We start from the raw sequence: 72,089 nt of genomic DNA on the forward strand, positions 1-72,089 counted from the left end.
ATCCCTAGTTCCAATTAATAAACCAATATGATAATTTATATCAGGCCAACTATACCCCCTAAATTGTAAACTAATCAAATTGTAGCAGATTGAGGAAAATATCACAGATCGGCCATAAACCGGCCATCACTGGACAATAAAAATTAGTTTATTCCCAAAAAATGTATACTTTTTTTTCGGGTGTTACTTGTTCCACTTCTGCGACACAAGCTTAGAAAATGTGAGACAAAATGTTGCAGTCTAAGGGTGGTGGCAGACGTGGCTACTTGGGGAGATTAGTTGCCCAGCGACAAATCGCCTCTCCTCCTTGAGGCGACATGTCACTTTAGCGACTAATCTTCCTGGGTAGCCATGTCTGCCACCACCCTAAATGGAACAGTTATCCCTCAAGTTAGTAAATCTGTTATGTTTAGTTCCACTTTACAGAGAGGATTGGGCTTCCCCAACTGTTGGAATTATTATAGGGCAGCTCAATAAGCACAGCTTGACTGCCGCAGCACCGGGAAAGAAACCAGTGGGCCCTATGCCCTAATTACAGTAGCAGCGTGCATTGACTTTTTTCTCTCGTTCACTCTGGGCTTTTCTTCTCTTGCAGCTTTTTTTTTTAAAGTAGCTGCTGAAAGGTACCTGCTGTACTGGACTCCCCCGTACGATCCACTCGCAGTTGTGCCCCCCCCACTGGAATGACAGGTGATCGCAGCAGCATTGGTGGTTCAGTGGGTGCCTTTAAACTCTTTGCTCGTTGATCTCTTACTTTTCCTGGCTCAGGCTTGCGCTGCGTGACGTCTGTCTCTGGTATCTTGTGAGAGAGATAAACACACGCAAGCAGGCACCATCCGTACAACAAACCTGAGTCCAGAGAAGGAAAGCAATAAAGGAATAAATAAATTAAGGCTGTCCACCCACTGAACCAATAAGCAGAGAAAAATTTTTCAATGTCCAGTCTGTTGCTGGGGTGGGGAAAAGCAGAGAAAAAATGAGTGATGAGTGAATCTGACACGTTTCATTTCACCAAAAATGTTGGTACCCCGGAGGTGCGGGCCCTTGAAATCAGGTTTCCTGGTGGGCCCCACACACCCAGTCCGATACTGCCCAACTCCCTCTCTTAATATTAATCACTATTGGTGGACTTGGAAAGTTCACCGTATGCAGCTTCTTCTTATTCATGATGATACATATTTTTTAACTTTGTATAAATAAAAATATTTTTTTAACTTATCCTCTGGTCCTGTGGATCCATTTGAGGTACTGCAAAATCAACTGCAAAGGTAGAAAAAAGTACGTTCACCCCAGAAAACCATATATGTTCGGAAAGAACACATTCCCGCCAATCCAAATTGGGTATGCATGACTTTCTATTCCAAAGCACCAAGCTGCAAACCTTTCCTAAATTTGGTGACATTTCCAAAAATCACTTCAAAATTTCCACCCTGCAGCATCGTATTTCCCGCAAATATAAAAGCTTAGGGTCCTCTGAACAGTTTGATTCCCAGTATATATAGGTGTACCTAAGCACTTGGCATATAGGGGCCCAAAATGAAGACCCCCCATATGGTCTGTCATTTCAGGTACTGCAAAATCAACACATTTACATAGTTTGGGGGGGGGGAAAGGAAGAAAAAAGTACATTCACCCCAGAAAACAATATATTTTCGGAAAATACACATTCCCACAAATCCGAATTGGGTATGCATATCTTTATACTCCAAAGAACCAAGCCGCAAACCTTTCCTAAATTTGACGATAAAAGCAACGGTTTTTACATTTCTAAAAATCGCCTAAAAATATTGCGAATATAATCTCACCCAATTTCTTACATAAAATTGGAAAACACACTAAATATTGAACAGTTTGATGCCCGATGCATAGATATACCAAGTCAGCTGGCATGTGTGGATCCCAAATAAAAATAGTGCATATGAATTTTCTCTGCTGTCGATTCACCTTCTCTGAACAAAGCTCCCTAATTTGTATTATGTGCCACAAGACCCTCTAAAATAAAAAAGACCCCCCAAAACCACATATTTTTGGAAAATACACATTCTGACGAATCACAAATGGGTAATAAGGTCTTTCTACCAGAACCGGGCCAACCCAGCCAGGCGCCCTAGGCAACCTGGCTGGGCACGGCGCCGGCTGAGTGCGTGCTCGAGCACGCATGTGCCAAAGTGCGCTCGAGTGCGCATGCGCCAAAGTACGCTCGAACATGCATGCGCCAAAGCGCGCTAGAGCGCACATGCCAGTCGGGGAGAGACGGGACCGGACAATGGGGTAGGCGTCAGAGCAGGTACGTGCCTGGTGCCCCCCCAGCTTTGCGCCCTAGGCAGGTGCCTACTCTGCCTACCCCTAGTTCCGGCCCTGCTTTCTACTCCAATCTACCATACTGTAAAGCTACGCTAAAGGAAGCGGTTTTTATGACATTTCTGGAAATCACCTAAAAATATGGCAAATTGGCCACATTTATCTCACCTAATTTCTTACATACAATTTTAAAACACAATAAATATTGATGCCAAGGGTCTACTGAACAGTTTGATCCCCAATATGCATATATATATAAAAGGCAGCTGGCATGTGCGGACCCTAAATACAAATAGTGCATATGAGTTTTCTTCGCTGCTGATTCGCCTTCTGTGAACACAGACCCTTGACTTCATATTATGTGCCTCAAGACCCTCCTAACAGCAAAGACCCCCCCAAAATCATATATTTTTGGAAAGTACACATTCTGAAGAATCCAAAAAAGATAAAGACTTCTTTCTACACCAAACTACCAAACTGAAAAGCTTTTTTAAACCTAGAGGTGTTTACAAACATTTCTGAAAATCGCCTAAAAATGTTGGTTTGACGCATTTATCTCACACAATGTTTTACGTACAAAGAATAATCACCCTAAATATGGATGTCAGAGGCCCAGAGAATAGTTTGATGCCTGATATGCATTGATATACCAAAGTATGTGGTATGTATGGACCCCAAATGAAAAACGTGCATATGAATTTTCACGCTAGCCAACTCAGCTGCTGAAAAGAGAGCAACAACTATGTGCCGTAAGACCCCCAAACTGTAAAAATACCCCAGAAAACCATATAAAAGAAAAAATACCAATCTTTACTAAAATGTGTGTGTAAGTGTATAAATGTACCGTAAGTGTGTGTAAGTGCATATAAGTGTGTAAAAAATGTGCAATTACCGTTTCTTGGAGCAGGAGGATCGGGGGAGGATCACTGGAGGAGTCCTGGAGAACCATCAAGCAGAGTTATTGCGCAGCAGGAAGTGAGTGGGCGGTTGTGCCTCGTGGAGGAGGTAAGGGAAGTAGCAGCAGAGCCATGCACGGCACATCTGCTACTTTAAAGTCGATTGTCTGCGATCCAGCTTGACAGCCCCCCAGCCTCGTTGCCCAGGGGCCTATTATTCCTCCTGACTCTCTGTGGAGGCGGCAAAAGCTGCCAATGCAGAGAGAAGGGCTCAGCTGCAGCAGAATGTACGGTGTACATTCTTGGCAGCCTGAGCCCTGAACCGCCAGCACGTAAGGTGTACGTGCTTGGCGGTTAAAGGGTTAAGGTATGAAGATCCAAATTTTGGAAATATCCATTATCTAAAAAACCCCAGGTCCTGAACATTTTGGATAACTGGTCCCATACCTGTACACAGACTTGTACATATGTATAATGTGTTCTTTTGTGTACTACTGTTTTTATTGATTTTTGTTTTTATAAAATAAGTCTTTTTTTTTTTTTTTTTTTAAATGCTTTTCATTCCACAGGGCTCCACAACCTCGAAGAATATAGAATGTGGAATCTCCAGTCCAGAGGAGAAGCATCCGCCAGCGGATTTCTGGAAAAGCGCGACTGAAGCCACCCAACTAGATATATTTATGTAAAGCTGTGCCCCAAACTGCCAGTGGCAACCTGGTCAGATGCAAAAGCATTAAAGTGGACCCGTCACCCAGACACAAAAATCTGTATAATAAAAGTCCTTTTCAAATTACACATGAAATCCAATTTCTATTTTTTATTAAAGCATTCATAGCTGTTGTAAACTCATTTAAAAATCTCAGCTGTCAATCAAATATTGTCTGCCCCGCCTCTATGCCTAGGCATAGAGGCGGGGCAGACAATTGCTTTCACTTTCCATTCAGCACTTCCTACATGTCACTGCTCTCCCCACGTTCCCCCAGTTCTCTTAACCATTTAATTGTGTAACCAGGGCATGGGGATGGACATCAGGTCCCCATTCTGGTGCACAAACAAGATTCTGAGAAGATACAAGGCTTGTCTTAATAACAGTGTCCACAAAATGGCTGCTGCCTGTTTGCTATAATTATGAATTCCCAGACTGAAGGAAACAAGATTCAAATAATTTATAAAGTGTAATTAAAGTTCATTTTGCTTGACTAATGTGATAAAATAGGATTTCGAATAATTTTTTTGGGTGACGGGTCCACTTTAAGTGTGTGTATACATTTGTGTGTGTGCTGTGGTGCTTCTGTACCTTTAGCAGCCATATAATCATCTTGCCTTTCCTTTGATTTGAAACATTAGCTAATTTTGGAACAGAAAGACTCAGACCATAGGCCACCAGCTGGCTCTTTCTTATTGTAATGATCTTGTTAAATCTTTGACACACTAAAAGCCATAAATCTGCAGAGAGCTGCAAATCATCCCCAGAGCAGGGAGGAGACCGCAAGTGAGCTGCAGCATTTGCCCAGGGTCAGATCATCTTAACAAACCAAGATTTATACATAGCTCATTAGCTTGCCCATCTCAGCTGACAGATTATGCAAGGTGCAAGTCATTTAAATTGCTTACAGTAAAATTTTTAACCCTCATCATAGGCTCAATCCTCCTATTCTTGCTTCCATCATATAGACCAAATTATCGTTTTTTTTGTCTTGTCCACAACCAAACTTTGTATTTGTAAATGAAATTGCTACTGAAAGCAGTCTGCATTTTGCTATTCTTTCCACTGCTGGTTCTGACTACAAATAAGGTTGCAATAGTCTTCTGTCTTCTCAAAGACCACTTCCCAGTATTCCTAGCATGTACTGTAGCAATATAATTTACTGTTTTCACTGTAAAATCGGGTTTGTTATTCTAAACTTGTGCATAAAATTGTATTTTTCTAAATTGTAATATAATTCATATTTTTTCATTATCTTCACAGAGCCACCTTTAAAGAATTATAATCACTGGGGGGATGGGAGTACCAAACCATTAAGCAACTCCCAGGGGCAGATTTACTAAGGTTCGAGTGAATTTTCGAAGTACAAAAAGTTTGAAGTAATTTTTTGGATGCTTCGACCATCGAATAGGATACTACGACTTCGAATTTACTTTCGACGTCGATTCGAAGTAAAATTCCTTAGAATAGTCGACCATTCGATAATCAAAGTACTGTCTCTTTAAAAAAATTTTGACTTCATACCAAATTAAACCTGCCGAATTGCTATGTTAGCCTATGGGGACCTTCTACAAACTTTTTCTAAGTCTTTACACATAGAATAAAAATCCTTCGATCGTACGCTAAAATCGTTTGATTCGAACAATTTAATCGTTCGATCAGACGTTTTTTATTGGATCGTAGGATTGCCAAATTCGGTGAAAAAACTTCGAATTCGAAGTTTTTCAATTCGATGGTCAAATTTTGAAGTTTTTTTGTACTTCGCAATTCGACCCTTGATAAATCTGCCCCCCAGTGTTTATAATGGGTCCAGTGTTCTTGTTAGTTAAAAACTGCACTGGTCTGTGATACTACTGCAGGAGCACTACGCCACCTTCTTCCTCCTAGATCCCCTCTAAGACCTGGGTATGGATGCGACTAAGAAAAGCAGATTTCTATTTAAAAAGCCAGCTTTTCACTCCTGTGCATGCGGACCTGGCCCAGGGCCACAGTGAAGATCCGAGATCCCACAACCCCCTGCTAAGTGATTATATCACTCCTTCTTTAAATGTGTGTAGCATATTATTCCTCTGTTTCGAATGATGAACATACCAATATAATTTGAGATAATCAATAATATATTGATATAACATTTTATATTGTTTTACCTTAACCCCGGGCAGAGCAGAGCTTGCTATGTTAGTACAGGTATGAAATCAGTTATCCGGAAACCTGTTATCCAGAAAGCTCTGAATTATGGAAAGGCCATCTCCCATAGACTCCATTATAATCAAATAAATAAAATCTTTAAAAAATGTTCGTCTGTAGTAATAAAAGAGTCTCTTGTACGTTATCTCAACTAAGATATAATTATTCCTTATTGGAAGTAAAACAAGTGTATTGTTTTTTTTTTAATGTGTAAATGATTTTCTAGGTATGAAGATCCAAATTACCCGGAAAACCCCAGGTCCCGAGCATTCTGGATATCAGGTCCCATACCTGTACGTAAGCCATGTAAATATATATATATGTTCATGTATATACAGAGGTTATAGCAATACACACAGTTGTTTGTTTTTTTTTATTGACAAAGATAATTAAAACATTTTAATATGAATAGTTCAGCAGTGATATGTACAGAATAAGCATAAAAACAAGTAACAATATATTCTGTGTTGCTCAGTTGGCCGTGCTGTTCTTACCAGGCCAGTTGGATGTGAAACGGTACCTCTTAGAATAGATATTGTGCAAACTATTGTTTTTCCCTTCATCTATCCTGTTTGAAACTCGGGCCACTGATGTCATTATAATGTACCTGTGACTGAAACAGGCATGTTTGTTTACAACTGTTGAAGTAGCACTATGCATTTCTAAACTGTTAATTCCAAGATTATGAGAATAAAAGGACTATTGAATGCTTTGGTCAGGAATACCAGAGAGTCTTTGCTACATTATGGCCAGCACCAGGCCAGACCCAGAACAATGTTTCTAAAATTAAGTAGTCAAAAGTTTTAAGGTGTATTTTTAAATATGTAACGTTTTACCCCTGCATTTGCATCTTGCGCAGTATCTACCTTTTTATGCCATTAAAAAACTGAGATGGGCAAAACAATTGATCTTGACTTTCTTCCATACCATCATGGCTGTATTTTACCTTTCAAGCACTTGCTGGGGGAAAATAGCCAAGATAATTAAAAATGGGGAAGATGTTTAAGAATGAGTTTCTTGGAGAGGTGGTATTGTACAGTATGTTTATGGAGCAATATTGCTGCTTACACTACTAATGTTCCGCTAGTAGCAGTTACAGGTAGTTTGTGGAATTCCTCTCAACTCTAGCCCCTACTTGGCATTCTCTTCTATAGGAAGCTTTAGTAATGTCTGTACCAGAACACTATCCTCACTTTCTATAATTGTACAGCATAGGTCACAGGTCTCCTGGCACAAAGCTTGCCTTGATAGTTTTCCAAAAAATTATGTTTGCCTGTGTATTCAAAGAGTATAATGAAACATGATTTGAATGTATATAGTGTAAGTTTATTTTTAAAAATGTAACATAATAAATTATTTGGAATTATTCCTTAGGGTGACAGGTCCCCTTTAAAACCCCTGTACAGAAAGCAATTACAAAAAAGGCATTATTTGCTGAATTATGTGAAAAACTAAAATATACCAACATATTTTACAGTGATTGGGACAACTAGTGGTGTGTTCTTAATGGTAAGCCTTTACCCGGCCCCTCCCATTTACTGGCTCATACTAGTTTAGAAAGTCATTGCATTCTGTGTGAGTAGGAAAGATCATCTAGTTGTGCCAGTTTGCAGCCTTTTCCTTCTGTCATCCTCAAGCTGCTTTATGGCCTGGCAACAATTCTAAAAAATAACAGTTAGGAAAGCATACATTCAACTCAACTATTTCTACCAATGAGTAGCGACGGAGGAGGGAAAAGAAGAAATCATAAGCTTTAATACCTTACCGGTGCAGAATTTTTCATTTTATACCCATCATAAACATACATAAAACTGTAGTTTCCCTTTAATTTTGTTACACACTTGATATCACCTTTTATTATCACTTGGCAATTTTTTGTGTAGGAGAAATTTCCGCTGTATCACAGTGGATCTTGGTGACCTGTTTTGGGCTTCTGAGCCATAACTTTAGAATTGCATCTTAAATGGCACCTGTTGGCCGAAAATTAGCCCCAGCCAAAGGTCTGGGCTAATAAAGCAAGCACTCTGTTTGGGGGTAACTGTAGTTTTTTTTTCTAAAAAAAAGAAATAATGAGCACGTTGCAGCATGTGTGCCCCAACATGGCACTTGAACTGGGAGCTCCCTCTCAGGGGGAATTTTTGTAATACAAAAAAATAAATAAAAAGTTAACCGGAGGTATAGGGATATAATATTTTCGGCCAATAGGTGCCCTTTAAGTACTTTAACAGGTGCCATGCAGTAGATCATCTTATGTTAAATCTGTTTTTGTTAAAGGGAGATATTCCTGATTGATAGGTGGGGTTCTGCATTATCTGGATTCAATGAAACTGTTCTGCCATTTCTTACAGTGGAGGAAGCTGCAGTATAAGAACCATGTGCTAGTTTGCTGATATTAAATGAAACATAAAATGCATAATGGTACATATGTTGAGCTCTTCTTCTTGAGGGCTAAAGAAGCAGGTGTTTCTATTATCTCTTCTCTGTGTGCAAGTCTAATAATGACCATGCTAACTGTTGCAGTTCTCTCATTCACCCATAAGATAATTTGCCTGTGTTTAAAAGAAACAGTAACACCAATAAATAAAAGTGTCTTAAACGAATGAAATTATAATATACGGTTGTGCTGCACTGGTAAAACTGGTGTCTTTGCTTCATAAACTATTATAAACAACTATAGTTTTTATAAGCAAGCTGTTGTATAGCCAGCGCCGATTCTAATGAAGACGCCGCCTGAGGCGGCTCCTTAAATGCCGCCCCTCCCCTCGCAGAAACACTAGTGCGGAGAGCGCAACTGGGCTCTCTCGCACTAGTAAAGCCGAATTTCCGGTTTCAAAACCGGAAATTCGGCTCTTTAAAGTGACAGGAGCGGCTTTTTGCCGCCCCTGGAAACTTATCTGGCGCTGCCGCCTGAGGCGAGCGCCTCAGCTCGCCTCATTGGCGGAGCGCACCTGTGTATAGCCATTTTCAAAGCTGAAAAGGAGAAAAGGCACAGGATACACATCAGATAACATAGGTTCTGTAGCATGGGATTCTACAACTTGTGTTATCTACTATATATCCTGTGCTTGAATGGCTGCCCCCATGGCTACACAGCAATTTTTTTTTATATAAACTATAGTTGTGTTTCTGATGCAAATACACTAGTTTTACCAGTACAGCTCAACAGTATATTATATGGTCATTCCTTTAAAAAAAAAAAAAAAAAATCAACACTACCGTGTGCAACAAATCTTACTGTGTGTCTGTAGTCTTAGCACTCATCATAGACTGTACGTGGTGAAATTCTAGTTGGCATTTCATTTGTATTCTATAGATAACTATAATATAAACTGCCTCATTTGAGTGCTGCTTTCTACCTGGCTATAAATGTTATTTTAAAATGAAGAAACGGACCGAGTTTATTGGCAGACTATACCAGCAGCACAGGCCTATAGGCATAGTTTCTCTCATTCATTCTGATGTGCTGAGAAGCAGTTAAGAGTAATGCATTCCTATTGAAGCATCCAAGTTAGTACTTGTAGAATGAGATAAAAACATATACAATTTACCATTGTATGCAGCCGACAGTGTCCAAATACAGCATTAAATAATTTAACTCATTACAAATATAGCACTTCAATGGCCTAGAGGTACTACTGGTTTGTTCTATATTTATACTTATTCCAAAAATGTGTATAGGGAAAAAAAAAACTTTATCAAAACCTGATTATATCCTGAAAATTGCATTCTTGTCCTTATACTACTTATTAGAGTACACAATAAACAGGACCAGCCTTTTACCACAATATACAAAGCCTTCAATGTGTAGTAACCAAAACATTAAAGATTGCCAGATGGGACATTCCATGGCCTTTAACTGCTGGGTAAATATAAAAGATGCTCACTTCTCCATTATATCGTGATCTCAAAGTCCTTTGTTGTTGTTGTTCCTTTGTGCAGAAGAATAAATCCAGATTGGGTATTTTCTGCATAATCAAAATTGGTCACCCTCCGAAGCAATAGCAACAAAAATAATATGATTAATGTCGGACCAGATCCACACAAAAAGCTATTTAAAAACAAAATGCCTTGGAAAGGAAAATTCCAAATGCAGCAAAACACACGTTCAAATCCTTAAGTATAACACTGGGGGGTTAAGTGTTTGTAGGCTAGATGCTGAATGGCAGAGCTGAGCTATATGTGCTTTGGTGTCAGTTTTAAGGAATGGATGTTTGAAGAAACGCCAGTTTCAGAAGCCTCTGTGCCATGTAACCAAGGCAAAAAATGCTCAAGTTCCTATTACAGTATCTGCTGTCTGAATGTTCAACGGCATTTCAGTATTGGCAGTAGGGTTGCCACCTTTTTTTGGAAAAAAAATACCGGCCTTCCTATATATTTATCTTTTTTCCCTATCAATAACATTGGGATCAACCATAATTTTTACCGGCCAGGTGGCAACCATAATTGGCAGTGATCTTCTTATTAATACAGTTGATGGAAAATGAAAAGGCCAGTACTTAACCATGAAGGCATTGGCTCATTTGTTCAACCGTCTATAATGTTTCTCCAGAAACCAGAGCCGAATATCCCCAAGTCTCTGTAAGCCACAAGGGAAGAGCTGTTCTGAGGATGGACTGGTTATATACTTTGGCAATATTTTGAGTTCATATCCTCTTGTTCTGTCCTTCTACCTTTGCAGTGCAGATGTTAAGAGAGGAGTGGCGGGGAAAAACTCCTTCCTTGCATCACAGCATTTCATATGACAAAAGAAGATTTGTGTCTGAAATCGCCCTGGATGAGAAGCAAGTGGTTAGAAGTTATGAAATCAACACCAGACTTAAATATTTAAATTAATCAAAGGGTAACTGTGGTGAAAAACTTATCAATGGCTCTTGCTATTAAAGTATGGGTCAGTTGGACCGAGTATACATTTACTTGTGGTTGCAGTAAGTTTGACATGCATTCATCCATTTATAAAGCAAGTGAGCAGATTTATCGATATTGGGCATTGTTTGTGCTTTTTACGCATCTCTATTACTATAAAGCTACATATTGTTTCAGTACCTTGTTATTACAGATATGGGATCAGTTATCCAGAAACCCCGGCAACAAATCTCCCCTTCTGTGGGGCGACTAATCTCCCGGAACTGCCTTCCCTTCGGGTTCAAAGAAAAATCGCCAGCGGGATGGCACTCTTGGCGCTTTGCTTCAGGCAACATTATAAAACGAAGTGCTGTGAGTGCCAACCCGCTGGCGATTTTTTATTCTAGCTGGCGGGAAGGTAGTTTGGGGAGATTAGTCGCCCCAAAGAAAAGGAGATTTGTCACCGGGGCGACTAATCTCCCTGAATCTGACCATGTGCCCTTACCCTAAAGCAGGTTTATGCACAAAATGTCAATGCGCTATCAAATATATTTAAGGGTCATTGCTTCTTTGAATGCATCCCTGCATAAACTGTAATTAAATCCTTTTGTTAAAGGTGAGCACAACTTTGGGAATCACTGACCTAGAAGATAAGAGAAGACAACCAGTGGCTCATGAGCAACACATTGCTCCCCCAACCCCTTGGCTGTTGCTCCCAGTGGCCTCAAAGCAGGTGCTTATTTTTCAATTCCTGATTTGGTGCATAAAAACCAGTTGTACTTCCAAACAGAGCCTCATGTAAGCTGCCAGTCCACATAGGGGCTACCAAATGGCCAATCACGGCCCTATTTGTAGCGCTTGTGTTGCTCCCCAACTAGGTTTATATTCGAATGTGGCTCACGGGTAAAAAAAGTTGGGGATCCCTGCTCTAGGTGATACTGTGCACAAATGCTTTTGCCAACAGTAACTAATCAGGCCTTTGATTTACTTTGCAACTTGTATCAACTATTTTAAATGAATAACTAATTGGTTGCTATTCAGAAGTAACATTCATAAATCAGCCCCCTTGCCATGATTGTATGATCACCCAATGTTTGTGAAGAAACTGGAAAAACTTAACCCATGCAAAGTTGGAAGTCCATGGGCTTCTCCTAAAATTTAAGCCTCACAAAAGTACGGGAGACTGTAAATGATAAGCATCTCTAGAAAATGTCTTTAGACAATACTGGTACTATAGAACAAATATAATAAAATAAAAAAAACCCCACCTCATCATTTGTCCTCATGTAATTGACACCTTCTGGTTTTGCTGGGTTTTTGTAGCTAAGGAAATGAGCAGATGTAAGAATAAATCAATTCTACTGAGCAATATAACCATACCAAGAATCCCATATATGCTGCAGACTTAGACCCTCACTCACCTCTGCCCACTGGATGTGCTGCTGCTTGTACAGTAACCTTTACGGTATGCGCAACATATACCTCCTGTTATCAGTGCCAGTACAAGAAGTACAACAAGAATACCTCCTATGATGCCTCCAATATTCAAGTCATCTATGACAAAGATAAATGTAAAATAATGATCTAATACCGTAAATACAGTGAACCACGCAACAAACAACCCCTGACAAACAAAGCCAGAAACTTAGCAAAGCACACATACACTTCATTGTCCAAGTAAACAGTTACAGTATGTACATATGTAAAGCTACTGTAACTGGTTAATTAAATCAGACACTGGATAACTTACAGACTTCCAGCTCTTGCTCCTCACATTTGGCCGACCCAGCATCGTTACTTGCAATGCAGTAATAACGTCCCATGTCACCTTTGTTCACTGCAGTAAATGTCTAATAAAAACCATAATTATATTAGGTTTTTCCAGATTACACTGCACACATAATATTTAGCAGACAATATAAAAACAGATACAACAATTACAATCTGTACTAGTAACTTACCAGAATACCTGTTTTAGGATCAAGTGTAAAGGATGAGTTCTGAAACTTTAAACTGGATTTTGAGTCATCAGGTAGAGCTTCACTGTTGCGGTACCAGCGATACAGGGACCTTGGGTAGCCCTCATTCTCTTGGCAGTGAAGGACTGTAGATTTGCCCACTGGGACTGCTTTTGGAACCCTACATTGTGGACTCATTGGTTTCACTGAAAGGTAAAAGAGCACCTTGTTAATAAATATTAAACATTGTAGCATCATCTGCAGTAAACAAAGAAACTATGCAAGGCTGAAAAGAATGGAGCAGGGGGTAACATATATATTCGTATGAAAAAGTTTGGGAACCCCTCTTAATTTTTTGAAGTTTTGTTTATCATTGGCTGAGCTTCCTTTTAATATGTAATGCCTTATGGAAACAGTAGTATTTCAGCAGTGACAAAGTTTATTGGATTAACAGTAAATATGCATCATAACAAAATTAGACAGGTGAATAAATTTGGGCACCTCAACAGAGATATTACATCAATACTTAGTTGAGCCTCCTTTTGCAAATGTAACAGACTCTAGCCGTCTCCTATAGCCTTTGATTAGTGTGTGGATTCTGGATGGTGGTATTTTTGACCATTCGTCAATACAAAATCTCTGCAGTTCAGTTAAATTTGATGGCTGCTGAGCATGGACTGCCTGCTTCAAATCATCCCATAGATTTTCAATGATATTTAAAGGGATACTGTCATGGTGAAAAATTTTTTTTTCAAAATGAATCAGTTAATAGTGCTGCTCCAGCAGAATTCTGCACTGAAATCCATTTCTCAAAAGAGCAAACAGATTTTTTTATATTCAATTTTGAAATCTGACATGGGGCTAGACATATTGTCAATTTCCCAGCTGCCCCAAGTCATGTGACTTGTGCTCTGATAAACTTCAATCACTGTTTACTGCTGTACTGCAAGTTGGAGTGATAGCACCCCCTTCCTCCCCCCCCAGCAGCCAAACAAAAGAACAATGGGAAGGTAACCAGATAGCAGCCCCCTAACACAAGATAACAGCTGCCTGGTAGATCTAAGAACAACACTCAATAGTAACAACCCATGTCCCACTGAGACACATTCAGTTACATTGAGAAGGAAAAACAGCAGCCTGCCAGAAAGCATTTCTCTCCTAAAGTGAAGGCACAAGTCACATGACCAGGGGCAGCTGGGATATTGACAAAATGTCTAGCCCCATGTCAGATTTCAAAATTGAATATAAAAAAATCTGTTTGCTCTTTTGAGAAATGGATTTCAGTGCAGAATTCTGCTGGAGCAGCACTATTAACTGATTCATTTTGAAATCATTTTTTTTCCCATGACAGTATCCCTTTAAGTCGGGACTGTGATGGCCATTCCATAATATAGCACTTCTCCCTCTGCATAAATGCCTTTGTAGATTTTGAAGTGTGTTTAGGGTCATTGTCATGCTTGAACATTATGCTGAAGAATTTGTTGGTATTGGGTTGAATTCATCCAACCCTTTGACTTTAATAAGGGCCCATTCCCTGAACTAGCCACACAGTCCCACATCATGAGGGAACCTCCACCAGATTTGACTGTAGGTAGCAAGTGTTTTTCTTGGAATGCTGTGTTCTTCCTCCATGCAAACTCAATTTTTGTCTCATCAGTCCAAAGCAATTTGTTCCAAAATGACTGTGGCTTGTCTAAATGAGCTTTTGCATACAACAAGCGACTGTTTGTGAAGTGAGTGCAGAAGGGGCTTCTTTCTCATCACCCTGCTGTACAGATGTTCTTTGTGCAAATTGCACTGAATTCTAGAACGATGTACAGATCCACCATCTGCAGCAAGATGTTCTTGCAGGTCTTTGGAGGTGATCTTTGGGTTGTCTGTAACCATTCTCACAATCCTCCGCATATGCCGCTCCTATTTTTTCTTGGCCTGCCAGACCTGGGTTTTACAGCAACTGTGCCTGTGGCCTTCCATTTCCTGATTACATTCCTTACAGTTGAAACAGACAGTTTGAACCTCTGAGATAGCTGTAGCCTTCCCCTAAACCATGATACTGTTTAGAGCAGAGTCAAACAGAAGCACAACTTGCAATTGGCCACCTTTAAAACCTTTTCTCCTGTTTGGACAAACCTGCCTATGAAGTTCAAGGCTTAACTTGCTATACTAACCTTTCGCCAGTAATCAGTATTGAGCAGTTACATGCATTCAAATTAGCAAAATTACAAGGGTACCCAATTTTTTGCACAGCCAGTTTTTCACATTTGATTTAATTCCATACAACTCAATACTGCTTCACTAAAAAAAAATTGTTGAGAAAACACCCCAGCACTTAGATGTTCCTGGGAAATGAAAACATACCACTTATCTTTTTTGTTGAAAGTGGGGTAAATTATTATGCAGGCTGAGAGGGGTTCCCAAACGTTTTCATATGACTTTAATTACAAGTATATTGTGCTATTTCTAATGTGTTCAGTAAAGGAGTAATTTACATACTTTGCACAAGGTGAGATACACCATCAATGACATGTGCAACTTCTATTCAGTGTAAGTTGTGCATATACTTCGCAGTACAAACAAAATAACTGATTTTTGGCACAAAGTGAGCTCTAAAACATCTTCTAGGCAAAAGGAGCCCTCTGCCAAAAGCTGTATCAGACCTAATCATCAATCAAAATCTGACTCCCAACTCCTGCATGAAGAGGGAGAGAAGAGGGACAGATGCTGAGGGGGGGGGGGAAGTGTACAGTAACTTAATTATTTTAGAAACAGGTTAGAAGTTTTTATTAATTATATTTAGAAAATCATGATGAAGCTTATATTAAGTTTTCATTTTCACAATCGTTCCCCTTTAAAGGAGAACTAAAGCCTAATTAAAGAAGTAGGCTATAGTAAAGATCTCTCTCTCTAAAGATGCCCCAGTAGCTCCCCATCTTCTTTTCTGCTGATTCGCTGCACATGCTTTGTACTGCTGTCACTTACTGAGTTTAGGGACCCACAAACAATATACAGTATACACAGAATATAAATGTCACATTATAAAGCTAATAAGTAATTAGTACAGATGATTACTACACGGCAGCACAGAAACCAGTGAAACTATCAGAATTTAATAATCAGCCCTGTAGAATCATCTTATATTATAGGCCAACTTAAATTTCTGATTGATAATTTGCGATGACCCCTAAGATTAGATTATCAACAGCTGCTCAGAGTCCACTGAACATGTGAGTGTCACAGACACTTTCCAAGATGGTGACCCCCTGTGAAGAAGCCCTAGATCTGAAGCCCTGGATCATTGCTGCTATAAGTGCAGTATTTAAAATATGGCATTTTTAGCCATATTCAATTTTAGGGGTTATTTCCCCGTTAAAGAAGAACATAAAGTTAATGCTGTATCCATATCTAGAATTTCAAAAATGAAAAGGGATATTTCCCTTGTACAAGGTATTCTACAAAAGAGTTACAGCTACAGAACTCAGTGAGTCATGTCATGATGCTCTTCACCTTGTACAGTCAAGGAGATATAAATCTCTGATATCTTTTTGTCATCCTCAAGAGCAGCCACTTCACATCGGTACTTCCCGTTATCTGTTCGGCTGGTATTTTGAATAAAGAGAGAGCTTTTTGACTGTATGCGAGCTCGGCCTTCTAGTTCACCTGTAACAGGAAAAGGAACAAAATAAATAATGTTGATAATTAAAGAAACAGTAAATTTACGTGCTCCAGCATCTAGAAACTATTTATATGTATTATAACCAAGAAAGGCACTGCATACTTATTAAATATTTTTAAAGACCAAACCTAAACTTTAAAGCACAATATAAACCTGTAGTAAGTGAAAGACTGATAAGTAGGGCTTGCAAAGGATATGCCTGCTGTTTTATATTTAAAATGTGATATAGGATAGATGGGACAGGGCCCTTTGTCAGAAAAACAACCCTATGAGTGCAGTCTTCTCTCTATAATTATAGATATAGATATATATATATATATCTATATCAAGATTTGTAAAGACGCTGCTACTAGCATTCACTTTAAATATATATATATATTGTGGTAGAGTGACTAGGAAAAGGTGGAAAAAGGTCACTCTAGCCTTTAATTTCTCCCCAGGTACTGAGATAGGCTCCAGGAAGGGAATTATTAAAGAGAGAACCAGAGCTCTGTTTAAAGACTTTAGTAGCCAGGGACTCCATTCCATACAGCCAGTCCAGAGATTGGAGTTTACCTTCCACAGGAAAGCTGTCCTGTGGAAAGGCTATTTAAAGTTAATTGGAATGGGAGAGTGTGTCTCTCAACAGGGCACAGCAGGTAGGAGACCTGGCTGTGTGAGGAACTCCCAGAGGAGCTGGGGGTGCTGCCTGTTACTGCAAGAAGCAGGGGGAGCCTGTGACTCTCACAGAGATTATTGTGAAGAGAGTGAGGAAGCCAGGAGGCTGAATATTACCTGGGAGAAAGTCCTGTGAGTACAGGGGTGAGCCAAACTATTTGTTGTGCTGGTTGTCCACAAGGGGCCCAGTCTAGTCAGGGACTGCTTCAAAGTGTGAAGGTAGTGCCCAGTGGGCTAGGTTTTATTTTATGTTTTATTTGTATGATTCAATGGTCACCCCTGTGTCTGTGCATTATTAACAGTGTTTGTTGGAAAGTGGGAAAATAAACCTGTGTTTTCCTTGAGGAAGGTTCTAGTATAGAACCGAAACGTTGGACAAAATAAACCTGATCTAATCAGCACTATTGCTCCTTTTATTTATTTTTTCTGCGAGTGCCGACACCAGCACATTTGTACAATTATTTTCTATGTTGCTCTGGACCCAACTTCGATAGCCTTATGGTTGTGCGTTCCATACATTGTGTATTTATATATATATATATATATATATATATATATATATATATATATATATATATATATATATATATATATATATATATATATATATATATATATAAGAAATATAATTAACTCAGATGAAAGAGAGATTTCTGCAATGGGGCTATAAAAGCAGGGCCCTAGATCAAGCATTGGTTAAGGCTATAAGCCGAGTTTCAATACAACAAACAGAGAGAAGTAACAAGAGTCCTTTGATCTTATCAACAGTGTATAACAATGTCTCATCCTCCATCAACAATGCCCTTAGAGCCAATTAGAAAATTATACAAGCGGATGAAGTATTGGGTCAAGTGTGCCCAGATCCACCTATGGTGGGCTATAGGAGGGGTCAGAACCTTCGTGATCTATTGGTGTTGGGAGACCCTATACACTGTTATAAAGAACAAAGTTTGATCACTTCATGGTTACCCACAAATAAACTTGGATGCTATAAGTGTCCAACATGTTTGTCCTGTAGATATAGGACACCAGGCAATAGCTTTGTACATCCCCACTCAGGCCATCGATATAAAATACGTCACCATATTACATGCACGACCACACAGATATATATTTAATCACCTGTCCTTGCGGATTATCTTATGTGGGGAAAACTGATTTGATGTTGAGATTGCGAATTGATGCTCATAGGTCAGCCATTAATGTAGCTTATAGAGATAAGAAAACCACCAAACCAGTTGCTAAACAATTTTTGAAGGTGGGGCACCATTTAGCTATTTTTAAATATATGCCATTTGATCATGTTCCGATGCCTAGGAGAGGAGGTGACAGATCCCGCAAATTATTACAATGTGAAGCTTTTTGAATCAAAACACTGGATACATTGTCCCCAAGGGGAATGAATGAATGAATACTGTTCTTTTAGCTGTTTTTTTGGATAAGCGATAAAAAATTTGGGTGTTGCTCTGTGTACATAACCATATACATTTATTTCTGATATTACCTGCCCCACTTGCTACAAATGTTTTCATTTGCTGTGGCTATATAATTAGCTTTACTGAGTATTTTATTAACTGATTAATTAAGAAACACTTAGCTGGAGCTTATTTGGTTTTAAAATTGTGTAACTGTGTCAGTTGCTTTTATGCGGTGAATAAAATTTAAATCAAGTGATTAACTGGAGTGTGTGAAACCACTGAGCCGAAACATTGAATAAACTACACTTGTTTTTTTTCACCAAAGACCTATGAGTGCGGACTGTTTGTGTAGGGACCTTTTTCAAGGATAACATTCAATGTGCAATCAAACTTTAAGTATGTGACCAATAGTAGTCCATCTCATTACATATAATTGATTAGTGCATAATTTAAAAGTCTTTAAAAGTTTAACAGGTGCACTATACCATGTGACCAGTAAGTGTCACCATCATATCATTAAAAATCTATTCATAAAAAACGGTGTATGTTTCATCTCGTAAGATACAAAACTGTAAAAAAAAAAAAAAAAAATACAGTTTTTATGAATAGATTTTTAATGATATATATATCTATATCTATATCTATATATATCTCTCTCCCTGGATTCAAGTGTCAAAACTAACATGGCAGAAAATAGCAATGGACAAACAAACACTACCTTCAATAGAACTGGGTCCTTACATTATGCAACACAGTGTATATATACAGTGTAAAAAAGTTTTATATACATTCACATCTATATATAGTCATACTTGTTGCTTTTATATATAAAATATACCTTGGATGCGTTTCTCAAAGTATACATAATCTGCATCATCATTCTTGATTTTTTTCCATTCAATTCTGGGATCATTTGTTTTAGTGCTGGTAATTATACAGGACAACTCAACACCTGGAAAGGAGAATAGATTGACAGTTTCATCATTAACCATATTTGCTTCCAGAGAATGTGAGAACCGGGTGCTCTACTGATATAAACTATGTTCTACACAACCCTGTTTATACCGACTATAATAACAGATCTCTGCTCAACAATGACGCGGCCTCTCAACTTAAAGGGATCCTGTGTTTTTTTCAAAACGCATCAGTTAATAGTGCTGCTCCAGCAGAATTCTGCACTGAAATCCATTTCTCAAAAGAGCAAACAGATGTTTTTATATTCAATTTTAAAATCTGACATGGGGCTAGACATGTTGTCAATTTCCCAGCTGCCCCCAGTCATGTGACTTGTGCCTGCACTTTAGGAGAGAAATGCTTTCTGGCAGGCTGCTGTTTTTCCTTCTCAATGTAACTGAATGTGTCTCAGTGGGATATGGGTTTTTACTATTGAGTGCTGTTCTTAGATCTACCAGGCAGATGTTATCTTGTGTTATGGAGCTGCTATCATTGTTCTTTTGTTTGGCTGCTGGGGGGAAAAGGTGAGGGGGGTGATCACTCTAACTTGCAGTACAGCAGCAGTGATTGAAGTTTATCAGAGCACAAGTCACATGACTTGAGGCAGCTGGGAAATTGACAATATGTCTAGCCCCATGTCAGACTTCAAAATTGAATATAAAAAAAAAATCTGTTTGCTCTTTTGAGAAATGGATTTCAGTGCAGAATTCTGCTGGAGCAGCACTATTAACTGATAAATTTTGAAAAAAAATGTTTTTCCCATGACAGTATCCCTTTAAGATAATAAATATCCTTCAACCATAAACACATAATACCTGGATTCCACGTTTATGAATATTATTTGAAGGTTAAGTAAACCTTTAAAATAAGTGCATGTAAAATTGATGAGAGTGCTATTCTAAGAAATGTACATTCATTTTTTTTTTTTATTATTCCAAGATATTATGGGATACATGTGCTGATAATACAAATGAATTTTGTCCCAACAGCGCCACCTGTATTAGTCAAAGAAGTTATAAGGAGAAAGAAAGAAGCTGCTCTGATGTTCTTCTGCTCACGAAAACAATTAACAACCTTTCTCAAATCTTTCCTAAGTAGAAGAACATCAGAGCAGCTTCTTTCTTTCTCCTGACAACTTCCTTAACTACTTGGTCAGAAACTGACCAGCAGGTGGGGCTGTTGGAGCAGCAAATCCAAGTTCCTAGCTGAACTGAATCCTTAAAATCGGCCAAATCCAGGATTTGGTTCAGGATTTTTTCGCCTTTTTCAGCAAGATTTGAATTCAGCTAAATCCAAGTTCCTGACCATCCAACTGAATCCTTAAAATCTTGTGACTTTTTTTTTTCTCTGACCCTTTCTGGCTCTAATTTGCATATGCGAATTAGGGTTTGAATTCGGCCTAACCCTAAACAGTGGATTTGCCGCATCCCTAATTTATTCTGATCATGATATTAACGTCATAATATCTGTATGCTTGATTAGAACACACTTTATATGATATGACTCAATTATTAACACTTGTCACTTACTCTGATGTTCCTGCACCACAGGATTTTGGTTGTTGGTGCTCAGTTCTACAGCTAGAATACAGCAACCTGCAAAGACGAAAAAAAAAAAAAAGATAACATTGAATGCTTGGCTGCCCTTATTCATTTTCATTTACAGTGAGACAAATTGCTTTACACCCACCCAGCCCCTAGGTGTCACTCTTTACACAGAATTACAGCATTGTCCAGCCTTGGAATTAGAGCAGCTCCACAGCAACATTCAAGCTTCCTGCAGCCATTAGAACTATATATTATACAATATATTCAGTCCCAGACATATTTGAAGGTAGCCTTATCATTTAAGAATTTATATATCAATTACCATTTCTTTAGCAAATTCTGCTTACTACTTTCTCTGTCTTGGTAATATCCTTTAATAGTTTTTTTAATCAAAAGGATGTGGCATATTGGAAAAACATTTATTGGTCCCCATAAGAAGAAGGTGCAAAGTGTATCAGGTCTTTTTATTTTTCCTAAACTTAAGATGGTGCATGTATGGGGAAGAAAGAATGTTATATTTAGCCTTGTGATCCCTCAGGAAAGATTATGCTTATTAAGCAAGGATTTTCTTTAAATGGAAACAGATTGTTAATAGTCTGGTTACAGGCCAAAGCAGTATTAAAATGCTTGACTTTGAGGTGTGTGTGCAAAATGTAATGTTGTGTTTTACAGACACATTTTCAAGAGTTCTTTTATACAGGAGGACAAGAACATTCAATATGTAACAATCCCATCTATTACAGCCTGGGCTATGTTAAAAATCTGTACTTTTTTAATTAAAAGGGCTGCAACGTCAAAAAATAAAATATTAATATTAGGTCCCCAGCTAACAAGAAACATATATTTAACTTTAGTTACCAAATCTGCACAGTTTTCATAAGAACCACAATCTTGTGCACTTCAGTTTCAGTGGACTTCCTAAAATCGCACAGACCTTAGACGGCTGGTGGCTGCTCTTCTTCCCTGCCCTTTTGAATTCCCTGCCCTTTGGAATTTGAAGGAGCGCTGATCATGTTGAAGAAAAGCAGCCACAGGCCATCTAAGATCTGTGCAGGCTGCAGTCTGTGCAAATGGAGCTACGGCATAAATTAAAGTGCAGAAGATTGTGGTTTTTTTTTACTTTACAGCCCCTTTAAGCTATGTGCCCATACAGTACATACAAGTATGGGATCTACTGTATTATTCTGGGTTTTGAATCTCCATAGCTTAAGTTCCTTAAGAAACCCTTAGACCTTAAAGGGGCAAGTCAACCACAAAATAAAAAGTTGCCTAATAAATGAAAACATAATTCTAAGCAACTTTCCAATATATTTTAATTACACGTTCTCAGTGCTTTTAAAGCTATTTGTAAAAATGTTTGCTGTTGAAAGCAGCATTTGCTTAATTCTTGGTTATTACTTTTTTTTTTAACAGGTGTTCTTTTTATTGAATTTTCAAAAAACGGGGGGGGGGAATACAGAAAGGAAGGGAAGGGGGAACAGATACAAGAAAGCAGAAAATAAAATAATAATACAGCAGCAGTCATGACATCACAATCCGTCAAAGTACAGCAATATAAGGACCACACAGTTATGGCAAAGTTAACATATGTGTCTCCATCCAGACACCCCATATCCTACCAAATTTGTCGGGTTGCCCTCTAGCCTCGTAGGTCAACTTTATTAGAGGCAGCATCTTATTAACATAAGCAAACCAGATCGCTTTCTTGGGTGGAGCAGGGGCCATCCAATGCAGTACAAGTACCTTTTTAGCATAAAATAGCAATGTCCTCACCAGAACCCTGGTATTACTGGCCGGTATCATATCGTCTAACAGACCCAGGAGGCAAATTTCCGGTGATTTCAGAGGGGGTAACTGCAGCGTATCAACAATATAGTCTACCACCTTAGCCCAGTATCTAGCTATTATAGGGCACGTCCAGATCATATGCCAGAGAGAGCCATCACTATCCCCACACCTTTTACACAATGGAAGGGGTATTTTCCCCATTCGATGAAGTCTATTCGGGGTCAAGTAAATCCTCATTAAAAATTTGTACTGAATAAGTCTGTCCCTGGTGCTTATTAGGAATTGGTAGAGCCTATCCGTTACTTCCTCCCAGTGCTCTTCAGTTAAACTGGGGATATCAGCCTGCCACTGACTGAAAAGGGAGCGGAAAGGGGGGGACCTGGAGGATTGCAGACAGGCATAAAGCCTGGAAACCATTTTAACTGGGTCCTCCTTCCTCAGTTGGACCAAAAGGGAAGGATCCCCCAAGACCAACTCCCCAGACCCGAATTGTGCCCTAAACATATGCCTCAGCTGTAAATAACGGTACATAGGGAGGTCTGGAACGCCCATCTGATCCCTCAACGGAACCATATCCATGAATCTCCCATTACACACAATATCCCCCAGGTATTTGACATTATGCTGGGCCCAGAACCACATGGCCTCTGATGGAAGGAAGTGCTGGAGGTGTGAATTCCTCCAGAGAGGCAGCCGTGGAGACAGGATAGGGGATGGCATTTTGAGTGTTCTCAGAGCAACTAACCAAGCCGCACGGGGGGCTACCATGCAAGGGGGCAGTGCAGGCGAGTCCCTTGGTTTCCTGAGGATGCAATTACGAAGGGCTTCTAGGGATCCCACTAGACGGGCCTGTAGAGGTACATTAGGATTACTCAAATCCTGCGTTAACCACCAGTTAATATAACTAAGCTGACTAGCAATATAATAGTCATGAAAACTAGGGAGATTCAATCCTCCATTCATTGACGTGGCCATCAACTTGAGTGACGAGATTCTAGGAGCTTTGTTACACCAGAGAAAGGGGGTAATCAGAGCCTGTATGGCCTTACAGGTTTGCTTGGGTATAACCGTTGGGGAGTTATGAAATAGATATAAGTACTTGGGTAGATAGACCATTTTCACAATATTGATCCTGCCCCAGAGTGTTAAAGGAAGATTACCCCAAGCCTGTAACACCGTGGCTAGCTGATGATTAATGGGAGAAATGTTCAAGGGCACAAATTGTTCTGGATCCAGATGAATGGTGATCCCCAAATATTTAAATGAATCAACCCACTTGAGGCGGGAGTCAGCCGCTAGCTGGGGGTCTAAACCCGGGTCCAGTGGAAAGATCACAGACTTAGTCCAATTGATACGGAGGCCGGCATAGATTGTAAATCGGGCAAAGATGTTTAACACTTCCGTTAGAGAGGGACCAGGGTCTGCCAAATAAATTAATACATCGTCCGCATATAGTGAGATTCTTTCCTCTATGCGGCCATACTTAAGACCAATGAGATTAGTGGAAATGCGAAATTGAGTGGCCAGTGGCTCTATCGCCAAAGCAAACAGGAGGGGCGACAGGGGGCAGCCCTGTCGCGTCCCCCTGCCCAGAGGAAAGGACGGAGTGACAAAGCCATTCACTAAGACCTGAGCCGTGGGACGACTGTAAAGCAACTTGATCCACTTAATAAATTGTTTACCAAAACCAAAGGACTCCAACACAGCCCACAAGTATGGCCATTCAATAGAATCAAATGCCTTTTCGGAATCTAAAGAAACTACCACTCTGGAGCCCAGGTTGTCATGAGGGACCTGCAAATTGTAATAGAGCCGTCTTAAATTAACATCTGTGGACCTCTTGGGCATAAAACCGGTCTGGTCAGGCTCAATTAACTGAGTAATAACCTGTTGCAATCTGACCGCCAGCACCTTCGCCAGGATTTTGGCATCTACATTTATTAGAGAAATGGGACGGTATGAACCGCATTGCTCCGGATCTTTCCCTTCCTTATGGATCAAAACAATAAGCGCATTAGCAAAGGAGGGTGGGAGTTTACTGGCTTGGTTGGCCTGATTCAGAATTTCACAGAGTGTGGCCGGTGTTTTCTCCCCCAAGGTACGGTACCACTCCAAGGGTAGCCCATCTGGACCCGGGGCCTTGGCTGGAGTCATAGAGGCTATAGCTTCGCGGATTTCACCTGGTGTAATAGGACTGTCAAGTAACGCTACATGTGAAGGGTGTAAAGTAGGCAGGGGAATATCCAATAAAAATTCTGTTAGCTGGGCCTCAGTATAAGACACCCGGGAACAATATAGATTGGCAAAGTACTCAGCAAATACGTCTGCTACTTCACGTGGATCTGTTATCGGATGCCCGGTAGCAGACATTACCCTGTGAATGATTGTTTGTGGATTAGTAACTCTGGATAGATAGGCTAACAGTTTGCCCGACTTGTCACCTTGCTCAAACCCCCTCTGGGAAGCATATAGTAGCTTTTTCTGGGTAACAGCTGTCATTTTACATTGCAGTCTGGTGTGGGCCTGCATCAAGCCCTCATGTAGGTCAGGGGAGGGGGCCGCAACATACGCTAATTCCGCCGCCTCCAACTCCCAAGATGCCTGCTGAACCTCCCGTTTGGCCTCAGTCCTCACTCTACTAATGGATTGAATCAGGGCACCCCTCGAGACCGCCTTAAACGCATCCCATAGCATAGAAGGGGAGGCTGAGCCCTGGTTTTCATCCCAATAAGTTTCTGCCGTCTCGCAAACTTTCTCCGCCACCTCTTTGTGCGTGAGCCACAAGGGGCTGAGCCTCCACCTCCTATCCCCGGACCCTGCATAAGGTTGTATAGTGACAATTAAGGGAGAATGGTCGGAAAGGGACCTAGCACCATACTGAATGTGCCCAATTTTGTTAGCCATCTCAGAAGACATCAGGGCCATATCTATTCTCGAAAGAGTTTGGTGCGAGGCGGAGTGACAGGAGAAAACTTTAGTCCCAGGATGCCTGGCCCTCCAGACGTCCTGAAGCCCCATTGAGTCCGACCAGGCCTTCAATTTAGTTGGTTTAGTATCAGCTGAATTAAGCCTATCCAACACAGGGGTCATGCCGCTATTGAAATCACCCACCCAGCACTGAGGGACCAATGGAAGAGCCGCCACCCTCCGCATTACCGTATCCAGAAGTTCCGTTGTGAAGGGAGGGGGTACATATAGATTGATCAATATAAATTCAAAGGAGTAGATAGTACAGTGCATGACAAGATATCTACCATAGTGGTCCACATGAATGTGATGAAGCAAAAAATGAAGGCCCTTCCTGACTAAAATGGAGACCCCTCTCGCATGAGTGGAAAAGGTAGCGTGGTACGCCTGAGCGACCCACGCCCTTTTCAGCGATAGGACTTTTTGGCCCGTTAAGTGGGTTTCCTGGAGGCATACAATCGCCGGGGACCATTGCTTCAATGCATTGAATAGGAGTGCCCTCTTAATTTTATCATTAAGGCCTCTGATATTCCATGAAACCAAAGTAACCTTAGCCATAGTCAAATAGAAGTATGCTACTGTATGTCAAGACCTCGCTGCTGCACGAGTAAGTAAGAGGGTGGGGGCGAAAGGGGGAAAAACCTGGGGAAGACCCACAACACCCTAGCCCGCCCTGCCCACCCTGGAAACTGGGGTGGGCCTCGACCCCTAACAAAACCTCAATAGCCAGCGCCAGGGACATGGCGACTATAGCATAAACACTATGTAGTTAAACAAAATACTCAACATAAGCACGGGCCCCCAGTCCTCCGGGTTTTGGTGAGTGTCCCCACAGAAAAACAGATGGTACCAATGAGAGACTGTCCAGTAAAGACATGAGTGGTGGTCAGTACATAGGAACACTGCTTGGCACACCACGGGAGGAGGGTATATACTCACGAACCCAAGGCCACAAGTCCGCATCTGAAGAGTGGACAGAAGCCCCCAAGGGTAGGTACACCCCAAGGGGTGAGCAGGATGCAGGAGGGCCTTATCGCCGTTCCAGCCAGTCCATGGCCTCCTGTGGCGTCACAAAAAATCTGGTGTTGTTGCCGTCCACCACTCGCAGCTTGGCTGGGAAAATCGTAGAATAGAGAATGCCTTTATCCCTGAGCCTCTTCCGGACCTCTGCATATTTGGCTCTTTGCCGCTGGACTTCCATAGTATAATCCGGATAGATCATAATCTTGGCATCTCCGACGTGGAGGTCCTCTTTAGTGCGCATCAGCCGCAAGATGGCGTCGCGATCCCTGTAATTAAGGATCTTGGCAATCATGGTGCGCGGGGGAGCCCCCGGGGGCGGTTGCCGCGATGGAATACGATGGGCCCGCTCAACCAGGAACATCTGAGATAGTTGAGCAGCCCCCAGGTGGTCCCTGAGGAGGTTTTCCAGGTACAGTTCAGGAGTGGCTCCCTCCTGTTACTCGGGTATGCCGACAACGCGTATATTATTGCGTCGCTGCCTCCCCTCGAGGTCGTCGGCCCGCGTCTTACATAGCTGCAGCTGGTTCTGGAGATCTGCAATTGCGCGTGGGACCTCTCTGGTAACGTCCTCTAGGTCCGAAATCCGGCGCTCTGACTCCGCTGTGCGCTCCCTCAAATTTTGGAGATCTTGGCGGAGCAGCGCCAAGTCAATCTTCACCTCCTCCACCCTAGTATCAATCTTTACCTCCACTGCTGTCCGAGTATCCCGAATCGCCTGCAGGACCTCCTGGAGTGTCGGTTCTGGTCGCTCAGGAGGCTCAGGTCCGGCCGGATCAGGAGGGGGTGGAGGTGGCGGGTCAGTCCTACACAAGCGGGCGCCATCTTGGTTCTGATGCCGCACATATTTATCCAGCTTGCTGGTCGTTGCTTCGGCTGACTTCTTAACGCCTCCCATCTAGTGGCATCAGGGGGCACTCGGGCACCCACAGGGAAAATTTTGTAGCCCGTGGGGGCACAGGATCAGCTGTGACGGAGCAACTGCACCGGAGCTCTGAGCAGACGCGTCTCTCTACATCGGCAGTTAGGCCACGCCCCCTGGTTATTACTTTTTAAACAATGTTGCAAATGTCCTGGTTCCCCAGCAAAGTCAGGTCTGTTAATCAGCTGCCTTGTCTTACATTGTATCAACAATCTGAGTCATCAGGACAGAGAATAGAAAGGAACAAACACTGCTTGCAATTGCAATACAAATAACAACCATAGAAAATTTGTAATGCACGTATATTGCAAAGTTGCTTAGAATATTTTATTTTGGGTTGACTTGCCCTTTAAATAAACCCAATAGAATTGTTTTTTTCCCGCCAATATGGATTCATGCAGGACAGCTGGGATTTATTACAAAGTACTGTTTTATTATACCAAATAGAAGTCCTTTTTTCAAAATTAGAATTACTTGTTTAAAATGGACTGTATGGGAGATGGCGTTCCCGTAATTCAGAGCTTTCTGAATAATGGGTTTCTGGATAAGGCATTCCATACCTATACTTAAACACTTTTACACTACCCAATGTTCTCCTAGATCGAACTCTTTTTATCAGGTCTTTGGTGTTATTACCAAATATCTGGGGCTATATGACCTGTTTACTATTGGTCTGAGTTGGTAAATGAACAAACAAAACAAGCAAAAAATAGACACTGACCAACAAGAGAAGTTTCACTGTTGTGAAAATCAATAAAACCAATATATTTTGGAGGTAACTCAGTCTAACTTATGTTTCCTATGTGAGCCTAAACTCCTACCCACAGAAGTAATGTTGTAAAGAATTCAGTCAGACATATATGAGAAACCACATGGTGTGTGCTAGGAATGAATATGGCAGTTCCTATCCCATGCTTGTGACTGCTTTGTACATATAGGTATATCCTGATAGAAATCAACAAATTGTATCTATTTTGTTGTAAAAGCATACACAGTGTTTTAACTATGAAAGGATGAGTGTCAAAATGATCAAATGTGTTTTTTTTTGTTTTTATTATTATTATTATTATTATTAACTTTTACTAATTATACAGTCAAGCCTCTCAGCTAGCATTTTGTTTTTGTTTTGTCTCAGCAGTGGTGCTTCTGTGTTTGTTTTAGTCTTTGTTTATATTTATTCATGTGCCAGATTGGGTAATTATGGGGAGAGTTTTGCACTACTTACAAGCTGTTAATTAGGAGGGGTGTATAATGGCTGTATAATGGCTGTAATGCACAAGATTATGAACCCAAAATTGCACAAGCTCAAAGTTTATTGTATTTATGGAGCTGTATTAAAGAGACTTGTTGTAGTTAAAAAAAAAGAAAATACATTTCTATTTTCAGTTTTATACTGATTACATGTGGTATATATACAAATCTGTATTAACACATGTAGATCATCTTGTTTTTTGGCTAGCAGCACATGGAGTTAGAGATCACCTTTTCATAAAAACACTTCTAAAAATCCTATAGGAAAGAACAGAAAGTAGGCGAGTTCTCCGTGGTAATTTTTAATCTCACATTCTGATAAATGTGTCCCTAAGTATAAAGGCATAGCGCATGGTCTGTATAGAACATTCCTTCTCAATATTTGCATGGATAATAGAGGACTATGTAAAGCTGTTGGCAAAAGCTACGGTTATTAACTATTTTAAACCAATGAACAACACCCATAGTAGTCATAATTAAAAGAGATGTTCCCTTTGTCGGCTTGAAATGTACATGAACTACAAATTATCAAGGATTGTAAAATAATCAGCAAATGTAATTGCAATTATAATAAGTAATTGTCAGTTTCTGCACTGCAGGTTCTTAAAACAATGTAGTCGTCACATTTCCGGCCAATACCCCATTTCCAACAATGTTTTCTCACAGGTCTCTTACTTTTCAGCAGTCAGAAACAGCAGTGCAAATAAGAACATTGGAAAGTTAGAGACCTGTGAGAAAACATTGTTGGAAATGGGGTATTGGCCGGAAATGTGACGACTACATTGTTTTAAGAACCCGCAGTGCAGAAACTGACAATTACTTCTTATAATTGCAATTACATTTGCTGATTATTTTACAATCCTTGATAATTTGTAGTTCATGTACGGCATTCAATAGCAATTGCATTGTATTTGCAGTTTTACTATAAGGAAGGTATAAAGGTATAAAACATCCAGAAGAAACAGACTCCCTACTGAACTGACTTTTTGACAACAGACATGTCTTCCTTGACCTATTTGCAGTTTAAAGGGTTACGCATTAGTGCAAAGGCCAGTGAGCTTTACTTGAATTTAACTGGTTCACATGGAGACTAAAGGCTTGATCTGTGGGAAGAAGACGAGTGGAGTGGATTAATCCAAGTAAAGAAAATCCTTCCTGTGTATAAGTCATTTATAAGTTGAGTTTGCTGATCCAAGATTTACAAGGTCTGCTAAGAGAATTAAATGTGATATTTTGTCATTTACTTATTGAGTCCCTGCATATTAGAACTGCTGTATTTATTCTCCATATTCCCTTTCAGCTCTGTCTTGAATATACAGAGGGACAAAACATGTAGTTCCTAAAGCACATTGATTTTAAGATTATCTGCATGCAAGTTTGGCATACGCCTCTGAGGAGAATAATGACAGATTTGTTGATTGCTGGGATGCAGTCAGCTGTTTGGTTCAGTATTTAATTTATGCTTCTGTTATTCTCCATCTGTCAGTTCTCTCATCTCATCACAGAACTTGCAGGGCATTGTGGGAACTGGAAGTCTTGGTTGGTGGAGAGCTTACTACTGATACACTGGGAAAATGATTGCAATCAAATGTTTGCTTTTAATTGTCCTTCTTACAACTAGCTGAAACATAAGCTAATCACCGATTGGTTGTTTTTGTTGTTTACTGCCCAAGTGCAACTAAGACCAGTGTTAAATGACCCCCTGTACAGTGTTTAAAGGATATGAATTGTGGGAAAAACCAATAGTAAGACACAAGTGCATCATACTCTTGATAGCAATAACATAAAAAAAACTGATAAAAGTTTGAATATCACGTGGCATGAAAATGAATTGGCCCACTACATTTAAAAAGTTGAGCAGTCCTGCATTAGATATGAATTTGTATTCATTCAGACGAACACTTTTTTTTTTTAACAAAAGCCCCAATTTATTTGGTTTAATCTGAATATAGGTGCATATTGGCTAGAAGGTGCACCAACTATGATTTGGCTGAATAAGAAATGGAATCAGAACCATAACATGCACATTTGTGATAACTTCAATGTCTGTGAACAAAGAATATTCACATTCAGCTGTCCAGAGCTCTAAAGTCACACAACTTTAAGTTCTGCCATATCAAATATCTTCAAAAAGTGCAGGGAATCGGCGGAACCCCTCTAAAATGAATTCTAGATTTGGTCGCTAATATTGCCCCTTTAAAACTAGTGAGTGTAGCATAACTGCACATGGCTCTGTATTCATGAGCTAAGTAGGCCCATTTAATGGCTCCCACTGGAGACTAGGGTTGCCACCTCAACCCTTTAATACCAGTAAGATATTGAATTTATATCTCGCATGGCTAGTCAGCAAGTAATTTTGATGCATGGCTGCACATAAATCAGTTCAGTCTGCAGCATGCATCTAAATCATCATCATCATCATTTATTCAACAAGATACGCAGTGCTTTCAACTGCTAATTAGCCATTCAGGATGTGGATTCAATACGTGGCCGGTATTAAAGGGTGAGGTGGCAACCCTACTGGAGACAGATAAAAAGTTTAAATTATTAATTTAATTATTGGAAATCTAGTATCACTGCTGCATCAATCCAGTAATTACTGCACAAATAAAATACAGAAACAGACCATACACCTTCCCCTTTAAATTGTGAGCACTAATGAACTGGGCCCTCTTTTGAATATAGTCAGTTTGGTGTCCACACCCTTTTATTGTACAGTGATTAAAAATATGCTTGTTAATACATTATAAAAATCCCCCTAATTTGTACAAAAACCATGTTACGTTTAAGTACAGTATGAGGTTTACCTGAATGAATCCTGGCAACAAGTTTAACAGAAAAGATTGGGTCTGGTTGGTTATGTTAAACACTGGGACTAAGGCATGACAGCTCTAAAGGCAGTACATTCAGTGTGGGACTAATAAATGCTTAAAAGTATCTCATAACTTCTTGAGCCTTTCACAGCCTGACTGTAAGCAGGCAGAAGGAAACGTGGCCATTGTTGGAGCAGTGGGGGCAGGGAAGAGAGGAATTCCATTTTTACTGAAGTCTTCATCCCAGCTGTCCTTTCTAAACACGGAAGTGTCACACAAGGAGACAGAACCCCTCATCTGCTCTAGCAATGGACTCCATCGACCATTTTAAAATGTATATTTGGAGATTTACACTGTAAGGGAGAGTGAGTTTAACAGACCAAAAAAAAAAAAAAAAAAAGACAGAGGAAATACTCAGGCTGTAAATTGGCAGAATTTAGATCTCAAAGGCCAAGGCTTTGATGAATTGCCAGATCCAAATTTAGGGTTATCCTTGAATTGGGAGGGGGCTAGGCACAGTATAAGCTGCTCTATATATCTCCCCATATCTTCATATTCAGAACATTTAAATGCATTAAAGGAAAACTATACCCCCATGAACAATGTAGGTCTCTATAAAAATAAAACAGCTCATATTTAAAACCCTGCTTCATGTGAATAAACCATTTTCTTAATATACTTTTTAAGTAGTATGTGCCATTGGGTAATCATTTTAAAAAATAATTGCCCCTCCCCTGGGATCCACAGGATTTACAATGCACACAAACAAACCAAACATCCCATACAGGTTAGGTCACATGAGCCAATAAACAGACAGAGTTCTGTTTTTTTTGCTTCCACGCTTCTTCCTGTTACAGTTAGAGCTGCAGTATTTCTGGTCAGGTGATCTCTGAGGCAGCACACAGACCATCACAAAATGGTGGTTCAAGGCAAGAGATGTAAAAGGGCAATATTTACTTAATATATACCGGTTTGGTAAGATTCTTTAATATGCCACTTAATTTGATATAAACTGTAGTAGTCATTTTGGGGGTATAGTTTTCCTTTAAAGGGGTTGTTTGAGTTACACGTTTGTTTGAGTCTACCTTTGAGTTAACTTTAAGTATGATGTAGAGAGTGATATTCTGGGACAATTTGCAGTCGGTTTTCATTTTTTATTATTTGTGTTTTTTGAGTTATTTCACTTTTTTTATTCAGCAGCTCTTCAGTTCAGTTTTCGCACAGACTAGAAACAAAAAATAAGAAAAGTTATACAATCAGTGTCTCTCTACTTATAGTAGAAGTAGAAGTGAAGCCATTGCAGCCGCAAGACATATTTCATAAACATATACTGACTAATTGCTGGCACAAGCACATTGCTGATATGAGTGTATAACACACAACAAGGTGAGGGGACTGTACAGGCGAAGATTTTCTGCCAGGATTAGGAGGCACCTAGTGAAACCATGACATACATCAGTCTAAGACTGCTACCACCAAGTAATAGAAGCTGTAGCAGCAGTGTTTCTAGAGCATACCTCCCAACTGTCCTTTTTTTTGCAGGACAGTACTGATTTTGACAGCTCAACCCACAGTGCCAGGTTTGTTACCGATATGTTTTTCGCGGGGACACTACCGATTTGGACAGCTCAACTCACAGTCCTGGGTTTGTTACTGAAATGACCTGATTTTCTCTTTGATCTCCTGCACGGAACAGCCAGAAAAGGATACAACATTTCTAACTTAATTGTCTTTTGGCAGAGAGTACAGAATAGATACTTTATATATTTATATATATATATATATATATATATATATATATATATATATATATATATATATATATATATACATATATAAATATATATATATATATATATACATATATATATTCCTGTAGAAAGCGGACGCACACTGAGATTTATCAAAATAAAACTTTGTTTTATTGGATCGACGTTTCGGTCCACACAAGGACCTTTATCAAGATAAATACAAAGTGCAAGTGTAGACAATTTTATAGACTCACCCACCAGTGAACCTTCACCAGAACACGCGCACATCCCCACACTGGGAAAGAGATCATGATTAGACACCGCATTTCTTGCACATCCACACATGTCATCTATATCATAACATGTCCATGTGGTTTGACATATGTTGGGAAAACGCAGAATACCCTTTGTGAGAGGATGGGTAATTACAGGTCTTCTATTAAAAGAGCCTTTGAAACTGGAAAATCTGATCTACCACTACCACAACATTTTTTAAAAATGGGTCACAATCTCCCAACATTCAAATTCATGGGCATAGATTTAGTTCCCGAACCAGCTGGGGGGGGGGGGTGATTGGGATCGCATGCTATTGCAAAAGGAGGTATATTGGATTAAAATGCTAAACACCATTGCCCCCAGAGGACTTAACGAATATTGCTCATTTACCTGTTTCTTATAAGTAACTATAAATTTTATACCACTTTATGTATTGCTATTGACAGATAGTATTTATGTATTTATATGCAAACAGCTTATGTCTTATGGATTTATTAGATATTGTTTTTAGAGCATTTTTATGACACTTTTAACACCATATTTATTACAATGTCACTTTAAAAGAAAAATATTTTCACTAAATTTATTACAGCTTTTAAGAGGACTTATAATATGTGATTATGCATTTTTATATACTAAATTATATGGTTCTATGCATTTTGTTTTTCAGACCAAGTTAAAACCATCCATGTTCGCTGGACTTTTGGGTCTTCTAGGGTTAAAATATTCACTTGATATGTGGGCGTGTTCTGGTGAAGGTTCACTGGAGGGCGAGTCTATAAAATTGTCTACACTTGCACTTTGTATTTATCTTGATAAAGGTCCTTGTGTGGACCGAAACGTCGATCCAATAAAACAAGTTTTATTTTGATAAATCCCAGTGTGCGTCAGATTTCTACAGGAATATATAATTTTTTCTGACTAGCACCTGGGTCTTTGCTTCAGCAAGTGTGTGCCACAGCCCTTCTATATATATGTAACAATTTAAGATAAGCAAAGAAGCAATTGTAACAATTTAAGATAAGCAGCCAGTTCCTGGCAAACTAATTATATGAGATCAAAACAGAGAAAAACATAACAATAAATAGGAGTGCTGCCATCTGCTGCCATACCATCAACACAAGCAACAAGTACACAATCACAGAACGCTGGCATACTGCAAGCAACTCTCTCCTACAGAAAAAGGAACTAAAGGCAAACCATTAAAAAATACATATCAGTAAACTTTGTGAGCAAGACTCCCAACAAAGCAAAGACTTAAAGGCCTGTGGCCTGCTGCCTTTAAATGCCCATAGGACTCTTTGGTGACTGAATTCAGTGAATGCAGTGTTGCCCTGCTGCTGCGCTTGCTTGAGAAACACTACTATGGTTTATATAAATATGCTGCTGTGTAGCAATGTGGGTAGTAGTGATGTGCGGGTCAGGGTTTTCCTGAGCAGCACCCGACCCTAACCAGCCCACACTTCTTTTTATAGACCTGCCCTGCCATTGACGTCACAAAAGGGCGGGGCGAGCAGACGCAAGACTATAAAACCGGAACCCGGAAGTCGGCATTTGAAGGTGGCGGGTGGGGAGAGCAGGAGAAAAGCTCAACCCGCCCACCACCCGCGAGGAGCAGTGTGAGGTTCGACCCGAACCCGCAGGTCCTGTGGGTATCGGGTCGGCCCGCACATCACTAGTGGGTAGCCATTCAAAGGAGAAACGGCTAGGGTTACAGCAGATAGCAGATAAGCTCTGTAGAACATAATGGTGTTATCTGTTATCCACTATTAACCTGTGCCATAAAGACTTTTTTCAATTTCCGCCATTGCTACACAGCAGCTTGTTGATATGAACTATAGTAGTGTTTCTGATTCTGAAGCAAATAGATCTGTTTTACCAATGCAGGGCAACACATGATATTTTCATTACTTTAAAACACATATTTTGGTGTTACTGTTCCTTTAAACCGCTGTGTTTAAAGGTTCTGCTATTTTACAATCGGTTGTTACAGTGTGCACTCTATATAAACTACTGTATTGTTTAAAAAAAACACAGACCGGATAAAAGTAACAGACCAGCAATCTTGTAAATCCTCTATATAATTTCCTATTCCTGATGAATGGGCTCACCGGTAGAGAGGGACATGCTGAGGTATGCAGTACACTCCATAACATAACAGAGAGGCAGGAAATAGTGACCATGGGGTTGAGAGGATGCATCAAAGGTATTGGCGTTTCATTTGATTCTGGATTCCATTATATTCAGCATGGTTTTACTCCACTAGCATTTCTTGTGATTGATGCATGTTCAGTTACCAATAGAATAAAAGGTCACTTTGGAAAGGAAGAAAACACACTCAGATGCGTTAAAAAATCCATGCATTTAAATGCAATATTTTCATTTTTTTTGCACTCAGCATGCATTTGAAAAATGGCCATTTTTAAGAGCCCTTTGGCAGCATGCATCAGTCAAATTCTGCAACAGCATATAGCATACATTTTGCAGTAAGCTTTTATTTTTAGCTCCAAAAGTGATTACACAGTACATAATTCTGCTGTGGCTGGAGGCAGCTCCATGAAATACTGGCCACACTTTTTGCTTGCTTATTTTATTAGTGCTGAAGTTGTTTGGATGGCGTCTGAAACCCCAGAAATGTCTATTCTGTAGTCCTCCATCTGTTTCTGAACACAAATCCAAGTGTTCTGTGGAAGACTTTGGCTGCTGGTACTCGGTAGTATTTGCACACAGCTGAACAGATTCAAGTTGAACACTATATCAAACAGACAGATGGGCCCCAGACATATGTAGAAGTGTGTGCAACTTGGCACTAGTCTGTAGTGTATAGTGAAGCATACCTAGTGTGGGAATCCTACAATTGCAGCCATATACAGTGATGATAATTCAAATAGTCACAATGCTTTAGGTGATATCCTTGCAGCGTTTGTATCAATTCGTATCAGCTCTCAGACAGGGTGCCTGACTCCGCCAAGTCAGGAAATCTCATAGATCAATGAATAAAGCTTACCCTGGAGAACCTTCAAACAATAGTATTGTTTATTTCGATATACACAACATGTTTCGAGTCCAAGGACTCTTCATCAGGTGCTTGATGAAGAGTCCTTGGACTCGAAACATGTTGTGTATATCGAAATAAACAATACTATTGTTTGAAGGTTCTCCAGGGTAAGCTTTATTCAGTGATGATAATTCCAAAACTCTGAGCATCAATTGGTGCACTCTTCATCAGAGTACAGGCTAATTTGGGTGCAAGTACTATTATTGGAAAAATACAATACTAATATGCGTACATTTTATATGACTGCATTGACGGATGTAAATTAAGCTTACAGTGTTCATTAATGGTACATACACGCGGCATTTACAAGCTGTCTGGTCCCTACGATACTATCATGGTTTCCTTTTAACCTGTATGATCAGGCTGTGTAAAAATTTTTGAAATTTAATATAGTGTTAGTGCACAAGTGAAATCATGTGAAGAGTTTTCCCACCCACTTATAATATGCTTTGAATTTGCAGGAGGTAAAAATGTCGTACATAAAATCATAAAAAAAACAATAAGGGAATAAATGAAATAAAGGACACACAATACAAAATTTATAGTCCTATGACATGGCTATAATGTTTGTTTGGTTTGCATACATTGCGTATTGCTCGTTTGCCTGCTTATGCCCCCTAGCATAAGTTTGTCACTGACAGAAACAGGTCTATAAATCCTGCCAGGCAGAATGACAAGTGAAAATCCTGCACCCCACAAGACACTGAAAGATTAAAAAGGATGTGGAGTGCATGAGCAACCAGAAGGAACTGAAGTCATATCAAGGAAATTAGGTTCCATTATACAAGCATAGGAAATATTAGTCACATTTTGAATAAGAGCGAAAGCTTCCTGACAAAGAAATTTGGAAATAAAGAGTTCCAGAACAATGTTGCAGGTCATTGTAAAATGCTGCATGACGTCTCCGCACTGTTTAAATAAAGGATAACAGAGACTCTTCATCATTAACATTGTCAGTTTAACAAGGAGCCAACTACCCTGTATGCTTCTGGAGCCTGGCAGACCGCACAACACTGAGAGAAACCCAAGCAGATATGGAAAGAAACAAACTCCTTCTAGGCACTGTCATGGTTGGCACTGAATTTGTAGCAAGGCACAGTCAAACACAAATATGTGCAAAATGAAGACCTACTGAAAATAATGGAGTACGCGCTATAGCAATTTCCACTAGGCATTTGTGAGCCAACATCTGCCACAAGACGCCAGTATTAGTGTTTTTCAGCGGAAAAGCCAATATGCCAAGGAAACGCCATTATTATTGAACTCTATGGGATGTGCAGGTTTGGAAATACACTTCGCTGAAATACTCCACGTATTTTCAATATGGTGGCCAAATGCACATATACATATTTGCAGCATTGTCTGCTGGTGATGTAATTACACTGCGTATTGACGATCAGTCCAGCTACATTTTGCATGTTAATTGCTTTTATGCTTGGCTTTTTTTCACAGAAGTTTAATTAAATTCTTCCGAGGGGAATGAGAAAAAACAGAAATGCATGTTGGGAAAAGAAAACTACAGGCTGAAAAACACACATTATCATGCGCATGTGGTTTCACTGGCATATTTACACTCGACACCACAAAAAAAGAAAGCCCCATGTAACATCACCCTAATGCTACAAATGCATTGTTCTTGCTACTTTTTATTACTCATCTTTTTATTCTGGCCCTCTCCTATTCATATTCCAGCCTCTTATTCAATTCAATGCATGGTTGCTGAGTAAGTTGGACCCTAGCAATCAGATGGCTGAAATTGCAAACTGGAGAGCTGCTGAATAAAAAGCTAAATAACTCAAAAATCACAAATAGTGAAAATAAAAACCAATTACAAGTTTTCTCTATAACTCTGTACATAACATTGGCATCAAGCATAATTTTTGATGGTCAGACTATTTAACTACCAGCCAGGAGGCAACCCTAAGTGCTTAGCACTGAAATCTAAGTGGCAAGTCTTTTAATACCTGAAAGACAAAACCATTATAACAAAATGCAAATAAAACTACAGAATAACAATCTCTACTGCCTAACTTTGAATTAAAATCATCACAACTTGCTTGTACGCATTCAAATTAACACTCTGGGTTCTGAATTGAAGTAAACCAGGCTTTTGGACTTGCTTTATTAGTTTTTGAATACCTAGAACTAAACAGTCCATTAGAGATATTACAAAGCACAATACCATAGGAAACTTGTTGGACTTCAAAGTTTGATACAAAAATATATAACCTCAAAACCTGTAGGCACGTACCCAAAAAAAAAACAACCCCTACAAGGTGAACGTCCACAAAAATGATAATGGAGTTGGGAGTCTGATTTTGAATCACAGATAGGTCTAATACAGGTATTGGACCTATTATCTGAATGCTGGGGACCTGGGGTTTTCCAGATAACGGATCTTTCCGTAATTTGGATCCTCATACCTTAAAGGAGAAGGAAAGGTTAAAACTAAGTAAGCCTTATCAGAAAGGTCCATCTAAATATACCAGTAAATCCCCAAAGTAATGTTGCTCTGAGTCCCCTGTCAAAAGAAACACTTCATTTCTTTCCTTCTATTGTGTACTCATGGGCTTCTGTATCAGACTTCCTGCCTTCAGCTTAAACCTCATTGCCCTGGGCGTGAGCATGCTCAGTTTGCTCCTCTCCCCCCACACCTCCCTTCTCTACTGTAATCTGAGCCCAGAGCAGGGAGAGACTCAGGCAGGAAGTGATGTCACACCACATTAATACTGCAGCTCCTATCCTAAACAAACAGAGGGTTTCTAGAGCTTTTTACTCAGGTATGGTAAAACATTCTACAGAATAAATATAGCATTCTAGCTTGCACTATTGCAGCTAATCTATTGGCAATAAAATGCCTCCGTAGCTTTCCTTCTCCTTTAAGGGGCACATTTACTTAGGGTCGAAGTTAAATCCTTCGACTTCGAATATTGAAGTTGAAGGATTTAGCGATATTCGTTTGATTGAACGATCTATGGAATTATCGTTCGATCGAACGATTCAAAGGAATTTAATCCATCGATCGAACGATTTTCCTTCGATCAGAAATTGGCTAGAAAGCCTATGGGGACCTTCCCCATAGGCTAACATTGATGCTCGGTAGGTTTTAGGTGGCGAAGTAGGTGGTCGAAGTTTTTTTTTAAAGAGACAGTACTTCGACTATCGAATGGTCGAATAGTCAAACGATTTTTAGCTCGAATCGTTTGATTCGAAGTCGTAGTCGAAGTAGCCAATTCGATGGTCGAAGTAGCCAAAAAAACGTTCGAAATTCGAAGTATTTTTTATTCTATTCCTTCACTCGAGCTAAGTAAATGTGCCCCTAAGTCTATTAGAAAATCATATAGACATTAAATAAACCCAATAGGCTGGTTTCCTTCCATGGATAAAATGGAGTCTATGGGAGACAGCCTTTCTGTATTTTCTGGATAACGGGTTTCCGGATAACGGATCCCATATCTGTACAACCTTTGATGGGAGGGAGGTTGTTTTGCCTAGAAGATATCACTTCAAAAATCACTAGAAATCCTCTCTCTCTACATGCAGGATTTGTGCCAGAAAACACCACCTACACCCAACTTCTGCATGAAGAAAGAACAAAGAGAGACTGGTTGCTGAAAGGGGGATAGTAAAGTAAGACATGATTATTTCAGAAACAGTTCAGAATTTTTAATTATATTATTAATTATAGAATTCAGTATGCTAAAGCTTCTAGTACAATTGTCATTTTCACATTAGTCTCCTTTAACAATTAAATGCACAATCATTGTATGGTAAGTAGATATTGTAAGAATTCAAGATACAATTCTAACTGTAAAATATATTGGACAGGAAAACAAATGTCAATGATTCCTTTTGCAATCAGTCAGTAACCAATAAGTTGGAAGTTGGGTTCTGGCTATTATGTTAGACATCCAAGCACTCCAGCCTTTATAAATACATTTTTGGCTAACTAACTATACTGAAAACATTTTTTTATTTTGCACAGCCTTTTTGCCCAGTTTTTATTTTTACACTGAACAATTCCTTTAAATAGTTTCCGTAGCAACTGCCAGAAGCACTTTCTCAGAAAAGCTAATCTGTTTGTTCTATTTTTGAAAATCTGTTTTTCTTGCAAATTAATTATTGTTTTTTTTTTCTTGGTTTGATCCTTAGCTGAAACTTGTAAATCAAGTCTTGTGATGATTCACATTCTTACTTGAAAAAAAATATATTCATGCAAATTATATATTAGGGAGTACGTAACAGTATGTCCTCCCAGCATCCATCTATAATGACTATTTAGGCCACAGATCTACTCAAATGATGGCAAGTTTAACCAAGCTATATCCACGGTTGACCTCCCCATATGATCTACTTTAAAGTAGACATATCCCTATATGTATTTAAAGTTATATTTGTACTGGTTTTAATGTAAATCACATATGCATTGAGTAGTATCACAAAATTGCCTCACAAGGCATGATAACATTAATCTTGGTAAAGATTAAACACAGGCAACAAAGTATTCTCCCTGCCATAGCCCTCACAGCAAAAAGTACGATTACAATAAGATCACATGGGGTGGGCCACTTGCACATTTCTTTACATGTTTTTCCTTAATCAGTGAAATTACATTATTACATAAAATTATAAATATATAATTATTGTATTCAATGAGTCAGTTATATATATTGCAAAATTGTCAGAGAGAAACAACCAGATTTGAAAAAGTAAAATGAAGGTGGAATATGCCACTAAAAAAAACATTACTTTAAAAGGGTATGCAACTATTATTTACCTTATAATGCAAAATAGAGAAGAAGGGGAGAAAATAGTGTAATCTGAAAATGAATGGTAGGATATCATGGAAAAATGGCTCATATCAGGTAGAGCCCCAGCAGTAGTTTCCTGCCTGAAAGCATGTACAGGTATGGGATCAGTAATCCGGAATCCCGTTATCCCGAAAGCTCCAAATTATTGAAAGGTTGTCTCTCAGACTCCATTTTATCCAAACAATCCAACTTTTTAAAAATGATTTCCTTATTTCTTTGTGATAAACAGTACATTGTACATGATTCAAACTGATATATAATTAATCCTTATTGCATACTTCCCAATTGTCCTGTTCGACGGGACAGTCTCAAATTTGACAGCTTAACCCAACTGAAATGTCCCAACTTTCTTTTTGATCTCCTGCAATGAACAGCCAGAAAAAAGATACAAAGTTTCTAAAACCAAGGATTTAGGCAGAGAACCCAGAATGGCAGGTGCACTTGGATACATTTGTAACAATTTAAGATAATCAAAGAAACAATTGTAACAATTTAAGTTAAAGGGATACTGTCATGGGAAAAAATTTTTTTTTCAAAATGAATCAGTTAATAGTGCTGCTCCAGCAGAATTCTGCACTGAAATCCATTTCTCAAAAGAGCAAACAGATTTTTTTATATTAAATTTTGAAATCTGACATGGGGCTAGACATTTTGTCAATTTCCCAGCTGCCCCATGTCATGTGACTTGGGCCTGCACTTCAGGAGAGAAATGCTTTCTGGCAGGCTGCTGTTTTTCCTTCTCAATGTAACTGAATGTGTCCCAGTGGGACATGGGTTTTTACTATTGAGTGTTGTTCTTAGATCTACCAGGCAGCTGTTATCTTGTGTTAGGGAGCTGTTATCTGGTTACCTTCCCATTGTTCTTTTGTTTGGCTGCTGGGGGGAAAGTGATATCACTCCAACTTGCAGTACAGCAGTAAAGAGTGATTGAAGTTTAGCAGAGCACAGGTCACATGACTTGGGGCAGCTGAGGAATTGACAAAATGTCTAGCCCCATGTCAGATTTCAAAATTGAATATAAAAAAATCTGTTTGCTCTTTTGAGAAATGGATTTCAGTGCAGAATTCTGCTGGAGCAGCACTATTAACTGATTCATTTTGAAAATTTTTTTTTTTCCCATGACAGTATCCCTTTAAGCAGGTCTCCTGGGGAAACTGTGACTTGCAGCTTAAAGGGCAATTCACCTTCATTAGCAAAACTGTTATAACACATAAAACCTGAACCCTAAAACCCCCAGAAATGTGTTAAAACTTTCCATAACCTGTGTGGTATTTAGGGTGTGTGGCCACAAAATGGGCATGGCCACGCATGTTTTGTATAGGACGACAAAAGTTTGTCTCCCTCATTCTATTTTTTAAAATGTTAGGAGGTACGTTATTGGAAGAAGAAACAACCTACTGAGTTAATTTAAGGTTTACATGATTTTCTAGTAGACTTAAAGTGATACCGACACTAAAAAAAGTACGGTACATTAATTTGCTGAGTGGTTTGTTTTTGTAAGTTAATGTTAGTTGAAGTTTTTAAACCTGACTGTTTTGGCAACCTGACTGTCCCATGTCAGCCTATCAAAGTTTCTAATGCTAACGGACTCCTGCTGCACAAATATGGCAGCCCCCTCATACAGGAACATGGGGCATCAGATAGGTAATGTTAAAGCATTGTGCAAATACTTTATGGCAAAGTTATAAGTAGCTTTCAAAGAGATTATTATGACAGTTGTAAAAAAAAAAAAGTTTAAATTCTGGTGTCTGTATCTCTTTAAGGTATGAAGATCCAGATTACAGAAAGATGTTGTCCAGAAAGCCCCAGGTCCTGAGCATTCTGGGTAACAGGTCCCATACCTGTGCAAGCATCAAGTACATGAAAAAAAAAGAAAGTTCCAATCAGCTGAAAATGGCTGTTTTGATGCAGGTTTCCTACATATATTTGTATGTTTTTATAAAATATTACATTTTCAGGTGCCAGAGAATGCCCCACAACATTATATTCTATATAATTTGGAGCATTTTTATATTCTCAAGTCAATTAACATAAGCAATTGCAGATCATGGCCAGTGTTTACATTGGTTAATTTCCTGCTTGGAGAGATCTGGCTTCCTTTCCTACATGGAGGACGTCTCATTTTTATGAATGTGGAAAAAAAAAAAAAAAATCTTTTGCACAGAGATACACTCTACTGGAATAAAAACAACTGATTAATGTATACTATAGATATATAGTATGCGTCTTCATCAGATCCGACGAGCTGTAATAGAAATGCCGGAACTTGTTTCTCTGTGCATCCTACACGACTATCTGATGAAGACGCAATGTGTCGTGTAGGATGCACGCAGCGACAAGGTCCTACATTTCTAATAATTACCTTATTTTCGTTGCATCAGTTTCCTCTCAGCGCGTCAGATCTGATGAAGACGCATCGTTTAGTTCCAGCCCCAAGCCCTACAATTGCAGATGCCCTGTATATACATAGGTCTAATCTTTTCTGACAAAAATAGAACTATACGTACACTGTAATTTCCAGGAAAGTAAATGTACTTCAGCTACCCCTGCACACATGAAATCAAGCAAGTTCCCTGGAGCTCAAAGAACCAGTCAACTTCAATCACCTGCCTTGAATCTCTGACATATTCCAAAGTCTGTTCTGATCAAGGATAGCAAAGGGCTTTTTTAAACATGAGAGGCAAGAGCCACCAATGGGCAGCTGGTGTGAAGAGATTGTCAGCTGCCCTACACAACATACACAATCTGTTGGGCAACAGGTGTGTGCCAGCTGAGACACCCAAGGCTTGGTGATGAAAAATACATCTGTTATATAATTGAGTGTAGCTAAAAATTAATTAATAAGACAACTTTGAATAAAGATATATAAATATCCATTACCTTTGATTTCACTCACTGTTTAAATATTAAACTAATTTGGATCCAAAAACTAGGAATACACCACCCTCCTCACAGTTACATTCTCTGAAAAAAGTTTATAGACTAAAATAAAATCTGCTTTAAAAGACAACTAGGAAATTTGTTGTCTCGGGGTGAAGAAAAAAACAAAGAATTACAACATTCAGTATATGAGAAACAGAAGTCTGTGTGGGTACTACTGATGGGAACGCTTTGAGATCAGAAACAGAGGAGGACAAATTGCAGTATATCTTGTGGTCCAATCAATCAAATTGTAGTATGGATGGACAACTTGCAGCACCTCAATCAATAATTTCTCTTTTTAAGTCTGAGTGGGCTGATACTAATCCATAATATATAATAAAATATCCTTGGTTTTATACAGGTATGGGACCTGTTATTCAGAATGCTCAGGACCTGGGGTTTTGCGAACAAGGGATCTTTCCATAATTTGGATCTTCATACCTTAAGTCTACTTAAAAAAAAAAAAAAAAAAAAAAAAAAAATCATGAAAACATTAAATAAACCCAATAGGGTGGTTTTAATTATATTTTAGTTTGGAACAAGTACAAGTTACTGTTTTATTTTTACAGCATAACTCCCAAAATTTTGGAAAGAAAGAGGGACAAAAAGATTGACGGCGAAGATTTTTTTTCACCATGCCCATTTTTTGTGGCCCCACCCCCTAATTAACATGTTACAAAATTTGGCAGGTTATAAAAGTTTGAACACATTTCTGTGTTATTACAGTTTCGCTGATGAATGTGAATTGCCCTTTAAGCTGGCAGTCAAAGTTTCCCCAAGAGACTTGCTTATCTAAAATTGTCTAAAATTGCTTATCTTATTGCTTGTTTGCTTATCTAAAAAAGCATCAAAGTGCACCTGCTGAGTATTCTGGTCTTTCTGACAAAAGCTAATTAAGTTTTAGAAACTTTTCTAGCTGTTCAGTGCAGGAGATCAAAGATAAAGTCGGGACATTTCAGTAACAATCTGAGACTGTGAGTTGCATGGACTGTCCCATGAAAAACAGGACAGTTGGGTGGTATGATTACAGAGAGAAAGGAATCATTTTTAAAATTTTGGATAAAATGGAGTCTATGGGAGATGGCCTTTCCAGAATTCAGAGCTTTCTGAATAATAGATTTCCAGGTAAAGGATCTCATGCCTGTACAAATAACCAGTAGAAACTACATTCTGATTAGTTGCTATGGGTTACCTCACCTGGGCAAACTTCGTGCCCATTTATTACACATGGGTGAATCAGTATTGGCCCACTAAGGCATCATATGTGTTTAATGTAGCTAAAAAACTACCACACTTCAAAACCTCACTTTTTTTACTATGACCAGCATTAGCAGTGTGTTCAAGTTATAGGTCCCCTCATTTTAGCCAAGTGTTTATTATATACAGTCTTAAATACACTATGTTTAAGAAAGAAATAACCAATTAATTCCGATTATTATAGATTATATACATATAGTGTGCTAGGAGTTTCATTACCGTACTAAATATTTAAACTGAAAGAACATTAAAAATATATTAAATTCTGCATTACCCCATCTGTTTCAGAACCTAATTGGCACCTTTGACCTAACCTATTGTGTCCTGCATCAGTTCACTTCCTCTATTATTTGAATGTCTGTTTATTTTTAAAATCCCTGTTTTTCCCATCATCAACCCAGCTGAAGATGCATCCTGCTCCCCCCCCCCCCGCCTCACTAAAACATCCCTTGTGCAAATGAATGAACAAACATTTATGCAATTAAAGACTACAATGCTTGCAGGAAGAAATCGGAGCATTGTTCAGTCCTAACGATGACTATGGCTGGATTTTAACACTGCCAGCACATTCCTGGCACCCTCTTACCTGGCTAGAACATAAAGCTCAGTTTTTAACTCTGTCATGCCAGACCTTAGGTAATTATTAGTATGATACTATAAAAGTCTACAATTACAGAGGGTTACATGAAAGTTCTGCCTATGAACAAATATTTCATTTACTAGCAATCAGTTCCAAAATAAATTAATTATATTAATAATACAATCTATCAGGCTACCTGCAATATCGACTCAATTAGATTAAGATCAGTAGTGGTACATCCAAGACTAAAGAAGACCATATATGAGCCAACCCCTAGATAATCAACAGATCTGACAGATACAGTACAAGGGGCCATTCAGAATTAAGATGGCCATAGCCGTGTATTTACCTTAATATCGGATGAACGATCATTCAGTGCCATCTCCTGACCTGCCACTAACCATTCAGATCAAATAAAGTAGTAAAAGAACAGATCAGATGATATTCTGCCCCTGACAACAATCGTACAAAAGTTATGTCCGACAAAAGCTGGTCTCCCAAAGATATTGTCAGATCAGCAATACATGCAGAGATATCGGTAGCAGACAGAAATTTTCTAACCTGTAGATCAGTGATCCCCAACCAGTAGCTCGCGAGCAACATGTTGCTCCCCAACCCCCTGGATGTTGCTCCCAGTGGCCTCAAAGCAGGTTCTTATTTTTGAATTCCTGGCTTGGAGTCAACTTTTGGTTGCATAAAAACCAGGTGTTCTGCCAAACAGAGCCTCTGCAGTCTGCCAGTCCACATAGGGGTCACCAAATAGCCAATCACAGCCCTTATTGGGCACCTCAGGAACATTTTGCATGCCTGTGTTGCTCTCCAACTCTTTTTATTTTTGAATGTGGCTCACGGGTAAAAAAGGTTGGGGACCACTGCTGTAGATCAACTGAACGACCGATCTCCATCTCTCGAAAAATGTGGGACACTACACTCACGGGCCGAAAATCGTACAAACCCGAGATTCGTACGATCAAATCATTGAGTCTATGGCCAGCTTTATGCTGCCTTTCAATTAATTAATTGTTTGTATAGCAAGCCTGAAATCTTGGAATATCATTTTAACTTTCAAAATTGTATTTTCAGATACAGCTGATCCACAGACTGAACAACATTCACAGTACAATGCTATTAGTTGGCATCATTGGCTCAACATACATGTACAGGAATATTTTTAAATGTTTTTTATCAATACACTGTATTGCAAACTTAAAAGGGTTGTTCACCTTCCAAAACTTTGTTCAGTTGCTTTCTATTTGCAAGAATTTTTCTAATAATGAATCTTAAATGTTCAGCTCTATGAAACAGCTCTATGAGGGGGGTCGCCGACTCTGTAAATTGTTTTAAATTAAGTTGATTTTTCTTGACATTTCTTTTGTTTGTGCCGGCTGAGCAGAATACCCGAGTTTCATTTAAGGCAGCTGTTAAAATTGATAAAATAGTTGCTTATATTCCACAGATGCAGTTGAGAAATGTATCAAATTAGAATTGTTACAATTAAATGTAACAGTTCAGAATCTGAGCTGCCAGACAAACACCAGAGACAGGAACGTTTAATTTACACTTCAATTTTGGAAAAATTATAAAAAATGGAAAGCAATTGAAAAACGTCTATTTCTGGTGAATAATCTGAAAACAATTAAAAAAAAAGTTTTTGAAAGCTGTAGAAGACCATAAAAGTTGTTTCAAAATTCATGTGGGAAGCTACTGTTGCAGCAATTTCTTTTAATAACACTGTTTATATTAGAGACTGATATTAAAACCAGTAACATCTTTCTAGTCGCTGTGTTTTTTTCTCTCTTTTTTTTTTTTTTTTTTTTTTTTACTAGTATTACCAGCCGTACTACAAAATCATTACTCAAAGTGCAGTGAATATGATCATTGCTTGAACTTCTCCACCACCTAAATATGTACAGTATACTCTGTAAAACAGATACTTCAGATGTGATATCTTGACCAGGTATGCAGACATACAAATTATGTATTTGACTTTTAACGAATTCAAGATTCATCATTATTATATAAAAGCAATGCAGCATTGACTGATTACAAAAGGGAGTATGGAAGTCATCTCTCCAGCTGTGCTGGATTACTGCCACTGTACAAAAACAACTACAAGTAATGTTATTTCATCAGTTATAGTGATATATTCTCTATTGTGTATTTTGACAATGCCACTATGATTATGATGATGCAATCAGAGTGATAAAACCCTTGCATCTTAAACCTGAAATATACATTTTGTTTTACCATAATAATTGCACAGATTACATCTCTTAATGATGTTATTACACCAAACAGCTTTTCTATGGAAAGCCAAAAAGATTCCAACACTTTGAGCATCCAATACAACCGATGTATAAACAGTTTAGCAATATGGCACAAGAGCCAAAAATAAGAAAACACAAGAAGCCTTTTTTCCATGGCTGCTAAATCCGTCAGAAGCTATCCAATTTCACAGCTTCTACAATTCCAAAAACAAATGAAATGTGAGTAAAGATGATATTGCACATTTGTGAAAAAGCTGCAATCACAAGCTTTATTCCAGTGCAGAAGTCATGCTCTTCAAACATTACTTCTTGATGAAAAAAAGACAAATAATTTTATTATGCCACTTTTTTATTTCGAAAGAACATTACACACACCATCAAATACAAAAGTAGTGCTGCCCAGTTTCTAAATTTATATCCAAGAATCCTGTTTTTTTAAAGGAAAACTATACTCCCCAAACAATATAGGTCTTGATAAAAAGATATTGCATAAAACAGCTCATATGTAAAACCCTGCTTCATGTAAATAAACCATTTTCATAATAATATGCTTTTCTAGTAGTATGTGCCAATCATAAATAGAAAGTGGCCATTTTAGAAAATAAGGGCCACCTCCTGGGATCGTACGATTCACTGTGCACACAAACAAACTTTACTTCTTAGGGCACATGAGCCAATTAACAGACAGAGTTCTTTTGCCTTAACACTTCTTCCTGTTAGGGTAAGGACATACTGGACGATTTGTCGCCAACGTTTTAAAAAAGTAAATTGCGGTGACAAGAAGATCGTCTTTTTTGAACAGACGATTCACAGCGACTATTGGCACAGAGCGATTTGTATCCCATTACTCTGTGCGGTACGTGCTCCACCCAAACCGGAAACGGTTTGTGCTTCCCGCTGTAACCTGGCGTCTTTATGTTCTTGCGTCATTGCGTTCGCATTGTAATTTGAATACAATTGCTGCTACTTATCTTTATGTGTGTGCATGTCTAGGAGATTTCAGTGCTTTTCTAAGTACATGCGATTTCTGATAAATCGCTCGGAAAAGGGTCTCAGTGCGTTTTGGAGCTACAGGCGATTCACAAACGCGCTGTGGGCACAGGAGCTGGCGTCTTTCATTTGTTTTTGTTCAGAGACAAAACGAGCGATATGTCGCCGCGATTTGCTTTTTAAAAACGTTGGCGACAAATCGTCCAGTGTGTCCTTACCCTTACAGTTAAGAGTTGTAGTATTTCTGGTCAGGTCTCTGAGGCAGCACGCAGACCATCACGAAATGGTGGTTCAAGGCAAGAGATGTAAAAGGGCAATATTTACTTAAATATATATTCCAGTTTGCTAAAAAAAATTAATGTCACTTAATATGATATATACTATCTGTTGCTTAAGTATTCATTTTGGGGGTATCGTTTTCCTTTAACATCAAAATACATACACATGCTCTAATACAGAAGAAAAAAAAAAAAGTCATACAATTGGTCAGCCAGCCCATCTCATATAGGAAAACAGATTAAATACTAAGCAGCTGGAGGTAAAATAAGTCAGTCCTTTGTCCTGCCTATAGCAGGAGTGCCCATACTTTACAAATGCGGGGTCTACTTTTGGTGATGTTGTCGCGTTATGATCTACATCCATAAAAGCTTTGCTAGCATTTTGTTCCATGGAAAAGATTACTTAAATATTATATTGATTTATGGGAAAAGTTATATTGCTATACATAATTTAATTATATATTTAAGAAACAACTATTTCTTATGTAACCTTAACAGAATAAATATCTGAATAAAAAGAATAAGACATAAGGGGGCAGATTTATCAAGGGTCGAATTTCGAAGTAAGAAATACTTCGATATTCGACCATCGAATAGAATCCTCCAACATTCGAAGTCTGAGGATTTGTACTTCGAATCGTACGATTCTATCGTACGATTTTCCTTCGAAACCCAAAAACTTAGAAATATGCTCTGGTAGGTCCCCATAGGCTAACATAGCACTTCGGCAGGTTTAAGTTGGCAAAGTATTGAAGTCGAAATTTTTTAAAGAGACAGTACTTCAATTATGAATAGTCCAACGATTTTTACTTCGAATCAAAGTCAAAGTAAATTCGAAGTCGTAGTATCCTATTCGATGGTCGAAGTATCCAAAAAATTACTTTGAATTTCGAATTTTTTTACTTGGTAAATTCCCTCGAATTCATTTCGACCCTTGATAAATCTGCCCCAAGGTGTTGACAGTGTCTTGAGGTCTACCGATCTACCATTTGGGCATCCCTGGCCTATATTAAAGAAGTTCTTCAGAATGTTCAGCAAGTGCACGATACATAATTGTTCAGTAATGTTAGTGGGTAGAACTAGACAAAACACTGGAGGAATAAAACAGGGAAAACAGAAGAGTGGGAGAAAGGCATGAACTCAAAATAATTTACTTAAAGGAGTTGTTCGCCTTTGAGTTAACTTATAATATGGTGTAGGTTAGGTAGTGATATTCTGAGACAATTTGCAATTGTTTTTTTATTATTTGTGGTTTTTGCGTTATTTAGCTTTTTATTCAGCAGCACTTCAGTTTGCAGTTTCAGGAATCTGGTTGTTAGGGTCCAAACTACCCTAGCAACCATGCATTGATTTGAATAAGAGACTGACATATGAATAGGAGAAGCCTGAACAGAATGATGAGTAATAAAAAGAAGCAATCGCAATACATTTACAGCCTTAAAGAACATTTGGTTTTAAGATGGGGTCAGTGACCCCCATTTGAAAGATGCAAAGTGTCAGAAGTAGAAGGCAAATAATGAACAATAAAAACAAATAATGAAGAACATCTAAAAAGTCGCTTAGAATTGGACATTTGATAACATACTAAAAGTTAACTTAAAGGTGAACCACCCCTTTAAAGGTGGTTTGGGGAATTTAACACACCATTATAAATGCCCTTTATAGGATCTTGTTATGTAGTTAATAAGAAGTTACTATTCATTTTTTTGTATAATAATGTTAATAATGCTGTAATGGATTTCAAATAAACAGGGTAGGATAATGTATGGAATGACAATTCCCATAAGATATGTAACACACTTTTATGCAAACTACTCACACAGGAAAATCAAATACAACTGCACAAAGGCATCTACTGAAGGCAGATACAGTTTCAGAGAATACAACTCTGATTCAACTTCCATGCCAGAAGTGAATGATGCAAGATATTTTTTTTTAGCTGAAGTGCTACAGAAAACAATAATTTACTTGTCTGGGGCTCAGCTTCAGCACCTAAGACTTAGATTTATTCTCAATTATTATTTTACACACATGAAATAGATGTATTTAATATGTATTTTAAAGGGCTTAAGGTGACCCCTACCAAACTGTTTGATGGCTTACTCTTACTTTATTAGATACTGTTAAATATGCTAAGCAAACTGCCTGAAAAAAAACAATACATTGCCTAGTAAACCACTGTACACAAGGGACACTAATCAGCATCAGCAGAAAAACAGCATCACAACAAAGTTGTATAACATCCACGAACAAAAAAAGTGCGTCAATAAATGTAACTTCAAAAAATTATAAAACCTCTCATGAAAGGGTTGTTCAGCTTTTCAGTTAAGTAAAAAGGTCAGTACGATGTACAGAGTGATTAGGCAATTTGAAATTGGTTGGTTTTCATTTTTAATTATTTGTGGCTTTTGAGTTATTTGGCAGCTCTCCGCTTTGCTCCAGTAAGCAACCTGGTTGCTAGGGTCCAAATTACCCTAGCAACCAAACCCTGATTTGAATAAGAGAATAGGATATAGTTATAAGCAATAATAATTCTGTAGCCTTACAGAGTATTTGATGGGGTCAGTGAACACCATTTGAAAGTTGGAAAGAGTCAGAAGGTGGCAAATAAACTATAAAAAAAATAAATAAGGAAGAGCAAATGAAAAGTTGCTTGTAATTGGCCATTCTAGAATATACTAAAAGGTGAAGCACCCCTTTAAATGTTTCCTCTTACTTTCACACACATTCACAACACACGAGTCAATGTATTACAAATTTTGTTTTAAAACTAAAAATGATACTTAAATGAAGCGATTGTTAAAAGTATTTGTGAGCGGAGTACTATAGAAGGGCGCTGGGAGTTAAAGCCACAGGTTAAAGCTACAGACAAAGAAGTAATAAACAATCACGCTTCCTCTCACTACTCTCAGTGGTTAATAACTCTATGGGTTGGAGCCGACACAACCAGTCCAGTTATCCAGATCGTGGCACAGACATAAGCCCGCCTCAACCCTACCCGGATGGCATAACACATTGGTACTGTTGCTGCCCTGTTGCACAATGCCCACACACCAGCGAACTTGCACTCAGTCCGAGCACGTCACAGTCTGCCCAACTGAAAAAAGGGGGAACTGCTCCTCACAAAAGAAAATCAGCTCTGTGGCACAGACAGTGGTTGTGGCTCCCATGCTACGAGCATTCCCATTGTTAGCGGTCTCTAGAAGGATGTCCGTCTATGAGGCTGAATACCCCCGCAATCTCTGCACCTCATTACCAATCTCCCACAATGCTGCTGCTCCACACAGAAACACGCCTAGTTACATTTCCTCCCCGCTAAATGGGAGCAATTCCCTCAGTTCCGTCACTCACCCTGCATGAGTAACAACAGTAGTTGAACACTCCGTTCCGCCATCTTGGCCGATGAGCTTTTTCTAGCGGATGGGAAAAAGAGGCAGCAACGTTTCTTCGGATAGCGGCTTCCTATCAGGTTCATAAGCCGACAGTGGATGGAAACCACTCCCCTCAAAGTGATTGGTCCTTTAGCTAGCGGATCCTAAAGAAATGTGATTTAATGAATGGCGCCCCTCCCGCCACCAAAGTCTCAGTAGGGTTACTCGTCTGAACGTCTCTCTAAATAAGAGCATAGATACATCAACTCTGCGATTTATGGAATAACTCCAGCTGCACTTTGTAACAGTTTTTGGGACGTCACACTGATGCTAACTGCTAAACAGACTTTTACACGCATTTAATTGATACAATTAGCGGATACATTTCTCAGCAGTATCTGTGGAATATGAGCAACTATTGTATCATTATTAAGGGTAATTCCACTCATGGCGTTTTGGGGAGATTTGGTCGCCTGGCGACTAATCGCCTCATTTTTGTGGCCACCAATCTCCCCAAACGCCTTCCCTGAATATGCGCCGGCTAAAATGAAAAAAAAAACGCTGGCGCTAATCACACGTAGTGGTTCGTTTTCCGATGTCGCCCGAACGAATCACTGCGTGTGATTAGCGCAGACGACCAAATCTCCCCAAAACGCCCTGTGTGGCCTGACCCAAACAGCTGCCTTTAATGAAACTCAGGGATTCCGCTCAGCAGGGACAAAGATAACAAATGTATCAACTTAAATGTATCAATTTCCCCAGAGCAGCTTTACACTTCAATAATAGAAAAAAGGTCACAAATAGAAAATAGAAAGTTATTGGGAAAAGTCTTTATTTCCAGTGAACAATCTGAAAAAACTGAACTGAGAAAAAATGTTTGAAAGTGAACAACCCCCTTAAAAATATATATATATTGGAGTCTATTCACTGTTCTATAGAAATAATATTTCATTGGCTCTTAGAGAAGTAGTTTGTCAGGCTGCTCTAATGCATCAGAATCTCAGGTAAGCAGACTGCATACTGGAGCATATCCTGATGAATGCAAAAAATACCTCTTAGAAATTAAATCTCATAGGGGGAAAAAGCCTTGCACACTTTGTACCTAAACATGAGAGCTTAGTCATAGACAAAAGCTGCTCTGATTCCCCCACATCAGGTCTGGACTGAGAATCAAAACATGCCCTAGCATTTCAGGTAAACAGACACCCAACAACCCCCACCAGCCCAATAAATACTGACTGTCAATGGCAAGGAACAGCAGCCCCTCTGGCATATGTTAGAGCCCACAGATTGCCAGTCTGAGCCTGCCCCGCATTGCCAAGAGATAATGGTTATGGGATAGCTACTATGTATGTTTGATAATAATTATAATTATTATAATTATTAATGTATTTTTAAGCACCAATATCGTCTGCACCGCTGTACATTAAATTAATGTATACATTTAACATACAGAATAGCATATAGTATAACCAATAACCAAACAAGAGGTGACCATAACAATATATGTACTTATTTTATAAAAGGTACCAACACATTCATTATCATAGTGGTGGTGAGTAGGGAATTCCATGTGTAGATAATAAGTATTCTATTGTTTGTGTATTTTTGCACATGTTGATCATATCCACCTTTTGTAAAACTAAATGAGAGAAGCCATGCTGCAACAGGAGTTATGCTGTGTCACACCACACCACAGATCACATTAATTAAAGGCTGCAGCAGTGTACCACATACAGTTATTACACTGAATAGCTATAACAAGTACAAGCTATAGCAGCAATTAAACAGAAATAATAGTATGCATAATATGCCATTAACATCTAAGGGGTAATTTAAAATAATTGTTCAGTATAAAAATAAAAACTGGGTAAATAGATAGGCTGTGTAAAATAAAAAATGTTTTCAATTGAGTTAGTTAGCCAAAAATGTAATCTATAAAGGCTGGAGTGACTGGATTTCTAACATAATAGCCAACTCTCTTGGTTTCCACTGAGGGGCACTAACCAATAAGTGACTTGAGAGGGGCACATGGGTCATAACAGTTTGCTTTTAAATCTGAGCTGCATGCTAAGGATCTATTGCAAACTAGTTATGTCCCATGTGTCCCCTTCTGCTGTGCCTATTGACATAAGAGAATTCTGGAACTATCACCCCCCCCAAACCAGGTGGTAGCTCCAGGGTTTCTAAAGCTCCCAGCCAGGAGCGTATTTTTATTAAGAGACCCGATGGCCTGTGCAGGTTTTGGGGGGCGGGTAGGGGGCCAGGCTGGTTGCTGGAAGTGACGTCACACATGCACGTCGTGTGACATCACTTCTGCAATGTCCGTTCACGTGACTTCATGTACACAACACTCTGACGTCACAAGCACCGTTATAGGGGGTGTGTTTAGGTCCGGTGCCTAGGGCAGTATCGGACCTAAATACAGTCCTGCTCCCAGTGTCAGTAGGCTCAGCACTACGCCAAATAAATAGGGTATGAAAACCTAAGAAAAAACCTGAAAACTTCTACACCTAAAAAAGAAAACACTTCTGGGGGGAAGGGATGACTTTTTATATAGATGAGGTTAATTCTGTTCTGTAAGCTGTCAGGAGGATGGCGATAACCCATAACTCAATGCTGATATTATAACCAGAGAAATGGCAATATCTGTCCAACATAAATCAAGGTGGCTGAAAAATCATATAAGGTGAGTGCCACATCTGGCTGTGACAGTGGTCCTATTTTTATGTCTAGAGGCCAAAAGATCAAAGCAGCTACAATTGGTTTGCCACCTAGGTGGCCAAATTGGGCAAACGACCACTTGTTTGGAGACTTTACAAGCAAAGTATATATTCTATCTAGTGCATGACCATCTTGAATTATATTGCAAGTGGCTTATTGTCAGTAGTATACAAGAGACATATGGGGCAAATTCACTAAGCGCCGAAGCGCCTAACGCTAGGGTGAATTCACTAGCGTTGGCCATTTTCGTTACTTTGCAAATTCACTAATGGACGCTGGCGTAACTTCGCTAGTATTACTTCGCACCCTTACGCCTGGCGAATTTGCGCAACGGACGTAACAACGCAAATTCACTAATGCACGCATTGTTCTGAACGCTACCTTTTACGCTAGACTTCCTTTGCCACCTCAGACCAGGCGAAGCGCAATAGAGTAGATAGGGATTGCTTCAAAAAAAGTTAAAATTTTTTCTAAGTCCCAAAAAACGCTGGCGGTTTTTCTTTATTATGGGTGATAGGCTGAAAACGATCAAAAATTTTTTTGGGGCTCCCCTCCTTCCCCCCTACATTTCCTAACTCATGGCAACTTAACTACACAGTGGGCACATGTGTAGGGCAAAATAAAAATTGTATTTGCTGTTTTGAAGGTTTCCCAGGCTTGTGTAGTTCTGCTACGAATACTTCCATTGGAAATTGAATTTGGCGCCGTATGCAAATTAACCATCGCTAGCGTAACTTCGCTTGGCGAATTAACGGTAGCGCAACCTTACGCTACCCCTGAGCGCAACTTCGGATTTTAGTGAATGTTCCACATAGTACCTAAGGTCTAAAAATTCCTGCATTCACAGACAGCTGTTAGAGAGTGCTGATCCATACACTGTCAGTATACCCTTTTCATGGCGATTTGCAGGCAAAAATCCTCTGTGTGAATAACATATCAGAGAAGTCAAGGAAGCAAAGTGTGCATGCACAGCATGGTTTCTGTGGCTTCAGGAGAGTTTCTGTGCATGCATGTTACTCCGATGATGTCAAGTCTGGTCAGAAAATTCATCCAAATCCCCTGAAAGAGTATTTGAAAAAATTGACAGCTCTGTAAGCACATCACTGTACAAAACATGTTTATACTTCTTTTTCTTTATAGGAGAATGTAGTTTTAATAATACTCTAAGGGAAAGCATTACTAAGAGAGGTGCAGGTGTCACCTGCTTTTGATTTGTAACTGGTAGTAGACCAAATAAAATGCTGATTGGTTGTTATGACAACTGCACCAAGGGTATCATTTGTGATTATATATTTCTGCAAAAGAGTCTTCAAATATTTTAAAGCCATTTACATTAGTAAACAAATGTTAGTAGAATAAGGCTGCATGCTAACCATTGGATTCTAGGCAGTTAAATTACAATGCTTTTATGGATGTCGATCATAATGGGACACTAAAAGTAGACCTCGCATTAGTATATTTATTATGATGTGTAGAAACACAGCAGGATATTACACCACATATCACCAGGCTCTGCCATGTAAAAAAAACTGCATACAATTTCTACATGTTCTTTTCTTAGTACGTGGTCTAATACCATAATGTATGATTTCAGGAACCTCACATGCCACTTCTGCAAGTGCAACTATACAAAAGTGCAAGTCCTAGGCTTTCAGTTGTGTCCCCTAGCATGGGAGCTGCAACAGAGAAGAGAGGGACAGCTTGTTGTTGGGCATCACTAGAATGAGAAGCTGTTTACTGAACTGCCTATACAGTAGCTACACCAAGGAGTATGAATATGATCCACTACCACCCCATGTGTGCATTAACTGACATGAATGCCATTCATCTATCACAACGCAGGTATGGCATATTTCCCATATTTGCCATAAAACACTCAAGTGTTCAAACCGCATTGGCTTCTAGTCCCAAACAACACTTTCATGTACTTTGCTGTACTTCCAGGGGGTGCTAATTGTCAAGATCAAAATTTGAGAATGTACTGAATGCCCAAAACTACTTTCGACATTCTTTCAGTATGTACGCATGGTTGTTTGTATAGCCTTAAAGGGCACCTATCTGAAAAATGTTTTCCCTACCAGTGGTGCAGGGCAATATAGCCCACACTTTGATTATGGGAAAATGTAAGAACATTTCCAAAAAAATCTCCCTCACAAGCATTAAACAGCCTGCACCAGGAGGAAGCTTGCTTGCACATAGTGAGCAAGTGCTCCAGTTCATTCATTATTGGTGTAACCCCTTTTTGGCTTAATTAGACAAATACCAATTAGTTTGGTCGAGCATGGGCTACACACAACCCTCTTTTGCCAGGATAGGCTTTTGCTAAATGAAAAGATCACATGCTGATAGTTACATAGTTACATAGTTAAATTGGGTTGAAAAAAGACAAAGTCCATCAAGTTCAACCCCTCCAAATGAAAACCCAGCATCCATACACACACCCCTCCCTATTTTTAATTAAATTCTATATACCCATACCAATACTAACTATAGAGCTTAGTATCACAATAGCCTTTGATATTATGTCTGTCCAAAAAATCATCCAAGCCATTCTTAAAGGCATTAACTGAATCAGCCATCACAACATCACCCGGCAGTGCATTCCACAACCTCACTGTCCTGACTGTGAAGACCCCCCTACGTTGCTTCAAATGAAAGTTTTTTTCTTCTAGTCTAAAGGGGTGGCCTCTGGTACGGTGATCCACTTTATGGGTAAAAAGGTCCCCTGCTATTTGTCTATAATGTCCTCTAATGTACTTGTAAAGTACAATCATGTCCCCTCGCAAGCGCCTTTTTTCCAGAGAAAACAACCCCAACCTTGACAGTCTACCCTCATAACTTAAGTCTTCCGTCCCTCTAACCAATTTAGTTGCACATCTCTGCACTCTCTCCAGCTCATTTATATCCCTCTTAAGGACTGGAGTCCAAAACTGCACTGCAGTGAGGCCTTACCATGGACCTATAAAGAGGCATAATTATGTTTTCATCCCTTGAGTTAATGCCCTTTTTTATGCAAGACAAAACTTTATTTGCTTTAGTAGCCACAGAATGACACTGCCCAGAATTAGACAACGTGTTATCTACAAAGACCCCTAGATCCTTCTCATTTAAGGAAACTCCCAACACACTGCCATTTAGTGTATAACTTGCATTTATATTATTTTTGCCAAAGTGCATAACCTTGCATTTATCAACATTGAACCTCATTTTCCAGTTTGCTGCCCAGTTTTCCAGTTTAGACAAATCACTCTGCAAAGTGGCAGAATCCTGCATGGAACCTATAGTTCTGCACAATTTAGTATCATCTGCAAAAATAGAAACAGTACTTTCAATGCCCACCTCCAGGTAATTAATAAACAAGTTGAAAAGCAAGGGACCTAGTACAGAGCCCTGCGGTACTCCCCTAACAACACTGGTCCAATTAGAAAATGTTCCATTTACCACCACTCTTTGTAGTCTATCTTTTAGCCAGTTCTCTATACAGAAACAAATACTATGTTCCAGGCCAACATTCCTTTATTTAACCAGTAACCTTTTGTGTGGCACTGTATCAAATGCTTTAGCAAAGTCTAAGTAAATCACATCCACTTCCATCTCATAAAAAGAAATTAAGTTAGTCTGGCAAGATCTATTACGCATAAAACCATGCTGGCACAAACTCATGGTATTATGATTTGCTATGAAGTCCAGTATCTTATCCTTTATTAACCGTTCGAAAAGCTTTCCTACCACTGACGTCAGACTAACCGGCCTATAGTTTTGAGGCTGAGAACGGGAACCTTTTTTGAATAGAGGCACCACATTAGCAATTCGCCAGTCTCTCGGCACTATGCCAGATCTCAATGAATCCTGAAAAATTAAGTAATAAGGTTTGGCAATCACAGTGCTAAGCTCGCTAATTACCCTTGGATGAATACCATCTGGCCCTGGACCTTTGTTAATCTTAACATGTTCTAGTCTCTTTTGAATTTCTTCATGTGTGAACCATGCATCATTAGTTGTATTACTAGAATTGGGACTGTTAAGAAGGAAACCTTCACTTACTGGTTCCTCATTTGTGTAGACAGATTATGATGTTGCTGAACTACAACTTACTACTGCCAAAGGTTTAAAAGAATAGAGTTGGATGGCAGGGTTCTTTGCAAAACATTAGAACAGGCTTTATTCAGGCATAAAGCACCACAGGGTTCAAAGTACATTCTCCAAGTACACGGGTATAGCAGAAACAGCAAGGAAAGACAAAAAAATAGGAGTAGCACTGGGAGTTGAGAGGATCACCTTCCAGGGTTTCAGTACCTCAAGTGGCCCAGATCCTCTACAGCAGACATGGAACAGGATAGAACATAACCTGATTCCCTTGTTAGTACTGTGGTCCCTTCAGTACAGGCAAAGTAGAGCCTGGGGGAGAGCTGCTCCCTTCTATCATCCTTGTTAGAGCTTGAGCTTCTCTTGCTAACCAAGCCTCACTGTCTTACTCTCTCTTTAGAGTGCTATTACAGTAGCTATCCTGCACATTGGCTTCACCTCGTTCACAGGGTCCCTGTACCCAACTACACTAAAGGGGTTGTCCCTTTAGGGCCTAACACTTCTGGGGCCTTGTTGACTCCAGGCTCAATGGACACCTTCACCCTGATCAACTGCTGCAGGCCAAAGAGGAAGAACTTCCCCTGCGAGAAGCTGAGACAGAGACTAGCGAATGAATGATTTTCTTTTACTTGTAGGGAGGCCCTGACCACCAATGAGGCGGGATCTGGGGATGGGCCCAGGGGCCCAGAAAATTTTGCTGTATGGGGCCCCATAATTTCTGATTATGGCATCCAACTACTATCTAAAACAGTAAGTAAGCATTCATTCCAGTCTCACACTAACTTTAGGTTGAGTCCCTATTTCACCATAGCTGGGCCAACTGTTGGAAAACCATAGTTTTAGTAATCTAAATTATATGGATTTATGTCAGTGTCTTGGGTAGACAAATAAATACGTTGCTTCTCTAAAATCACTACTGGCTTACTAGCTTTATAGGTCATTAATATGCTGTACCTGATCACCAGTCCATGCATCTTTGTATGTCCAATGATATTATTAAGACATCATAGGCACACATATATGTAGTACATAATTTAAATTGTTTAAACCGTGGGTGTGGTTAAGTTATACAAATCATTTTGTGGGGAAGATATAAAATGTTAACTATGAAGGTAAAATATACTGGTTTTGCCAAATTAGCAGGGTCTCTATGGAAACATCTAATGTTGGAGACAAACCATTTCAGACTGGGGTGTCCAGGGCCCACTGGGGCTGCCATATCAAGGTCCTGTTGCTAACTCTTCCACACCCCACCCAGTCAGTAACAACCCCCCACCAGCCTCCACCCCAACCCCCATAAGTGTGTGTGTGCCGCATACCTATTACTTCCTTCTTGCAGCCGTTATTTGGGGCAGTGGTGGTGTTTTTTTCCTGGTGTCCTGCCAGCCCAGTCTGACCCTGGGGACAGATTTCTTTGTTGTCAGGACAACCATATGAAGAAACCTTGATAGAATTCTAGGTTGCCCTGGAAACTGAGGGATACATTTGAAGATAAAATTGACAACCAAAGAATAAAAATAGTATTTGTAGAACAATGAGCTGAATATTTAGCATGACCTTCAAATTGAATTTTACAGAGTTATTAGACCTGTCAGACTATAGTTACTGAGGGCAGGGGTGGAGTGTCCAAAGTTCTGAACAGTATTGGCCTGGTTTGACAGGACACTTTAGGTTTTTTCCTGGTGTCCTGCCAGCCCAGTCTGACCCTGGGGACAGATTTGTTCGTTGTCAGGGCGGCCATATGAAGAAACCTTGATAAAATTCTAGGTTGCTCTGGAAACTGTAGGGATAAATGTGAAGATAAATTGACAGTTGAAGAATAAAAATAGCATGTGTAGAACAGAGAGCTGAACAGTTTACATGACCTTCAAATTAAATTTGAAAGCATTATTAGACCTGTCAGATTATAATTACTGTGGTTTGGCAACCTGAGGCTTTCATAATATATTGTTACCACTTGGTGAAATTTGCTGAGTGTTGACTAGTTAGTTATTGCTGGTGCTTTTACTCAAAGAATAAGCCCTGGCATTTTCAGTTCACAAAGACCCAAATAGCAACCCCCATGTGTCCAATTTAAAAAGTCACTGTCTATGGCTTGTTTCAGCAGTCCTGACAATTGCTAAAATATGCAGGTTCTTAGTTGGGGCCTGACCACAGGTATATATTTAGTTAGTTATCAGTCCAAACTGTCTCCACTCTCTCAATAACTTTTTTTTAATTCAATTCATTAAACATGAGCGGTCTTAAATTTATAATTATAATTTTAAAATTGCATCTCTAATATAAGCTTTAACCCTGATATCTTACAAGTTTTTAAATGTCTACATTACATAATACTTACAAAATTAGTATTCTGCAATCTTGACACATTGAACTGCTACCCGTCTAAATATTAATATACAGCTCTAAGGGAGAACTAAAGCCTAACTAAAGAAGTAGGCTACAAATGTTGTACATTATGTTTGGGGCTTCTGTACCAGCCCAAGCAACCACCTCAGCCATTTAGCACTAAAGATTTGTCCCTTCAAAGATGCCCCAGTATGCCCCATTTTCTTTTCTGCTGATTCACTGCACATGCTTTGTGCTGCTGTCAGTTACTGAGCTTAGGGACCATTTCACAGTATACCTTAAGGTGGCCATAGACACACAGATCCGATCGTACGAATCGAGGATTCGTACGATTTCCGGATCGTGTGTGGCGTGTGCCGACATCTTTCGTCCGGCGGAGATCGGTCAGGTTTGATTTTGACCCGACCGATCCCGCCGGAGCCCATGGCACATCGTAATCTGATCGTTCGGCCATACGGCCGAACAATCAGATTACCCCCAATATAGCCATGCCTGTTAATGGCATATCGGGGAAAGATCCGCTCGTTTGGCAACATCGCCAAACGAGCGGATCTTTGCATCTATGGCCACCTTTATTTTATACAGAATAGTAATATCACAATATAAGACTGATTAGTAATTAATACAGATAATTACTACATGGCAGCACAGAAACCAGTGCAGCTAGCATCAGAATTTAATAATCAGCCTTGTAGCATCGGCTTATATTATAGGCCAACCTCATTTTCTGCTTGATAATTTGCGATGACCCCTAATCTTAGCTTCTCAACAGCTGCTCAGAGCCCATTGAGCATGTGAATGTCGCAGACACTTTCCAAGATGGTGACCCCCTGTGACAAGTTTGAAGTCCTGGATCTTTGCCGCTATTGAGAAGCTGAAACTTTATGCTGGTGCAATATGTTCCTTATATACAATATGGCATTTTTAGTCATATCCAATTTAAGATTTAGTTCCCCTTTAAGACATTTAAATGTTTTCTTTAAATAAACAAGTGGGGCATGGGGGCAGCCATTCAAAGCCAGATGGGATTCTTCAGAGGTTATCTGTTATCTATTGTGTATCCTGTGCTTGAATGGCTGCCCCATGCCTACACAGCAGCTTGTTTATATAAATTCTAGATGTGTTTCTGGAGCAAACATACCAGTTTTACCAGTGCACGGCAACAGTACATTAATTTTTCGGTGTTACTGTTCCTTTAAACAGAAAGGGCAAAAAATGATATGCTGTGATATGTGAGGTAACAGTTTTGGCCCATGCTCAATTTCTGGCCACACCTCCAAGTACCATACCTATTTTACAAAAACACCCCTTTTCCATGTTTGGAATGGCAGCACAAAGTGCACCAGAAGACATAGAAAGTGGCCATCACTATTTAATGACATATGGTGGCCCTAAGCACTCCACAACACAATAAGATTCCTGCAGAAATGACCAATTACCACTCCATTACCCAGCATAATATAATTGCAGAAATGGCAAATGAGTACTCCATTAACCCCAGATATGACCATAAGATCACTGCAGAAATGGGCACTGAGCACTCCATTAACCCCACATTTTCCAGAATGTTCACTGCAAATTTGTTCAATCAGAACTCCATTATCCCCAAACTTGTCAGTATGTTCACTGCAAAAATTACCAATAAAAACTCCATTAACCTTAGACTTGCCAGTAAGTTCACTGCAGAAATGGTCAATGAAAACTCCATTAACCCCAAATTTGCCACTAAGATCACTGCAGAAATGGACAATGAGCACTCCAGTAACCCCAGACTTGACAGTAAGATCACTGCAGCAATGGACAATTAGTACTCCATTGACCCCAGACATGCCAGTAAGTTCTCTGCCTTGTGCCTTCTTGCCAATCTGGGAGGTGAGAAAAGGTCCCTTCAGACCCTGGTGGCGGTGGTGCCTCTGCATTGTGGAGTCTATAAGAGCATTATTTACACCTCTGTCACCAACACACACCAAAAATCAATACTGTGTTTGTGTTAGCATTTATTATGAAATACCAGGAAAATATATAATATTACTATGTCACTATCTTGCACAAACTGAGGTCAATACAGAGTTGGTTTGCTGTCTTGCATTTTTTTTTACCATACTATGCAGTTACTATACTATACTATTCTTCCATCCATTCTTCCACAAAGATGTTTCTCATTCTAGCCCTACCTTCAATTGAAAAAAAGTGTACAAGCAACAATTGTACAATGAATATTAATAACTGCATTAGTAAGTATGAAAACAAACACATTTTAAAATTTACAGTATTTTCTTATGCTCCTCCTTAAAATTAGCCTCTTTGGCCTATATGGTTTATAGGCAGACATTTTTACAATATTTACACTATTTTCTGGTTGAGAACCTTTCATTGTGAAATCTTTTTAAATTACTTCACTTATATTTATGCAGACTAGTGCTGATCGCTGTTAACATTTGATGCTCAGGTTATTAATATATATATACCAGTTAATATTTATATGATTTCAAAAGGCTGTAGGAATCTAATATAAATCTACAAAATACAGTTTGTTATAAAGCTCTGGTTAGCCTGCGTAATATTTGCCTTTTAGAGAATTAAAGATGTACTTTTGCTAATACACCACTGACCTTTATCAAAGTGTCTGTCAGATTTGCTACGGGGATTTATTATGTGGTGTAAAAAAAATTGTAATTTTTCTATGCGCTTTTTCTTTGAGCAACATCCACTAGACCTTACTTACAAAGGTCTGAAGCAATGTAAAATAACAGTGGTAAATATGGTGTTCACCTGGCATAAAATAATACATAAATGCAGCATTTATTTTACACAGCTTTTTACACCATTTTTCATTTAACACAGCATAATAAATAGACCTCGGTGTGTTTTTTAATTAGAAGAACAGTCCAGTATGCAGGAGTTGGGGGTGGAGAAGGCATATATAACAAAACACATGATAAATCATTTGCAACTGTGAATAATTTAACTGGAGTTATTTCAAAATTTACATCCCACACATTTTTTTAAAGATTTTTATATTCTGATAAAAAAGAAAAATGTTCTTTTTAGGATTACCCAATGGCACATAGTACTAAAAAAAGTATATTATTATGAAAATGGTTTATTTACATGAAGCAGGGTTTACATATGAGCTGTTTTCTGCAATATATTTTTAGAGAGACCTACATTGTTCAGGTGGTATAGCTTTCCTTTAAGGAAAGCTTTAGATCATGCTAAATTTATTTATGCTCCAGAGTACGGCACCTACCTATGCCCATGCATCGGCTACACAATAAGATGTTGAGGACAGAGGAGGAATGTGAGGAGTGCAGTAACATCTACAAAGTGCAGAATGGAAAGTGAAAGTAATAAATATGCCTCATATCTGGGTGACAGGTTCCCTTTAAAAACCCTTTGATTGCTGCTATGAATTAATAAAATGAATTGTGTTCCCTGAAAACATGCCACTGAGAATTTTTTGACAACTTAAGTCATGAGCAATATGTGAATCTTAAGTGGTTTCTTCACTTTTAACCCTTTCTCTGTCAGCTGATTTGGCTGATTTGGGAGTTTTATTGTTAGACCATTTTTGAATATTTTGAGTTCTTTCACTTTAAGAGCCTTTCCTGGGGTTTTTTTTAGTGTCTAAAAAATTTAAATATACTATAATATTATAATATATTATAATAATATAAACACATATATCAGAAACATAATGTATTTTATGCACGAAAAGTTACATGTCTCCTGAACGCGCCAATACCAATTATATATAGTTTTTTTTGCAGATTTCTCACTTGTATTGGTAAAAAAACTCCAAGCAGAACACTACCAAATTTCCAAAGCACCGCCCCACAAAGCTGCATACTTCTTATTTCAAGGCCAAACATTCCACTAAAACTACACATTTTTGGAAAGAATTGTAACAAATTCAAAATGGGTAAATATATCTTTCTGCTCCAAACTACCAAATTGAATTTCTTTCCTAAACTTATTTTTTATAAAAATGTGTGAAATATTTGTATAATTACATCAAAGCTTCTAGTCTACGGCATCTTATCACCCACATATCATTAGGTAACCAGATAAAACATCCTAAATGTGAATGCCTGGGGTTCACTGAACTGTTTGATGCCCAATGTGTTTTGGTTTAAGTATGTGGCATGTTGGGGCTCCAAGATGATCTGTCATTTCAGCTATGGAAAAATCAACATATTTATGGCATTTTATGAGGGGTATGAGGCCCAGATTTTTGGCGAGGCAAAGGCCCAAGGCAACAAAATTTTAAGGGCGGCATGCTGCCTAAACTCCAGTTCCTCTGCACAATGGCGCATACAAGCACTTGCGGCGGGATGTACGTCCTGCCGGCGGGCGCTAGGACCCAGAGACCTCGGGCACCTCACAGAGAAATCTGGCCCTGGGGGTAAAGCTACACAAATATACCCTCACCACAGAAAACCATATCTTTTTGGAAAGTACACATTTCCCTGAATCCAAAATGGGTACACATGTTGGTTTACTCCAAAGTTCCAACCTGCAAAGCTTTCCTAAATTTGGTGATTTTGGGACATTTCCAAAAATCACCTCAAAACTTCCAATTTGCAGCATTTTATCTCCCATATATCATTCTGTAACAAGATAAAGCACCATAAATATGAATGCCTTCTTATTCTGATTCTTGCAAGCTTTCAAATGGGAGTCACTGACCCCATCTAAGAATTAATGTTCTCTAAGTTGTATTGTTATTGCTCTCTAACTTGCAAGAATAATTTAGACCTTAGTAACTAGAGTCGTGGTTTTAGCAGTTGTACCTGTGATAATGGTCTGTCACCTTTTTAAAAAAGTATAGATAGTTTTTACAAGAAGGCATCGGCATGTAATTTAGATGTGCAAGTTAAGGAGCGCTTTAAGGTGCAGGCCATATCATAGTCCTGTAATGAATGTATTGCAGAATCTGTTCACATTTATGGGTGGTGCTCTATCTGGGAACCTTGCTGCAATCCTTGGTATCTGTAATCCATACACTTATAGAAAATCAGATGGCACACACAGAAGCATTCTTGCTAAATGGTTGAAGTTTTAAATGGTGGGGATCTCAATAAAACTTCAACCATTTAGCACGAATGCTTCTGTGTGTGCCATCTGGTTTTCTATAAGTGTATGCATATCATAGTCCTGTACCTACCTCATGCAGGGTTTTTACCTGGTTGGCCTGTAAAAATTATGCTTAATGGCAATGTTTCGGGGGGGGGGGAAACATCAGTCAAATATAAATCTAGGGCAAAGATTACTTACTGGGTGCCCCTAGGCCCGCTGCTGCTATTCACCACCATCATCACCCTACTCTTGACACATTCACATTTTCCTTTTTCAGGGCGAGGGTCAAAGCTCACCTTTCTAAACCTGCAAATTTAAGTACATCTCTCCCACAGTGTTTCCTACTTTTTTTTAACAGGTGGAACTAGTCAGAAATATAAACAAAATAGAATCTTGTTGAAAACAGCCTTCAAAATAATTAGCAGCTCCACTAACACAGCATGTAACAACTGTCTTTAACCCAGAGATTTATTTTCTGTAACTCTCAGAGTGGGCACTATGCCCATGAAAGTTTACAATCTCCATCTGGTTACAGCAGAACAATAATATTTTTTTCTAAGAAACAGATTCAGGATAATATCAAAACAACAACTGTGATCAGCATCACTGTGATCAGCATCAGACGTTTTTACAATGTAGAATGTAAAATTTCCTCTGTAAACAAGATAAGTTAAATGTCCTTTTAATGCTTTTAAAATATAGAGGCCGTTTACCTGGTTCCAATAACTTTGGTGAAATGGTACCCATCCTTATCATCCCTCTGTTTTAAAAACAGAGCCAGGATCTTACTAAATATATGGTGATATATATGGTGATATGGTGATTCTGGATATAAATATACACTTTAATATCCAACGTTATTGGTCTCTCATTAAAAAAGGACCTAGCAGAGGCCCTCTTAAAGAGGAACTGTCGCACAGCAATCAAACAGCAGGCTGGTGAGATAAAAGCATGGGACTCTTTAAGTAAAGGCAAGTTCCTGAGAGACAATGCAAGTAAAGCATTAAATGCCCAGTTAGAATGCACTGGGTCTCTTAAAGGAATTGTTCAGTGTAAAAATAAAAACTGGGTAAATAGACAGGCTGTGCAAAATAAAAAATGTTTCCAATATAGTTAGTTAGGCACAAATGTAATGTATAAAGGCTGGAGTGATTTTATGTATAACATGTCAGTCTGAACACTACTTCCTGCTTTTTAGCTCTCTTGGTTTACACTGACTGGTTACCCTGGTTACCAGGCAGTAACCAATCAGAGACTTGAGGGAGGCCACATGGGTCATATCTGTTGCTTTTGAATCTGAGCTGAATGCTGAGGATCAATTACAAACTCACTGAACAGAAATGTACCATGTGGCCCCCCTTCAAGTCGCTAACTAGCTCAGAGTTATAGGGGTAAATTTATCAAAGAGTGAAGTTCCGCCACTAGAGTGAAATTCCGCAGCTCTCAATTCATTTCTATGGGATTTTGAAAGCCGTATTTATCAATGGGTGAAAGTGAAAGTTCACCCTTTGATAAATACGCCTATAAAAATCCCATAGAAATGAATGGAGAGTGGCGGAATTTCACTCTAGTGGCGGAACTTCACTATTAACTTCACTCTTTGATAAAGATACCCATAGAGCTGAAAAGCAGGAAGTTGGATTCTAACTGTTTTATTAGACATCTGTTCACTCCAGCCTTAATATATTAGATTTTTGGCTAACTAACTATATTAGAAACATTTTTTTATTTTGCACAGCCTATCTATTTATCCAGTTTTTATTTTCACACTGAACTGTTCCTTTAAAGTGACGGTGAAAAAGTCCATTGAAGTAAATGAAGTAAATAAAGTTGTCCACTCACATGCGAGTGCCAATGACTGTGATGGAGAAATTGTTGGGGCAACAGACTTTCCCTTATTATGGGACTTATGGGGAAATGACAACGTATTGAATGTGGGGCAGTCAAAACAGTTATATAATATATATTCTTTGCAAATTGTTATGTATAATTTTGCTGGAAAAGGTTCAGAGGCAAACAGTGAGAATGTGACTGTGGGGTGTGAGGTAACACCCATGGTAAAAAGTGTAGGGGTGACCCCTAAATTAAATGTTTCCCTAAAGCAACTTGAGTGAAAAATGTGTTGGTGATTCAGCTGGGGAGTATCTTAAATGTGAAGTGAAGCCTTAGCCCTGCCCTAGGGATAACTTAGGTAGACTGCACCTATTGTTTTGCTCCAGGTCATATGGCTGATAATTGCCCATTTCAAAAATGTGCTGCGACAATTGCCAAGCTGCTGGAGGCAGGTGACCTGTACTTTAAAAGTAAAGGGTTGTGTTGTGAACAAAGTGATACAAGTGGGGATTCCCAGACCACTGCTAGTGAACCCTTAGAGACACCTGGTTGTGTAGCGATTGATGAATGTTGTGAAGTGGCAACAAAACTGTGTTTTGATAAAAAAGATAACATGGCGGCCAATGGTGGTAAGTCACATGGAGTGTTGCAGACAGAAGGGGTCTGTCTGGCAGAGAAAAAGTTAAGTGTTGGTACAGATAATGCCAAATGTGGGTTGTCTGTTAATGCTGAGCATGTGACTAATTGTGTGTCAGTGTGTGTGACATAAATCTGTGGCCAAGAAGGACACCTTTTATTCCAGGCAGTGGGTACATGTAAAATATATGTGTGTAAAAAGGGCACAACATTGTGTATATTTCACCAGTGTTAGACTGGTGAATATAAAATGAATATAAAATGGAAATGTTTCTGCAGCAAGAATGGCTGAATTTGTGTAACGGCTTTGGAAAAGCTGGATAATGGGTCCCTGGAGTGAACGGAGGAGAGCAGGGTGGACTTCCATGCCTTGCTCCATTAAGTGTTTTCAGCTGTCTAGGTTAGAGGTAGTTATCGAATTAAGTTGCCGTTAAAAAGCGGTGTGATACTACACCTCAGTGCTTCCCCCTTGAGTGGAGGGAGTGGCCAGTGGGAACCTCCATGTGCAGGAGGGAGGTGTGCGTGTGTGAAAGTAGATGGGAAAGAGTTTGTAATTCCCCACCAAGTTAAAAGTGTTGGAGAGAGCTCCAAAGGACTGGAGAGAGAAAGAGAGAAACCCATTCCAGGAGACAGAGGGGTATATTTATCAAAGAGTGAAGTTAATTGTGAAGTTCCGCCACTAGAGTGAAATTCCGCCACTCTCCATTCATTTCTATGGGATTTTTATAGGCGTATTTATCAATGGGTGAACTTTCACTTTCACCCATTGATAAATACGCCTTTCAAAATCCCATAGAAATGAATTGAGAGCTGCGGAATTTCACTCTAGTGGTGGAACTTCACTCTTTGATAAATTTACCCCAGAGATTCCGGTCCAGATATAGCTGAATAACCAGACAGAAGTTGTACCTGTACAGCAGGTTGAAACAGTACAAGTGTTTACAACGCAAAATTAAGTTGTGACTATTACAATGGGCTTATTTAAATGAGCCCTAAAGAGTTTCTTCCAGTTTAGTCTCAATGCTGTCAATCCTTGTCCTTTACCACCTAAAATATTATAACACTCACTCATAGAATCATGAGAGGACACATGCAAACTGGGTGTCTTTGTGCCTTAAATATATATATATATATATATATATATATATATATATATATATATATATATATATATATATATATATATATATATGTATAGTTACATAGTTAAATTGGGTTGAAAAAAGACAAAGTCCATCAAGTTCAACCCCTCCAAATGAAAACCCAGCATCCATACACACAACCCTCCCTATTTTAGTTAAATTCTATATACCCATATCTATACTAACTATAGAGCTTAGTATCACAATAGCCTTTGATATTATGTCTGTCCAAAAAATCATCCTAGCCATTCTTAAAGGCATTAACTGAATCAGCCATCACAACATCACCCGGCAGTGTATTCCACAACCTCACTGTCCTGACTGTGAAGAACCCCCTACGTTGCTTCAAATGAAAGTTCTTTTCTTCTAGTCTGAAGGGGTGGCCTCTGGTACGGTGATCCACTTTATGGGTAAAAAGGTCCCCTGCTATTTGTCTATAATGTCCTCTAATGTACTTGTAAAGACTAATCATGTCCCCTCGCAAGCGCCTTTTTTCCAGAGAAAACAACCCCAACCTTGAAAGTCTACCCTCATAATTTAAGTCTTCCGTCCCTCTAACCAATTTAGTTGCACGTCTCTGCACTCTCTCCAGCTCATTTATATCCCTCTTAAGGACTGGAGTCCAAAACTGCACTGCATACTCCAGATGAGGCCTTACCAGGGACCTATAAAGAGGCATAATTATGTTTTCCCTTGCGTTAATGCCCTTTTTTATGCAAGACAGAACTTTATTTGCTTTAGGAGCAACAGAATGAAACTGCCCAGAATTAGACAACGTG

The 72,089-nt window shown here is 39.1% G+C and overlaps 1 protein-coding gene across 1 annotated transcript; it reads right to left on the reverse strand.

The window, feature by feature from the left end:
* Positions 1-8,968: 8,968 nt before the first annotated feature.
* On the reverse strand, positions 8,969-53,582 carry jam3.S (junctional adhesion molecule 3 S homeolog). The gene is made up of 9 exons (XM_018227682.2): positions 53,442-53,582; positions 21,122-21,187; positions 19,477-19,590; positions 16,395-16,547; positions 12,894-13,096; positions 12,683-12,782; positions 12,354-12,486; positions 12,201-12,255; positions 8,969-10,860 (listed from the first exon to the last, which is right to left on the reverse strand). The coding sequence occupies exons 1-9, from the start codon at positions 53,563-53,565 to the stop codon at positions 10,825-10,827; spliced, it is 984 nt and encodes a 327-aa protein (XP_018083171.1). The 5' UTR covers positions 53,566-53,582; the 3' UTR covers positions 8,969-10,824.
* Between the last annotated feature and the right edge of the window lie 18,507 nt (positions 53,583-72,089).

Source organism: Xenopus laevis, chromosome 7S, assembly GCF_017654675.1.
Source record: "Xenopus laevis strain J_2021 chromosome 7S, Xenopus_laevis_v10.1, whole genome shotgun sequence".
NCBI classification, from domain to species: domain Eukaryota; kingdom Metazoa; phylum Chordata; class Amphibia; order Anura; family Pipidae; genus Xenopus; species Xenopus laevis.

Coding starts and splice junctions, on each gene's coding strand:
- jam3.S (XM_018227682.2), bottom strand. CDS start 53,565: ATGAACCTGATAGGAAGCCGCTATCCGAAGAAACGTTGCTGCCTCTTT. Junction 19,591..21,121: donor TGTGGTGCAGGAACATCAGA/GTAAGTGACAAG, acceptor TCTCCTTTCCAG/GTGTTGAGTTGTCCTGTATA. Junction 10,861..12,200: donor ACATGAGGACAAATGATGAG/GTGGGGTTTTTT, acceptor CTTCTCATCCAG/GGCGATTTCAGACACAAATC.